General features: G+C 38.1%; 3 protein-coding genes and 2 pseudogenes across 3 annotated transcripts; all 5 read left to right on the top strand.

The window, feature by feature from the left end:
* Positions 1–10209: 10209 nt before the first annotated feature.
* Positions 10210–12202, top strand: LOC138872641 (uncharacterized). Its single transcript, XM_070150987.1, has 5 exons — positions 10210–10270; positions 10438–10584; positions 10936–11306; positions 11508–11752; positions 11938–12202. The coding sequence occupies exons 1-5, from the start codon at positions 10210–10212 to the stop codon at positions 12200–12202; spliced, it is 1089 nt and encodes a 362-aa protein (XP_070007088.1).
* A 12746-nt stretch (positions 12203–24948) lies between these two features.
* On the top strand, positions 24949–25380 carry LOC138872639 (secreted RxLR effector protein 161-like). The gene has a single exon (XM_070150986.1). The coding sequence runs from the start codon at positions 24949–24951 to the stop codon at positions 25378–25380; it is 432 nt and encodes a 143-aa protein (XP_070007087.1).
* Positions 25381–34669: 9289 nt separating this feature from the next.
* LOC104230740 (ethylene-responsive transcription factor 13-like) lies at positions 34670–36682 on the top strand (annotated as a pseudogene).
* A 3811-nt stretch (positions 36683–40493) lies between these two features.
* Positions 40494–41422, top strand: LOC104230739 (ethylene-responsive transcription factor 2-like). Its single transcript, XM_009783619.2, has one exon. It carries the CDS (start codon positions 40553–40555, stop codon positions 41222–41224), a length of 672 nt encoding a protein of 223 aa, XP_009781921.1. The 5' UTR covers positions 40494–40552; the 3' UTR covers positions 41225–41422.
* A 15157-nt stretch (positions 41423–56579) lies between these two features.
* Positions 56580–57568, top strand: LOC104230738 (ethylene-responsive transcription factor 13-like; annotated as a pseudogene).
* The last annotated feature ends 14521 nt before the right edge of the window (positions 57569–72089 follow it).

Raw genomic sequence — 72089 nt, 5'->3', positions numbered from 1 at the left:
AGGTATTGACGAGGCTAGGACCAGACTCCAGATAAACCTGTGCAGTTATATAATGTATGGCGGAAAATAAACATGAATTAATAGTTTAAAATGGGAGGGGGTACATGTTTCGGGAAAGCATATCAAGACCAACGGAAACTTAATAAAATATGAAAGGACAACTCAATATCTACAACAATACAATAACAATATTGTTGTGGCATGCAACCCGATGCCTTATCATTTAACATTGTTGCGGCGTGCAACCCGATCCACATATATATAGTTGTTACGGCGTGCAACCTGATCCAATATAATATATGTTGTGATGTGCAACCTGATCCAATATAATATATGTTGTGGCGTGCAACCTGATCCAATATAATATTTGTTATGGCGTGCAACCCAATCCAATATAATATCTATTGCGGTGTGCAATCCGATCCAATATAATATCTGTTGTGGCGTTCAACCCAATCCAATATAATATATGTTGCAGCGTGCAACCCGTTCCAACTATACAGTCAACAATAACCATAATTAACCGTCCCAACAAGGAATCAACAATAAACTACACTATCTCGGCAAGGGAACTCAACAGTACAAGTATATACGTCCCGGAAAGGGAGAATCAATTATAACCAATCTTAACTCAACTCCTACTCGTCTCAATTACCACCGTTTCTCAATCGCAAGTAGATTCCACGACAAACAAACTAAGTCTTTGCTCAATATCAAGGATTTAGTCACTATTTCAACCATATTAACATTCAAAAATACAACAAGTATCAATTTAAGATTCATGGTCATGCTTGACACCAACGTATAGATACTCGTCACCAAACCTATATGTCATACTCAACAAGAAGAAAATAGAAAATAGGACTCAACTCCTAATACCTCAAGCTAGGGTTATACCGAACACTTACCTCGATGCCACGAACACAACTCAAGGTTTAATTGTAGGTTTACCCCTTGATTCCACCGCCAATTTGCTCGTATCTAGTCACAAATTACTTAATTACATCAATAAACGCTAAATGAATCAATTTGAATGCATGAAAATGAGTTTTCTAAAGTTTTACCCTAAAAGTCAAAAATCGCCCCCTGACCCACATGGTCAAAATTCGAGGTAGAACCAAAACCTGATTACCCATTCCCCCACGAACCCAAATATATGATATTTTTGAAAAACCTAGGTTCTACCCAAAACACCCAATTTCCCCCCATGAAAATCATTGATTTGAAGTTGAAATCATGTTAAAATATGTTAATGATTGAAGAAAACTAGTTATAATGACTTACAATTGATTTGGAGTAGAAAGGTTGTTTGAAAAATCGCCTCTTATGTTTTTGGGGTTTTGAAAAATGAAAAATGACTGAAAATCCCGTCTATTTATACCCCTCTCAGACCCTATGTGCGGACCGCACAAAGTCGACTGCGGCCGCACACTAGCGCCCCGTGCGGACCCCACAAAGTTGACCGCGGCCGCATAGCCTTCACCCCGCACTGCACAAGGTCGACCGCGGACCGCACTGGAGGGTTCAGAGACCTGCAACTTCTGGTTTTAAGCCTAAAACATCCTGAAACTCACCCAAGCCCTCGTAACTCAAAACCAAGTATGCATACTACTTAAAAACTTCATATGGACCTATTCGTGCGATCACATCATTAAAATAACATGTAAAATCATGAATTAAACCTCAAAACTTAACATTTTCATCAAGAACAATCAAAGTCCATAACTCTTCAATCGGAAGTCCAATTCACGTCAATTAAACTCCGTTTTTCACCAAATTTCATGGAAACGTCTTAAGTCATATATAAGACCTATACCGGGCACCAGAACCAAAATACGAGCCCCCCGAAACCATCATGTTCCAAGCAAATTTCATTTCAATTTTCCTTAAACAGTTTTAGAAAACAATTTCTTTTAAAAATTCATTTCTCGGGCTTGGGACCTCGGAATTCGATTTCGGGCTTACGCCCATGTCCCATATTTTCCTACGAACCCTCTGGACCGTCAAATTATGGGTCCGGGTCTGTTTACCCAAAACGTTGACCGAAGTCAAATTAACTGATTTTATAACCAATTTTTTTATCATTTTTCACCGAATTTCATATTTAAGCTTTTCGGCTACGCGCCTGGACTGCACACACAAATCGAGGTAGCTCTAAATGAGGTTTTCAAGGCCTTAGAACATAGAATTTAATTTAAAGCAAGTAAAAGGTCATCACATTCTCCACCTCTAAAATAACCGTTCGTCCTCGAACGAACAGAAGAAGGAAGTACCTAAGTCAGGGAAAAGATGGGGATAAAGGCTTCGCATATCAAACTCGGACTCCCAGGTCGATGCCTCAGGAGGATGACCTCTCCACTGAACATGAACAGAAGAAAAAAATTTTGACCTCAACTGACGAAGCTGTCGGTTTAGAATGACTACCGGCTCTTCCTCATAAAACAAGTCCTTGTCCAACTAGACAGTGCTGAAATATAACACGTGGGATGGATCGCCATGATACTTCCGAAGCATGGACACATGAAACACTGGATGCACGGCTGATAAGCTCAGCGGCAATGCAAGTCTATAAGCCACCTCTCCCACTCGATCAAGAATCTCAAATGGACCAATGAACCTAGGGCTAAGCTTGCCCTTCTTCCCAAATCTCATCATGCCCTTCATAGGCGACACTCGGAGCAATACCTGCTCACCGACCATAAAAGCCACATCTCGAACCTTGCGGTCTGCATAACTTTTTTGCCTGGACTGAGCTGTACAAAGCCTATCTTGAATAATCTTGACCGTATCCAAGGCCTCCTGAACCAGATCTACACCCAACAACCGAGCCTCCCCCGGCTCAAACCATCCAACCGGAGATCTATATCGCCTACCATATAAAGCCTCATAAGGAGCCATCTGGATACTCGACTAGTAGTTGTTGTTGTAGGCAAACTCTGCTAAATGCAAGAACTGATCCCACAAACCTCCAAAATCATTGACGCAGGCTTGGAGCATATCCTCCAAAATCTGAATAGTCCGCTCGGACTGCCCGTTCGTCTGAGGATGAAATGATGTACTCAACTCAACCTGAGTGCCCAACTCTTATTGAACTGCTCTTCAGAAACGTGAGGTAAACTGCGTACCTTGATCCAAAATGATAGACACAGTCACACCATGAAGATGAACAATCTCTTAGATGTAGATCTCAGATAACCTCTCGGATGAATAGGAGACTGCCACAAGAATGAAATGCGCTAACATGGTCAGCCTATCAACAATGACCCATACTGCGTCGAACTTCTTCTGAGTCTGCGGGAGTCCAACAACAAAATCCATAGTAACCCGCTCCCACTTCCACTCGGGAAGCTCAATCCTCTGAAATAAACCACCAGGCCTCTGATGCTCATACTTAACCTGCTGACAATTCAAACACCGAGCCACATATGCAATGATGTCCTTCTTCATTCTACGCCACCAATAATGCTGTCGCAAATCCTAATACATCTCTGCGGCGCCCGTATGAATAGAGTACCGTGAGTTGTGGTCCTCCTCTAAAATCAACTCTTGGAGCCCATCTACATTAGGCACACAAACTCGACCCTGCAATCTCAAAACTCCATCATCACCTAAGGTAACCTGCTTGGCACCTCAGTGTTGCACCGTGTCTCTAAGGACACACAAATGGGGATCATCATACTGCCAATCACGGATACGCTCCAATAATGAAGAACGAGCAACCGTGCACGCTAACACCAGACTAGGCTCAGAAACATCCAACCTCACGAACTGATTGGCCAAAGCCTGAACATCCAATGCAAGCAGTCTCTCACCGACCAGAATATAAGCAAGACTGCCCATACTGACTGATTTCCTACTCAAGGCAATGGCCACCACATTGGCCTTTCCAGGGTGATATAAAATAGTGATATCATAATCCTTCAACAACTCCAACCACCTCCTCTACCTCAAATTCAACTCCTTTTGATTGAACAAATACTGAAGACTCTTGTGATCCATGAACACCTCACATGCCACGCCATATAGATAATGCCTCCAAATCTTCAATGCGTGAACAATGGCTGCCAACTCCAAATCATGAACCGGATAGTTCTTCTCATGAATCTTCAACTGCCGCGAAGCATAGGCAATGACCTTGCCATCCTGCATTAACACTGCACCAAGACCAATACGAGAAGCATCACAATAAACTGTACTAGGCCTAAACTTATGGGCAAAACCAACACCGGTGTCGTAGTCAGAGCTGTCTTGAGCTTCTGGAAGCTCGCCTCACACTCGTGTGACCATTTGAACTGGGCACCCTTCTGGGTCAACCTGGTCATCGGGGCTGCGATAGATGAAAACCCCTTCACGAACCGGCGATAGTAGCCTACCAATCCCAAGAAACTCCGAATCTCTGTAGTTGATGTTGGTCTAGGCCAGTTCTTGACTGCCTCAGTCTTCTTCGGATCTACCTGAATACTCTTTGCTAATACAACATGACCCAGGAATGCAACTAAACGCAGCTAGAACTCACACTTCGAGAACTTAGCATATAGCTTACTATCCTTCAGAGTCTGAAGAACCACTCTAAGATGTTGCTCGTGCTCCTCCCAGCTGCGGGAATATATCAAAATATCATCAAAGAAGACTATCACGAATGAATCCAAATAAGGTCTAAACACTCGGTTCATCAAATCCATAAAATTTGTTGGGGCATTTGTAAACCCGAACGACATAACCAAGAACTAATAATGCCCGTACCGAGTGCGAAGAGCTGTCTTAGGGACATCGGTGCCCTAATCCTCAACTGATGGTAGCCAGATCTCAAGTCAATCTTTGAAAATAACTTGGCACCCCAAAGCTGATCAAACAAATCATCAATCCCCGACAATGGATACTTATTCTTGATCGTAACCTTGTTCAACTTCCGGTAATCAATACACATCCTCATCGATCCGTCTATTTTCTTGACAAACAACACCGGCGCACGCCACGGCGAAATGCTAGGTCTAATGAAACCCTTCTCAAGCAAGTCTTGCAATTATTCCTTCAACTCTTTCAACTCAGGTGAGGCCATACGATACGACGGGATAGAAATAGGTTGAGTGCCCAAATCCAAATTAATGCGAAAATCAATATCCTTGTCGGGTGGCATACCTGGCATGTCTAAAGGGAATACCTCAGGAAACTAACGAACAATGGGCACAGAATCAATAGAGGGAACCTCCACGCTAGAATCACGAACATATGCCAAATAAGCCAAACACCCCTTCTCGACCATGCGTTGAGCCTTCACATAAGAGATAACACTACGGGTAGAATGACTAGGATTCCCTCTCCACTCTAAACGAGGGATATCCGGTAAGGCTAAGGTCACAGTCTTGGCATAACAGTCCAAGATAGCGTGGTAAGGCGATAACCAGTCCATCCCCAATATAACATCGAAACCGACCATGTCTAAAAGCAACAAATCTACACGAGTCTCAAGACCCCCAATCACCACAATACAAGAACGATGGACTCGATTAACTACAATAGAGTTACCCACCGGTGTAGACACATAAATGGGAACACTCAATGAATCACTAGGCATAACCAGATACGATGCAAAATAAGATGGCATGCACGAGTAGGTGGACCCTGGTTCAAATAACACTGAAGCATCTTTATCACAAACTAGAATTGTACCTGTGATAATTGCATCTGAAGCCTCAGCCTAGGGCCTGGCTGGAATAGCATAACATCGGGGTTGGGCCCCACTATCCTAGGCTCCATCCCTGGGATAGCCTACAGCTGGCTGGACTCCACCTCTAGCGGCTTGAGCTCCACCTCTAAATCCTCTACCTCCACCTCTAGAACCTCTACCCCCACCTCTAGCTGGCTAGGTGGTCTGTGGAACACCTGGTGCCTGGACCATAGAACGGGGACCCTGCTGCTACAACTTAGTACCCACCAACCTTGGACAAGTCCTCCTAATATGACCATACTCACCAAAACATCCACCTGAGTGTTGTGGATGAGGAAACTGTGATTGTAGGCGACCCGAATGACCACCCCAAAAACTCTGGAGCGGTGGTGCACTGATAGGAGCCAATGGTGCACTATAGGACTGCTGATCGGAATACTGCATCTACGGACCACAGCTACCTGAAGCATCATGAGAGACCTGAAGAGCTGACTGAAAGGGCCTGGGAGGATGGCCTATATCATATGAATCTCTGCCTCCAGACGAGGCACCACTGAATCTACCTGAATGACGGCGCCTCTTATCCAACCCATGACCACCTTCCTATGACAGGACCATCTCCACTCTACGGGCCACATTGGCCGCCTCCTTAAAAGTGATCTCACTCCCAGCCTCCCTAACCATCTGAAGGCGAATCGGCTGAATAAGACCATCAATAAACCTCATTACCCTCTCTCTCGGTAGGAAGTATGACAAGAGCATGGCGAGCTAAGTCGATGAACCTGGTCTCATACTGGGTAACTATGACGAAACCCTACTGGAAAATCTCAAACTGCCACGGGTAGGCCTCTCTCTTAATCATTGGGAGAAACTTCTCCAGAAACAACACTGTAAACCGCTCCCAAGTCAAATATGGCGATCCGGCTGGCTTGGCCAAGCAATAATATCTCCACCAAGTCTTGGTGGATCCAGACAAGCGAAATGTAGCAAAATCGACCCCATTGGTCTCAACAATACCAATGTTCCTAAGAACCTCGTGACAGCTATCTAAATAATCCTAGGGATCCTCAGAAGATGCACCGCTGAAAGTAGAAGTGAAGAGCTTGGTGAACCGATCTAGCCTCCACAAAGCATCAGTAGACATAGTTGTTCCATCGCCGATCTGAGCTACCACACCCGGCTGTACTTCTCCAACTGGATGAATCACTGGAGTCTGAATCTGAGGAGCTACCTGCTCTAGAGTATGAGTAGCAGGAGTCTGGGCCCCTCCTCCAGCCTGAGAGACGGCCGGTGCTACAGGAAGCAATCCTGCCCGGGTGACACTCTCCATGAGGCCCACTAATCGGACAAGAGCATCCTGAAGGACTGGGATAGCAATAAACCCCTCTGGGACCTGAGCTGAGCCCACAGGAGCTGTTGGGGCTGGAACCTCATCATCAAAGTCAACTTGAGGCTCCGCTACTGGGGCTACTGCTCGGGGCTAAGCTCTACCCCTACCTCGGCCTCTAGCACGGCCTTGGCCTCGCCTTCTGATCCTCGTGGGAGACGATGTTGGGGGCTCGGGCTGATGAGCGGTAGATGAGGAAGCGTGTGTTCTCGCCATTTACGAAAAAATAGAGTAGAAATTCAATTAGCATAGAGAAACTGAACCGCACGACATGAAAGAACAAATGTGAAGTTTTTCCTAACTCTGCAGCCTCTAGGGGATAAATACAGACGTCCCTGTACCTATCCCTCAGACTCTACTGAGCTTGTCCGTGAATATTGAGACCTATGTAACCTAGGTCTCTAATACCAACTTGTCACGACCCAGAATTCCCACCCTCGGGAGTCGTGATGGCGCCTACTCATAGAAGCTAGGCAAGCCACGAACTTAGAAATCTTTAACCCTTCTGTTTTAATCATTTTTACAACTTATATTAATAAGTGATAAGCATCTAAATGACAGCGGAATATGATATGTAAGCGGAAGTTTTAAATGAATATAAAACCAAAATGTTTCGAAAGTCAACACATTCCTCTACCCAGAAACTGGTGTCACAATATCCACAGACTACTAAGAGTACTACATACAACAGTTTGAAGGAAAAATAACATTGTTTGTCTCGGATACATGAGATAATAGAACATAATAAAAGATAGAGGAGACGCCGAGCCTGCGGACACCTGCAGGACTACCTCGGAATCTCTGTGGACTGAAGGCTGGCTCCCAAGCTACTGATCCAATGCTGCTCCGGTATCTGCACAGAGTGTAGAGTGTAGTATCAGCACAACTGACCCCATGTGTTGGTAAGTGCCTGGCCTAACCCCGGCGAGGTAGTGACGAGGCTAGGACCAGACTCCAGATAAACCTGTGCAGCTATATAATGTATACCGGAAAATAAATAGGAATAAATAGTTTAAAATGGGAGGGGTACATGCTTCGGGAAAGAATATCAAGACCAACGGAAACTCAATAAAATATGAAAGGACAACTCAATATTTACAACAATACAATAACAATACTGTTTCGGTGCGCAACCCGATCCCTTATCATTTAACATTGTTGCGGCGTGCAACCCGATCCACATATATATAGCTGTTGCGGCGTGCAACCCGATCCAATATAATATATGTTGCGACGTGCAACTCGATCCAATATAATATCTGTTGCGGCGTGCAACCCAATATCTGTTGCCGCGTACAACCCGATCCAATATAATATCTGTTGTGGCGTGCAACCCGTTCCAACTATACAGTCAACAAAAACCATAATTAACTGTCCCGACAAGGGATCAACAATAGATACACTCTCCCGGCAAAGGAACATAGCAGTACAAGTATATACGTCCCAGAAAGGGAGAATCAGCTATAACCAATCTTAACGCAACTCTTACTTGTCTCAATTGCCACCGTTTCTCAATCGCAAGTAGATTCCACGACAAACAAACTAAGTCTTTGCTCAATATCAAGGATTTAGTCACTATTTCAACCATATTAACATACAAGAATACAACAAGTATCAATTTAAGACTCACGATCATGCTTGACACCAACGTATAGATAATCGTCACCGTGCCTAAACGTCGTACTCAACAAGAAGCAAATTACAAATAGCACTCAACTCCTAATTCCTCAAGCTAGGGCTAGACCAAACACTTACGTCGATGCCACGAACACAACGCAAGGTTCAATTATAGCTTTACCCCTTGATTTCACCGCCAATTCGCTCGTATCTAGTCACAAATTATTTAATTACATCAATAAACGCTAAATGAATCAATTTGAATACATGAAAATGAGTTTTCTAAAGTTTTACCCAAAAAGTCAAAAATCGCCCCCGGGCCAACTTGGTCAAAACTCGAGGATCGAACCAAAATCCGATTACCCATTCCTCCACGAACCCAAATATATGATTTATTTTAAAATCGGACCTCAAATCTAGGTCCAAATCCCTAATTTTTGAAAAACCTAGGTTCTACCCAAAACACCTAATTTTCCCCCATGAAAATCATTGATTTGAAGTTGAAGTCATGTTAAAAGATGTTAATGATTGAAGAAAACTAGTTAAAAATGACTTACATTTGATTTGGAGAAGAAAGGTTGTTTGAAAAATTGCCTCTTATGTTTTTGGGGTTTTGAAAAATGACTGAAAATCCCGTCTATTTATACCCCTCTCAGACCCCATGTGTGGACCTCACGAAGTCGACTGCGGCCGCACAGTAGCGCCCTGTCCAGACCGCACAAGGTTGACTACGATCGCACAGCAGCGCCCTGTGCGGAACGCACAAAGTCGACCGCGGCCGCACAGTCTTCACCGCGCACCGCAAAAGGTCGACCGCGAACCGCATTGGAGGGTTCAGAGACCTGCAACTTCTGGTTTTAAGCCTAAAACATCCAGAAACCAACCCGAAACACACCCAAACCCTCGAAACTCCAAACCAAGTGTACATACTACTCAAAAACTTCATATGGACCTATTCGTGCGATCACATCATCAAAATAACATGTAAAATCATGAATTAAACCTCAAAACTTAACGTTTTCATCAAGAACTCTCAAAGTCCATAACTCCTCAACCGGAAGTCCAATTCACGTCAATTAAACTCCATTTTTCACCAAATTTCACGAAAACAACTTAATTCATATATAAGACCTGTACCGGGCACCAGAACCGAAATACGGGCCCGATACCATCATGTTCCAAGCAAATTTCATTTCAATTTTCCTTAAATAGTTTCAGAAAACAATTTCTTTTAAAAATTTATTTCTCGGGCTTGGGACCTTGGAATTCGATTCCGAGCATACGCCCAAGTCTCATATTTTTCTACGAACCCTCCGGGACCGTCAAATCATGGGTCCGGGTCCATTTATCCAAAATATTGACCGAAGTCAAATTAACTCATTTTATAACCAATTATTATCATTTTTCACGGAATTTCATATTTAAGCTTTCCGGCTATGTTCCCGGATTGTGCACGCAAATCGATGTGGCTCTAAATGAGGTTTTCAAGGCCTTAGAACACAGAATTTAATTTAAATCAAGTGATGACCTCATCACAATGTCATTAAAAAGGACAAATGGTGGAGCAGCAAAATACAAAGCATATTGGCATGGACTGGGTATAAATCCGGTAAGGGGCTTGGGAAGAATCTCCAGGGTATTACTAAGCCAATACAGCTGAAGCGTCATGGTACTACCTTCGGGCTCGGATATCAGTATACATGGTAAGAATATAATGATTGGTCGCCTCCATGGTGTGGACCTTATTACCCTCTTGAGCAACCAGCACCACATCTAGATCAAGCTTTTCACCAAGCCGACACAATATGGGGAACTGCAGAAGAGGAAGCATTAGCTGGGTTGAGGAATATGTTCTTGGAGGATGAGGACATCGACTGCAGTGCAATAATTGAGGAGGAGGAGGAGGAAGAAGGTCTCACTATTCAGACTGTGGAGAAGGGAGCTGTTCTCAGGAATTGGATCGTCACACCATCCCGGGCCCGCCGAGTCCCTGGGTAGCTTGGAAGATTTCATTCCTATAGCTATTCTAGGCATTTAATATTTTTCCATAATTTGTTTTTAAGATACACTTGTTTCAAAATAAATGCTCGATTCATCGAGCCGTACCCGTTTAGATGTTTTAAGTATTAATAAAATGCATTACTCTTTATTATTTATTGTTATCTTTCATATTTTTCTTTCTACAACGTTATTGTTACTTTTCCTGATGAACCGGTGACTGTGACATGTAACGAGGCAACGCAACATGAGAATAGTGGTTCAGATGAAGAAGATGAGATCCTTGAGGAAGTTGTAAGGGAAGTTGAAAATTTTGAGAATAAACCTAAGTCCAACCTGGACGAGACCGAAGCAGTAAATTTGGGGGACGCCGAGATCGTTAAGGAAACTCGCATCAGTATTCATTTATCGCCGATAGAGAAAGAGGAGTACATCTGCTTTCTAAAGGAATATGAGGACATTTTCGCATGGTCATATGATAACATGACTGGTTTGAGCACGTCCATAGTGGCTCACAAGTTGCCTACTAACCCTATGTGTGTGTCGGTAAAGCAGAAACTTAGAAAATTCGAACCAGATATGATCCTGAAAATCAAGGAGGAAGTTACTAAGCAAATCAAAGCCAAAGTTCTCAGGGTTATTAAGTACCCAACCTAGTTAGCTAATATTGTGCAGTACAAAGAAAGATGGAAAGTCAAAGTATGTGTTGACTATCAGGATTTAAACAGAGCAAGTCCCATAGAAAATCTCCCACTGCCAAACATACACATCATGATCAATAATTGCGCCAAACATAAACTCTAATCTTTTGTAGATTGCTTCACGGGTTATCACCAGATCTGGATGGATGAAGAAGACGCAGATAAAACAACATTTATTACACCATGGAGGGTATACTGCTATAAGATGATGCCATTTGGTTTAAAGAGTGCTGGAGCTACCTACATGAGGGTCATGACAACCATCTTCTATGATATGATACACAAAGAAATAGAGGTGTCTATGGACGACGTTATTATCAAATCCAAGAGCGTCGCGGATCACATAGCAAATTTGAGAAAGTTCTTTGATAGGTTAAGGAGGTAAATTTGAAGCTGAATCCTCCAAAGTGTGCATTTGGGGTTCCCGCAGGAAAGTTATTAGGATTCATCGTCAGCCGTCGAGGGATCGAGTTAGATCCATCTAAAGTCAAGGTTATTCAGGAGTTACCACCACCTAGGAGCAAAAAGGACGTGATGAGCTTCCTAGGATATCTCAACTATATCAGTCGCTTCATAGCACAGTCCACAGCCATATGTGAACCCATCTTCAAGATGCTGAGGAAAGATGCTGATACAAGCTGGACCGAGTATTGTCAGAAAGCTTTTGACAAAGTCAAGGAGTACCTGTCCACACCACCAGTTCTACTCCCATCGGAACCAGGACGGCCTTTTATACTTTATCTATCTATATTAGAGGGAGCCTTCGGATGTGTTCTAGGACAACATGATGAGACAGGAAGAAAAGAGCAAGCCATATATTACTTGAGTTAGAAGTTCACTCCTTACGAAGCACGGTACTCTTTGCTAGAGCGCACTTGATGTGCTTTGACCTGGATAGCCCAGAAGTTGAGACATTACTTCTATGCCTATACCACATACCTCATATCCAAGATGGACCCTTTGAATTACATATTTCAGAAACTCATGCCAACTTGAAAGTTAGCCAAATGGAAGATACTGTTAAGTGAGTTTGATATCGTCTACGTAACTCAAAAGGAGGTCAAAGGACAAGCATTGGCAGATCATCTTGCTAAAAATTCGGTGGGAGGAGAATATGAGCCCTTGAAAATGTATTTTCCTGATGAAGAGGTGTCATTCGTAGGAGAGGACTTTACCGAAGAATACGGCGGTTGGAGGATGTTCTTTGACGGAGCTACAAATTTCAAAGGAGTGGTCTTTGGAGCAGTTTTGGAATCAGAAACAGGTCAACATTATCCGGTATCTGCTAAAATCAGATTCCCCTGCACCAACAACATGGCATAATATGAAGCCTGCATACTAGGACTCAACATGGCAATATTCAGGAGCTATTGGTAATCGGTGATTCAGATTTTCTTGTGCACCAGGTACAAGGAGAATGGGCCACCAAAAATTCAAAGATATTGCCATATCTGCACCATTTGCAAGAATTGAGAAAGAGGTTCACGAAGATAGAGTTCTGACATGTGCCCAGAATTCAGAATGAGTTTGTCGATGCATTGGCCACTTTATCATCCATGATACAGCACCCGAACAAGAATTACATTAATCCTATCCTAGTGAGAATTCATAATCAGCATGTATATTGCGCTCATGTCGAAGAAGAAACAGCTGGAAAACCTTGGTTCCATGACATCAAGGAATATTTGGCGAAAGGAGAATATCCAGAGCATGCAAACCCCACTCAGAAACGCACACTCCGGAGGTTGTCCAATCACTTCTTCCACAGCGGAGGAAATTTGTATAGAAGAACTCCTAATTTGGTACTGCTAAGATGTGTCGACACAAAAGAGGCTTCTAAGCTACTTGAGGAGATACGTGCTGGGACCTGCAGCCGACATATGAATGGTTTTGTCTTAACCAAGAAGATACTCAGGGCCGGTTACTTTTGGATGACCATGGAGACAGATTGCGTCCAATATGTCCGCAAATGATACCAGTGCCAAGTGCATGACGATATGATAAAAGTACCGCCAAATGAGCTCAACGCAACAAGCTAACCTTGGCCATTTGTCACCTAGGGAATGGATGTCATCGGTCTGATCGAGCCCACTATTTCAAACGAACACAGGTTTATTCTAGTAGCCATTGATTACTTCACGAAATGGGTAGAGGCTGCATCTTACAAAGTTGTAACCAAGAAAGTCATCACAGACTTTGTCAAAGATCGTATTGTTTGCCAATTCGGAGTTCCCGAGTCTATTGTCACTGATAATGACGCCAATCTCAATAGTTATCTGATGAAAGCCATGTGTGAAACTTTCAAAATCAAGGACAAGAATTCCATAGACTATAAACCTTAGAGGAATGGATCCATAGAAGCTGCCAACAAAAACATCAAGAAAATAATAAGGAAGATGGTAGAAAACCACAAACAATGGCACGAAAAGCTTCCTTTTTCTCTGTTGAGATACCGCACTATAGTGCGCCCATCAACCAGAGCAACTCCTTACATGTTGGTTTATGGTATCGAGGCGGTCATCCCAACCGAGGTAGAGATTCATTCTTTAAGAATAATACACGAAGCTGAACTCAGCGATGCAGAATGGATAAGGAGCCGCTGTGAACAATTGGCTCTCATAGATGGAAAAACGATAAACGCAGTATGTCACGGTCAACTTTATCAGAACAGAATGTCTAGAACTTTCAATAAAAGGGTCAAACCAAGACAATCTGCACCAGGATAGCTAGTGTTGAAGAAGATTTTCCCACACCAAGCTGAGGCCAAAGAGAAATTCTCTCCCAACTGGCAAGGTCCGTACATGGTTCACAGGGTGCTAAGGGGAGGAGCACTCATACTCGCAGAGATGGATAGAGAAATCTGGCCAAAACCAATCAATTTAGAAGCAGTCAAGAGATACTATGCTTAGACTATTTACATTTCCTCATTTGATGTAATTGAACTACGCTTGACTTGATTCCCGTTTAAGAGGGGATACGTAGGCAGCCTTATGGGTTCAGTCATATCATAATAAAATTTCCATTTTTTCCAAAGTTAGAAACTGGGGCAGAATTTTGAGGAGGACCCTCAAAATTTCGGAGCAAGTCCAGCCAACGCCAACATATGTTAGACGGTCAGAAATAGGTTAAAAATTGGGGCAGAATTTTGAGAAGGATTCTCAAAATTCCGAAGAATGTTCGTTAAGGCTCATTACCCGCAAACAGCCGAAGGATCATCTACCAAACTGGGACAGAATTTTGAGGAGGACCCTCAAAATTCTAATATGAGAAAGATGCAATGTCTCTGAAATGTGTTATAGTCACTAGTTCATCTAAAAATCATTTCATATATCAATATGTTTCTAAAATGACACTATTTTTATCAATAATTGCATATTTTCGAAAACTCTATTTCCGTGATAGCCAGGTGTTACCCAGGGAAATTCGAAAAGGCCTCTAGAACGGATAAAGCAAGGCCCGTAGACAGAAGCATGAACCAAGCTCCCCCTTACAAAACTCATAATTTTTCTTTGAACACAAGCACACTTGATGTAACGATAGCATCCGCAAACATGTATACACAAAGCAAAATCACTATCAAACAGGCCATCAGACACTGAATATATCTCCAGCTAAGAAACCTACTACTCTTATTTGTTACTCGCTCTTTGCATGGGACTAAGCCTTGTCCCGCATATTTGCATGAGGCTAATTCATGCCTCCATATTCGCATAAGGCTAATCCCTGCTTCCATATCTGCATGAGGCTAATCCATGCCTCCATATTTGCATGAGGCTAATCTCTGCTTCCCTGTCTGCATGAGGCTAATCCTTGCCTCTATATCTGCATGAGGCTAATCCCTGCCTCCCTGTCTGCATGAGGCTAATCCCTGCCTCCATGTCTGCATGAGGCTAATCCCTACCTCCCTACCTGCATGAGGCTAATCCTTGCCTCCATATCTGCATGAGGCTAATCCCTGCCTCCATATTTTCATGAGGCTAATCCCTGCCTCCCTACCTGCGTGAGGCTAATCCATGCCTCCATATTTGCATGAGGCTAATCCTTGCCTCTATACCTGCATGAGGCTAATCCCTGCCTCCGCCCCTACATGAGGCTAATCTCTGCCTCCACATTTGCATGGGACTAAGCATTGTCCCTCCGTAAATAAGCATTGCTTTATTCTAGTACTATCTATTTGCAATGGGCCAAGCTCTGCCCTTCATTTCACAAGACTAAGCCTTGTCTTGGTAACACCATATTACCGCATCTCATGGGCTGAAATATTGCCAATCTATCCAAGGACGTCATAGTCTAAAAGGCATCATCCTCATAGCCGGAAGACACTATGCCATGGCTTGAGGATCCCTCAAACTTGAATATTATTATTCAAAGGCGTCATGGTTCGAAGACACCATATGCATGACCCGAGAACACTATTTCATGACATGCGAATTCCTCACTAAACAATTCATGGCCCAGGACATCATAGTCCGAGGACGTCATCCTTAACCGTCCAAAGACAACTTTCATGGTCCAAAGGGAATCTGCATCATGTTTAAATTTCTGCACAAATACATGCTTGTAGCATCTCTTTATCAGCAGGTAACCTGCAAGCAACCGCTATCCTAGCAAGATCGACCTCGCTCCAGTTCCTTCAACTATCTCAAACCTTAGCCATTCGTCATAACTGTCTTGCATCTCGTGTCCGTTCTTGTAGTGACTTCATCGGCATATTCCACCAATGAATCCAGAACTACATGTGGCCTGATTTCTATAAAACTAGGGATATGTAGGCATCTCAAAGACCAGAGTACGGCCTCTATCCTTCAAAACATCCCATCCAGTCAAAATTGACCATCATTTCTTTACCCGAAAACTCTTTCATCCTTCCCGGGTAAAGAGGGGCAACTGTTGATACCCAATTTTTCCTCACATATTTTGAACATATATATACTTTAAAAATATCACATATACAACTATAAGACTACATAAGTATTTTTTTTATATAATTTTTCCATAATTGTAAAAGCTCCAAATCGATTTATTTCTTCTCTTTTTATTACATAAATATCCAATAATTATCCTTCGTACTACTTTTGTAATAATTTAGCCATTTAAATTCATTATTTATGCCAACATAGTCTTTAAATATTTTTAGTGCATTTTTTATAATTGCATTTATATTGTTTAGGCCAAATTGCACATCTTTGCAATAATAGCCCATACTAATGTATTATTATATTATTTATGCATAAAATGGCCTTATATATTTTTAAAATGTTAAATAACTATTTTAAATCATTTTATTACACAATATATTTTTTTATATTCATTTATTATTTTTATAAATTATTTAGTTATTAAAATTAGTTATTTAAAATTTGGCCCTATTTTCTATTTCAATTCTGATCCAAATTTGACCTAATACCCAGCGCCCAATTTCAACCTAAACCTACCCAGGCCCAATACTCATCTGCCCCAACCCAATACCCGGCCAAATCCTGGTTGTTGATCGTTTTGATCAACAGTCCAGGTTTCCCCCTTCCTATATTAAACCTAATGAACCTTCCCCAAAACCCTCTCATTTCCCTCACCTTCCCCGCCATTACCTAATCCTCTCATCTCTCAAATTCTCTCAAACCTAACCCTAGTCGGACCTCGCCGTCGCTCATTTATGGCTAACTAGGGTGGTTTCTCACCACCCCCAGGCCTCTAATGGCCTCTCTCTCGTACTGGTCTCACCATCTCCAGGGTCCTCAAGGGACCAAGGTTAGTCTCCTTGCATCTATGGTCCTTTCTCGCCTGTTTCAGGCTGTTCCGATGTGATTTCGAGTAAGAGCTTCCTATATTGCCTTAGATCTATGGGTTTCTGAGTTTACTTCTTCACCTCTAAGTTGTTCTCCTCGAAACCCTAATTTCTTCTAAACTTCTTAGATCTGTACAGATCTGAGATGTTTGGACCTATTTCATATGATTTATTTACAAAAAACCTTTTGATTTTTACAAGGATCTTCTGATTTTCAAATGGTTTTCCATTTTCCTAAACTAGGGTTTCCCGAAAAATTTCTTTTCCAAAAATGTTTGATAGTTTTGAGTGTTTGAACTTCTGTTTCCTATATGTTTTAACTAATTTCATAAGGTTGCTCTAACCTTAACTCGTTTATACTAAAAGCCCTAACTTTTTAGACATTCTTTGTTTGGTTTCTGAGTACTTGTGTACTGACTTTGCTCTTGCCTTGGTTCTTTTGATTTTTCTTTAGCCATTTAGATGTCTCTTGGTTTTCTTATCCTAATATGCCTCTACCGAGTTTCTTAATTCAACTTCCCTATTGATTCTATATGTTTATGTTCATTCTGACTATTCATGTTAAGACTATATTTTTCTCCTTAAATCAGTATCGTTTTCTTGATTTACCAATTTGTTTCATTAAAGTTATGTGTCGAATCCTGACTATTCATTTCTTGTCTTATTTTATCTGCGAGACTTGCTGACTCTTTACGTGATTTTCTCTTTAATTGAACCCTTGACTATTCTGAAGTTCTTATTTCCTGGTTTGATTTGAACTCTTTTCCTTAACAAAACTTTTTTATTCTGATTTCTCTACTTGGTTTGATTGAACTCCTTGCCTTAATTATTTTTTCCCTTGCCTTATTTGTTATTTGCTGATTCTTATTGTTTGTTTCCTTAATTGAAACTTCTGTTCATTTACCCCTAATTACCTACTCTATACCCAAACCTTACTTGATTTTTCTTCCTTAAATACCTATCATGCTTTTATCGTTGATTTGATTATCCCATGATTAAGCAGAAGACTTACTGATTTTACGTATATGACTGATTCTGTGAATTTCCCTAATTGCTACATAATTGATCCCTTTGCCTTATTTTGTTTAACTCTTGATTACTATATAAACTCCTTCTTATTTTAACTACTGGACACAAACAATTGTTCAGAAACTATCACTTTACACTTTAAAAAGCTCTCTCTCAGCTATCTTTGCTCTCTTTGCTACTTGTAATCCCTGTTATTCTAGTTGGATGCAAGCCAAGGCTGGGAATTGTACAATACCTTACTCACATCTTGTATTTTCTTTCTTTAACTAGGTATGCTTCTGATTAATTTTTAAGAATCTAAACCTATGTGTTTATTTACTATCTTAGTTCATATGGCCTGAGTCCATTCTTGTTTCTGTTTACTGCTTACCCAGCACGCCCAATATTGCATATTCAAACCTGTGATTAGTATGTTTCCATTTTACCTACTTGTTTGCTATCTTGTTTAACATGTATACATATGTAACTAAGTTGTTTGATGAAATACTATTTATCTTGCATGCCTAAACTCTACTTCTATGTAACTAGCATGCCTTCACTTGTTAATACCTATCCAGCATGCTCATTTAAAACCTTACATGTTCTGTCCCCCTCCTGCTAAGTTAGTTAATCTCCTTAGAGTGATTCTAGCTGTGTTGATATCCTCAACATGTTTCTGCTGTGATCCTTGATGCTTGACTTGTATTCTATCTAACCTACTAGTTCTATAGAACCCTTCAAAAGCTCTATGTATCCTGTTGATTGTGTGCTCCATTAAGGTGTCCTCTCTATGTTCCTAACCCCTCTTCCCTTGTGTGAAAGTCGTTTGCCAAAGTACTTCCTAAAAACTATTGGTTTTATGACTTGTGTCTTGATTTCAAATTGTTTCTTTACACTTCCTCAAACTGTTTTATCACTAAATCAGCACTAGTTTTCAGAAATTCTTTTAAATCCTAAGATCTTTCTTTAAACTATCTATTAAACTCTTTCAAACCATTATGCACTTCCACTTACTCTTAGAAAACTAGGTTTTGCCCCTCTGATATGTGTGCTGGCTTGAGACTCTTGAGATCTCTCTAAACTTGGGCATGTTAGGGCTGGCACTTCCATACTGCACCTAAATCAGTTATTATTTGAGAAAAGTCTAGGTGTGAGCACTGCCCAGGATCCTTGAGGTTCTTAGGGAACTCTGACACACCTAGACATGAAATTGGCTATAAAACTTTGGGTATTTGAGACTACTGGAGGCTTGGAAATCACTTTGGTCCTACTTCAGGCTCCCTATAGATTAATTTCTGTTAGAAATATGTAATTTTTCTTTTATTCAATTCATTGGTCTATAATAATTATTGTAAACAAACAGTTGTGTGATTAGTGAAAAAGGGAGGGTAGTTGTACATTGAGGGTAAAATTGGGTAGATACCATGCCTATAGGGTCCATGTTGATTCCAATGTGTTTAATTAGAAATCATGCCTATAGGATTTAAACCAGTTTAGTTAGAAAATCAGCTTAGTTCATGTTTATTCTGAATCGGTTTAGTTAACTAATTTGTCTGCTCCTTTAACAAGTTTTCAATGCTATCTTAATTAATATTACTAGAGAACATGCCTATAGGATCTAAACTGTCGTTTTAAAAGAAAAATTGCTTGCTGTTTCATTGCATTCTTAGTCAATAATAGATACCATGCTTCTAAGATATCTCCATTATGCGTCTAGGCAATCCTGTAGGGTGACTAAAACCCTGTAAACTATAAAACTGCGTCTTTTTATTTGAGACTTCTCACATTCAAGAGGTTTAAAAGAATCAGTAGGCAAGTAGAATTCAGTTCTTTGACACTTTGGTCCTAATTCAATATTGTATGCTCTCTGCTCACCTAGATATCATGTTCTAAGATTTTCTTTGAAATACCTGAAACTGTTGTTTGAGACGTGCACTTACTTGTTATGTTTGTGGAGGTAAATATGAGCCTTTAATTGTTCCCTCTTTAAGTGCAGTCCTAATTATTTTGATTGACGCTTAGACTTTTCTTCTTTAAATACCTTAGTATGGTCTAGAACCACCTAAATTAGAGGTCCTAAATACCTCCAGGGCCACAAGAAAGGGACGGGTAGTGCACGTATAGGATATCTTTCAAGGTTACTAGAACGCTTTAGGGTATGACTAAAGGGAGGGAATTGGTTAGTAAGAATATGATGACTACGCACTAATGTCACGTGTAGCCCCTTATTGAGGAGTGATTACCGGGCATTGTGTGGGTATGATCCTATAGGCTAACCAACCTAGGACCCCTCTTTCCCAACTCCTGTTGTTTAAATAAATTTACTTTTCTTTATAAATGTGCAACTTGTTCCAGCCTTTTCCTTTGTTTCATTACTTGAATCATACATGTGCTTAGAATGTCAAAACATGTCTTTACTTGCAAGTACGTGTTAAAACTGTTTATTTATTAAAATGACTAATTCACATAGTTTAAGTTCGGTCGGGACCCACCGTTGTGGACCGTGAGGGGTGCCTAGCACCTTCCCTTCAAGGTTATTTTGAGCCCTTACCCTAAATCTTTGGTAATACAAACTAGTCCATGAGTTAATTGCTCAAGGTGCCCTAATGCACCATAATCCGTTAGGTGGCGACTCTTCGAATACCCAATTCCCAAAAGAAAACGAGTTATTTCCCCCATGAATGTCGAAACCTAGACTTCCCCGTCAAAAAGAAGAAAAAAAAAGGGCGCGACAGTGATCACATCATCGCATAAGATTATGAACTATGGGACATTGTTACTGATTGTCTATTGGCTACCATGAAGAAAAATGCTGAAGGAGTGGATGTATCAAAGACTAGAGCTGACTGCAATGCTAAGGACTTGAAGAGGTGGGAAAAGAGTTCTAAGGCCAAGAAATGGCTTGTGTGTGGACTTGGTCCAGACGAGTACAGCAGAATTCAAAGATGTACTACTGCTAAGGAAATTTGGGACACTTTGCAAGTGGCTCACGAAGGAACTCCTCAAGTGAAGAGATCATGAGGAACACTGTTGTATTCTCAATATGAGAATTTCACCATGAAGGAAGGAGAAACCATCCAAGAGATGTATACAAGGTTCACAACACTAACAAATGAACTTAAGTCTCTTGGAAGGATTATCCTTAACGAATACAAGGTTGAGAAAATTCTAACAAGGGTTTTGCCAGTTACTTGGGAAAGCAAAATCGCTGTTATTCAGGAATCAAAGAACATTGCCACTCTCAAGTTGGACGAGTTAATTGGAAATCTCACTGCCTATGAACTTATAAGGCAAACCATGAAGATGGATGCACCCAAGAAGGAAAGAAGCTTAGCTCTCAGAGTTGCTGAAGGTGCAGATCTAGAGGAGGATGAAATGTCTATGATCACGAGGGATTTCAAGAAGTATTTAATGAGAGAAAAGGGTTCTTCAAGAGGTGCAACTTACAATAAACCAAGGGTCCCTGAGAAATAGACCAACGAGGGTTGTTACAAATGTGGTAAGACTGACCACATGATCAAAAACTATCCTCAATGGGAAATTGAATGGAAGAAAGAAAGGGCTGAACGAAGAAACAGGAAGAAGGAACAGGTTCATCCCATGAAGAACAAAGGATCAACAAAGGCTATGGTTGTTGCTCGAGGAGAAAGCTCGGATGAGGATTCAGAAGATGAAGATAGAAATGAACAAGTAATTATGGCCATTAGAGAATCAGATGATGAACTAAAGGTAAATGTGATTCATCTCAAAGACAAGATTTAAATTTTTGTCTAAAGAAAGGCTATCGGAGTTACTGCTAGATTTCATTGATGAATCTGAGGTCATAAACAATAAAAAGGAACAGCTGTCTAAGGAATGTGTAATCTTGAAATCTAAGTGCAAAAATCTAGAACTTAGGGCTAGTGAAAGTGATAGTAAAAATGCCGAGTTGAAGAACCTGGTTCTTGAACTTGACACCACTATTTTAGAACTTATATCTAAAAATTTAAAATCGAAATTAGGAACTGGTAAAAAGAAAGCTGACCACATACATCTCACCTTAGAATAAAATCTAGAAAAAATAAAGGATGAGTTGTACAAAAAGGATGAGCGGATAAAAGTCCTAAAAGAATATCTAAGCAAGGTTAAGCATGAACTAGATAGAACTTGCAAATGGAATAAGTCCTCTGATGCACTATCATGGCTACAAAAACATCACAGTAGCAATAAGAGAGGACTTGGCTATGAGACCCATGCACCTAAGTGGGATCCCAAAAGCAAGAACATCACTAAGAACAAAATCTGCACACACTGTAGTAAGACCGGTCACTACAAAAGTGAATGTAATACAAAAGAAAAGGCCAGTCAAAAGAACAAAACCTTTGTTCTAGGGAAAAATAGGCTGCCAGGATGGGCTAAAAAGAATTTAATTCACCCTTTTGCATATAGAAAGGGACCCAAACTAGTTTGTGTTCCTAAGACTAACCCCTGATTTCCTTTTGCAGGTCCAAGTGAAGGGGAGAAGCCAAATACGGTACATGGATAGTGGTTGCTCAAAGCATATGACTGGAAGAAAGAACCAGTTCCATTGAGAATGTCTGTTGATAGATGGCTTGAAATATAGCCTAATCAGTGTATCACAAATGTGTTACAGAGGTAACTTAGTAGCATTCACCTCTACCAAATATTTTGTGATAAATATTACCACGGACAAGATTATTTTGCAGGAAAAAAGAGTAAATAATATATACATTATAGATCTGCCCACTCTTTCAGAAAATGAACTCACTTACTTAAGTGTGTTGGACAATGATCCCCTGCTTTGGCACAAAAGACTTGGACATGCAAGTCTAAGTCAACTCAACAAATTAGTCTCCAAGGACCTGGTGATAGGGCTTCCTAACATCAAGTTCAAGGAAGACAGTTTGTGAGGCTTGTGCAAGGGGGAAGAAGGTAAGATCCTCTTTTAAAAGCAAGAAAATGGTAAGCACAACCAGGTCGATGGAACTAGTTCATATGGATCTCTGTGGTCCAATGAGAACATTAAGCAGAGGTGTTAAAAAATATGTGATGGTACTTGTTGATGATTACTCTAAGTTTACTTGAACATTATTTTTAACATCTAAGTATGAAGCATTTGACATGTTTACTGCCTTTGTTAGAAAAACTTAGAAACAACTAGGTAATCAACTTGCATCAATTAGGTCTAATCATGAAACTGAATTTGAAAATGCTAAGTTTGCTGAATTTTGTGATGAGCATTCTGCCTCTAGGACTCCACAACAAAATGGAGTAGTTGAAAGAAAGGATAGGACACTTGAAGATATGGCTAGGACTATGCTTTTTTCTAGTAAACTGCCACATAGCTTCTAGGCAGAAGCTGTAAACACTTCATGTTACATCATTAATAGGTGCTTGACCAGACCTCTTGTAGAGAAGACTCTCTATGAGTTACTTAAAGGGAGAAAACCAAATATATCCTATCTTAGGGCATTTGGATGCAAGTGCTTTGTGCACAACAATGGAAAGGACTTCCTATGTAAGTTTGATCCCATAAGTGATGGAGTATTCTTGGGATATTTTTCACATAGAAAAGCTTATAAAGTATACAACAAAAGAACTATGTATGTAGAAGAAAGTTTACATGTAGTCTTTGATGAAACTAACACTCTTTCTGAGAGACAGGAACATAAAGATGAAGCTATTGGGCTGGTAAAAGGTTTAAATGGAGTCACAGTCCAAGCTGAAGCTGCACCAGAAGAAGGAACAGGTGATGGAATAGGTTCTTCCGTCTAGGGCAACCTGACAGGGGGAACCGAATAAAGAAGAACTGAATCTAATGCCCAAATGGAACCTATCCATGAGGTTGTTCCTCAGCAACAGAACATAGGAGAAATGTCAAACAGAAACCAGTTGGTTGTGAAACCTTACAAGTATCAAAGTTCTCATCCCATTGAGAACATAATTACTAAACCAACTTCGGGAATTAAAACTAGATCTGAATTAAAGAATATGTGTGCTTTTGATGCTTTCCTATCTCTTATTGAACCTAAAAATGTTGTTGAGGCTTTGCAGGATGCAGACTGGATAAATGCAATGCAAGATGAACTCAATCAGTCTGAAAGGAGTCAAGTTTGGCATCTGGTTCCAAGACCCAAGGACAGATCAGTAATTGGTACAAAATGGGTCTTCAGAAACAAACTTGATGAAGATGGAACTATTACAAGGAACAAGTCAAGGTTATCCAGGAGGAAGGCATAGACTATGATGAGACCTTTGCTCCAGTTGCAAGGTTGGAAGCAATAAGACTCCTCATAGCATTTGATGTATATATGGAATTTACTCTTCACCAGATGGACGTCAAGAGTGCCTTTATAAATGGCTACTTAAAGGAAGAAGTGTTTGTCAAACAACCTGTAGGGTTTGAAAGCAAGGAGTGCCCGGATCATGTATACAAACTAGACAAGGCACTCTATGGACTCAAGCAGGCTCCTAGAGCATAGTATGAACGACTATCCAAATTCCTGCTTGAACATGGCTACAAGAGAGGTAAAATTGATAGCACTTTATTCTTGAGGAAAAAGGTAAGGATCTTCTTGTAGTATAAATATATGTTGATGACATAATTTTTTGGGCAACCATTGAAAAACTAAGTAAGGAATTTGCTAAACTTTTGGGGAGTGAATTTGAAATGAGTATGATGGGTGAGCTTAATTTCTTCTTAGGCTTACAAATTAAACAAAACTCAAATAGAACCATGATCCATCAGTAGAAATATGCAAAAGAGTTGATTAAGAAATTTAAAATGGAAGAATCAAAGGAAATAGACACTTATATTGCAACAGCCACAAAATTGGACATAGATGAACCTGATTCATCTGTTGATCGGAAGTTGTATAGGGGTATGATTGGTTCATTTTTGTATCTTACTGCTAGAATACCTGACATTATATTCAGTGTAGGGCTTTGTGCTCGATTTCGAGCAAATCCAAAGGAATCCCACTTGACTGCTGTCAAGAGAATATTGAGATACTTGAAAGGCATTACTGACCTTTGTCTTTGTTATCCAAAAGGTAGTAACTTTAACCTAGTGGGATATGTTGATGTTGACTATACAAGTTTTCTTGTGGATAGGAAGAGCACCTCAGGTATGGCACACTTCCTCGGTTCATGTCTTGTGTCATGGGCTACTAAAAAGCAAAATTCAGTGGCCTTATCCACTGCTGAAGCTGAGTAAGTTGTTGCTGCTTCCTGTTGTGCTCAATTGTTGTGGATCAAACAGCAGTTGATGGATTTTGGTATTGAAGTTGGTTGCATCCCTATTTTCTGTGATAACACTAGTGTTCATCATAAGAGAATTAAGCACATAGATGTTAGGCACCATTTCTTGAGGGACAACTATGAGAAAGGCTTGATCACTATGGAATTTTATGCTACTGACAAGCAAATTGCTGACAGTTCCAAGTACCTGTCTTTTATTTCTAGTTCAATTATAGTAGGTGTTTTTATATTGTACCTTTCAACTTATCTAGAAGCAATTGTATTAGGTACTCAGAGTTTTCAAGTTAGAGTTAACTTGAAGTTGTCGCAACAGTTCAGGTAGTGTGCTACAACGGGATTAGAGTTAATCCTAGGTTTACAAAAGAGTTTTTGTAAATGTAGTTTTTGGCTCAGTGATTTTAGTGGAGAGTTTGGGAAAATTCTACTGGAAAGTAGGTCGTGTTTTTTCTCCTTTTGAGCCAGGTATTTTTCACGTAAAATCTCTGTGTTCTTTAATTTCTGTACTCATTATTCTGCAACTGTAGTAGTTGGAACGCGTAGAAGAACCAGGTCCTTCCATAATCAGTTTAAGCGAAAAATTGGTCACCACATAAATCACCCCTCCCCCCTCTTGTGTGGTATTGAAATATAAAACATCACTTCCCTTTAACCTCGATTTTTTATTTTACTTGAGCTCGATTTTTCCCGCGTTCGGTCATGCCCGATTCTTGGCGTGTCCTTCATCCCTCCGAGTTCTGATCTGTAGGAGGCCTTGGCTTTTACCCGACCTAGTATCGAACCATGTTATCTCTCGTATCTTCATCAAAATCGGGAGTAATTTTATGTCCGATTTTATCGGTACACAACTTTCTTCAACTAAAACTGAGGAAACAAAAAAGACAGAAGTAGCCACCACTCTGTGGGTACTATCTTCACGTTTCTGAGAATGTATTGGACCTTTATTTCTTAAAATAGAAATATAGTACACTCTTTTCTTGCATTTGACAGATCATGTTATTACTAGATACAAAAGTACACATATGCTAGGCGTGTCCTTTATATAGATTAAATATAATTCCGTTAACAAAGGATCTCAAATGACTGAAATTTTCAGAAATGAACGTGACTGCAGTTCATTGATCTACATTTTATCGGATAAACTGTTAACCCGTTAAAATATTTTATATTTGTATTTTTTTACACCTATTGTATATTAAATATCCTTTTCACTATTTGACAAAGTAGCAGTTATGATTCGCGTTCAGAAGGTATAGTAAGACACTAACTGTTATGTTTTATCTTAGATGCTAACTTAGTGGTATTAGACTATTGAAAATTCACTTTCAAATTCCAATGACCTCTGTCGGTTAGTGAAAATGCACTTGCATATGGCTATATGACTTGATGCAATAGCAGAAAGAAAAGAGCCATACACAACATTAATTTAGTATATGGCTATTACATAAATTTAGTCAGTGACTTCTGGAAATAGTTTGAATATTCGGGCATGACAGTCTCATATAAACGGGTTGAATTCAACATTTAAATTTAGTGATTTAATGTCAAGAGATATATGTACTCATTATCTATTTGATTTAGCCGATAAATCACCCGATAACCGTCCGATAATTGTTAAACCGATACAAATTCGATGTTGCGGAAGCCAAATATATATAGTGTGAATAAGTCACAACTACTATACCAAAAATTGTGACAGCCACCAAATAATAAATAAGACAATAAAGCAACAATAAAGGGAACACCAGAATTTACGAGGTTCGGCTAATTTTGCCTACTCCTCGGACACAACCAATATTTTATTCCACTCCAAAAATACAAGTGAAATAATACTAAAGAGAGAAGATACAAATGCCTTAAACAGATGAGAAGGCAAATGAGAGGTGTGTTTAAATCCTAAACATTAGACCTTCTTTTATAGGGGAAAATCCCCTCCAAACTCAAGAGCCCACCGATGTGGGACAAAGAATTTGCCAAACTTCAACAAATCTCCACCTTGAAAAAATTTCACATCTTCAATTTTCTCTCAATAACAAATTTCAAAATTTTGGTTGTGTCTTCATCTTCAATCTTCAGTGTTCAACAATGTTGATCAAATCCAAACAATGTTGAAACTTGATCGCAGTCACCACCTTAGTTAGCATATCAGCAGGATTCTCCGTAGTATGAATTTTCTTCACTGTGACTCCTCCTTCTTCTATGATTTCTCGTACGAAATGATACCGAACATCAATATGCTTCGTCCTTGCATGATAAACTTGGTTCTTCGCTAATTGAATAGCACTTTGACTATCACAAAAAATTGTGATACCTTTTTGTTCAACACCAAGCTCCTTTAGCAATCCTTGAAGCCAAATTGCCTCTTTCACAACCTCTGTAATAGCCATGTACTCTGCCTCTGTTGTAGACAAAGCAACTGTTGACTGCAAAGTAGACTTCCAACTAACTGGTGCCTTTGCAAAAGTAAACACATAACCAGTAGTTGATCTTCGTTTGTCCAGATCACCCGCAAAATCTGAGTCACAATATCCAACTACAGACTGATTGTCTTCCTGCTCAAAAACTAACCCGACATCTACAGTATTATGAATATACCGTAGAATCCACTTCACAGCTTGCCAATGCTCCTTCCCTGGATTGTGCATATATCTGCTAATAACTCCAACAGCTTGTGAAATGTCAGGCCTTGTGCAAACCATTGCATACATCAAGCTACCAACAGCATTTGCGTATGGTACCTTTGACATATACTCTCGTTCAGCTTCATCCATTGGCGACATAGTAGTACTTAGCTTAAAATGGGAAGCAAGTGGAGTACTAACTGGCTTAGTCTTGTCATCTATGCCAAAACGTTGAAGTACTCTCTTCAAATATTCCTTTTGAGATAAACAGAGTTTCTTTGAACGTCTATCTCTAATTATCTCCATGCCAAGAATTTTCTTTGCCTCACCCAAATCCTTCATCTCGAACTCCTTCTTCAGTTGAATCTTCAACTTATCAATTTCTTCCGAATTCTTGGAAGCTATCAACATATCATCAACATATAGGAGAAGATATACAAAGGAACCATCTTTAAGCTTGTGCAAATACACACAATGATCGTATTTGCTTCTCTTGTACCCTTGCCGCAACATAAACTCGTCAAATCGCTTGTACCATTGTCTAGAAGATTGTTTCAATCCGTACAACGATTTTTCAAGTTTGCACACCATATTTTCTTTTCCAGCAACTTTGAATCCTTCTGGCTGAGTCATGTAGATTTCCTCCTCCAAGTTTCCATGTAAAAACGCAGTTTTTACATCCATCTGAACTAGTTCCAAATCCAATTGTGCTACCAAAGCCAACATAATTCTAATGGAGGAATGTTTTACAACTGGAGAAAACACTTCATTGTAATCAATTCCCTCCTTTTGAGCATATCCTTTGGCCACCAATCTTGCTTTGTAGCGAACATCTACTTGGTTAGGAAATCCTTCTTTCTTTGCAAATACCCATTTGCACCCAATTGCTTTCTTTCCCTTCGGGAGATTGGCCAATCTCCATGTATGATTCTGATGAAGGGACTGTATTTCATCATTCATGGCAATCCTCCACTTATCTTCTTCTGAACTTTGGACAGCGTCTTTATAAGTAGTAGGAACATCATCAGCTACAATTGAGGTTGCACAAGCAACCGTCTCTATGAGACGAACAAGGTTTCGTTATTGTTCTTTTTGGCCTGCTGGTTGCTATTGATTCAAGTTGTTGTTGAGGTTCCTGAGTTGGAATCTCCTCTACTGGCTCTCCTTCCAGAGGGTAATCTTCATTTGTTTCCTCCTCTGCTTCTTGTGTAGGAAAAATAAATTTTCCCTCAAACTCCACCTGCTTAGAAGCACCTTCATTTTGTTTGGTATCTTCTGTTACCTTATTTACCATAGCAAATTCATCAAAGGTAACATCTCTGCTGAATATTACTTTCTTTGTCATAGGACACCATAAGCGATATCCTTTGACTCCAGAAGTAATTCCCATAAAAATAGCCTTCTTTGCCCTTGGATCCAATTTTGACTCTGTCACATGATAATATGCAGTTGAGCCAAACACGTGCAAAGAGTCATAATCTACAGCAGGCTTTCCATACCATTTTTCAAATGGTGTCTTGCCATCAATAGCAGCAGATGGTAGACGATTAATGAGGTGGCATGCATATGTAATTGCCTCAGCCCAAAATTCTTTGCCCAAGCCAGCATTGGACAACATACACCGTACCTTCTCCAGCAAGGTCCGGTTCATACGTTCTGCCACTCCATTCTGTTGTGGTGTATGTCTAACAGTGAAGTGTCGGACGATGCCATCATTTTCACAGACCTTATTGAAATGATCATTTTTGTATTCACCTCCATTGTCTGTGCGAATACACTTGATCCTCCTGCCTGTTTGATTCTCCACCATCGTCTTCCATTTGAGAAAAATTCCCAGCACTTCATCTTTGTTTTTCATTGTATACACCCACACTCTTCGGGAAAAATCATCAACAAAGGTTACAAAATAGTGCTTCCCACCCAATGAAGGTGTTTTGGAAGGACCCCAAACATCAGAGTGTACATAATCCAAAATGCCTTTAGTATTATGGATCGTTGTACCAAATTTAACCCTTGTCTGTTTCCCTTTGACACAATGCTCACAAAACTCCAAGTTGCAAGCCTTTACTCCTTTTAACAATCCTTGATCTGATAGAGTTTTCAAGGATTTTCCTCCAGCATGTCCCAAGCGCATGTGTCATAGCTTGGTTGCTTCTGCCTCTTTGTCGTCACTGGATGTCACTGTCGCTGTCCCAATAACTGTACTGCCACGATAGCGGTACATATTATTATTCTTCCGATTAGCCTTCATTACCACTAGTGCACTGGAGCATACTCTCATCACTCCATTTTCTGCAATGATTTTGAACCCTTTTGATTCTAGGGCTCCTATAGAGATGAGATTCTTCTTCAAATCCGGTACAAATCGAACATCTGTTAATGTTCTGATCATTCCATCATGGTTCCTTAATCGTATTGAACCAATGCCATATGAGGTAAGAGGGCTGTTATCCGCTGTGTGGATGACTCCATATTCTCCTTCTTGAAATTCCACAAACCAGTCCCTGTTGGGACACATATGATAGCTACAAGCCGAGTCCATCAACCATATGTCTGATGATGTTGATGACTCTGTTGTAACTAATGAGAAGTCTGAATCATCACAATCAGCTACATTTGAATCCATAATGGCCTTTCCATTGTTATGTTTGGCCTTATTCTTCAACTTCGGACAGTCTTTCTTCCAGTGCCCTTTTTCTCGACAAAAGGCACATTCATCTTTGCTGGGTCTGGATCTTGACTTGGATCTTCCCTTCTTTGTCCTCGTTTGATTTTGAGGACGACCCCTCACAAATAGTGCTTCTCCTTCTCCGCCCTTCTGTTTTTCTCGCTTTCTTTGTTCATAGCTGTACAAAGCCGAACAAACTTCTCTGAGAGAAACTTCGTCATTTCCATGGAGTAGAGTAGTTTCAAGGTGCTCGTACTCATCAGGAAGTGACGCCAACAACATCAAGGCCAAGTCACCATCATCATAAGTTGTATCCATATTTTGCAAATCTGTGACCAACTTATTGAAACTGGTGATATGTTCATTCATCGTGGTACCAGGAACATAGGTGAAGTGAAACAGTCTCTTCTTCATGTACAATTTATTTTGACTATTTTTCTTCAAAAATTTATCCTCCAGTGCTTTCCATAATTTACTTGCAGAAGTTTCCTTTGTGTATGGATATTTCTGCTCTCTAGCAAGGTAGGATCGAATGGTACCGCAAGCAACACGGTTGATAATTCTCCAATCTTCTTCTCCAATAACATCTGGTTTCTTTTCTTCAATGGCCAGATCTAGCCCTTGTTGAAAAAGGACATCTAGAACCTCGCCTTGCCACATCCCAAAATGTCCGGACCCGTCAAAAATTTCTACCGCAAATTTCGCATTTGACACAATTCTTGTCATAAGCGAAGATGCCAATGATGACGTATTGTTGACACTTGATGTAGATTCTTCTTGTTTATTGTCTCCCATATTTGACACAAATATTATTTAATAGCTGACGACACAAATCAAGATTATTTCCTTTCTGATGTAGAAGATCAGACTAAGTTGCAACCACAGAGCATACTCAGACAGAACCTTGACTCAGTTACCAAGATAAATCTTTTCTGATGTGGAAGATCAGACTATGCTGCAACCACAGAGCATACTTAGACAGTATCTTGGCTCTGATACCAATTGTTGCGGAAGCCAAATGTATATAGTGTGAATAAGTCACAACTACTATACCAAAAATTATGACAGCCACCAAATAATAAATAAGACAATAAAGCAACAATAAAGGGAACACCATAATTTACGAGGTTCGGCTAATTTTGCCTACTCCTCGGACACAACCAATATTTTATTCCACTCCAAAAATACAAGTGAAATAATACTAAAGAGAGAAGATATAAATGTCTTAAACAGATGAGAAGGCAAATGAGAGGTGTGTTTAAATCCTAAACATTAGGCCTTCTTTTATAGGGGAAAATCCCCCCAAACTCAAGAGCCCACCGATGTGGGACAAAGAATTTGCCAAACTTCAACATTCGCCCGATATCTTATTGGTTTGGCTAGCGAATTAGTACATTTACGAGCCGATAACCGATAAGTCGAACCGTTAAATGTAACAATGCGCCTGATCCGCCCGATAAGCAGTCGTACCAAAATCTAATGAACCCATAGATTATACATTGGATACCAGGCAATATTCTCATGAAAGAAAAAGAAGAAGAAGAAAAAAAAGCTGCTGGACGACGACTTGTAAATGCTTTCTCTTACGTGACCTTTCTTTTAACGAGATTAATTAGTTGACAGATAAATCACTTCCAAAAATGTCGTTTGTTCTTCTGCTTCCCTTGTTCATATAAAGCCTTAACACTTGGAGGGGAAAGATGAATGTTTTGTATTAGAAAAGCATTGATCATTGTGCTAGTGTTTAGTTTGGTAAAAAAAAAAAAAAAAACATGTAACAAATGATAATCGTACAAGGAGTAGTATATGGTATAAGGATCGTGCTTCAATAATATTTTGAATACTAAAGATCGAGAAGAATGTATAGATGTTGATTGAGCTAAGTGAAATGAGTTTTTTTTATTTTAAAAATGAAAATAGAGGGAAAATTTCCACACCCATCAATGATGATCCCTTTAGGTGAAACGATTAAAAAAGATTTCATCAACAAGAACATTTTATAAAATATTTACTCTTATCAAACACAAATAAGTCCCTCCATCTTATTTTGTAGGCATATTTCCTTACTAGTTTGTTCCTAAAAAATTAATATATTATCTTAATGATAAATTTTATAGTTAATCACACAAATATTGTTGTGTCATGTTTAAGCCAAAAAGTTTTAGTCTTATATCCACAAATAATACTATGACATGTTTATAATTGCAAGTTTCAAAAATATTTTTTGTTTTTAAATTTCGTGTGAAGTCTAACAATGCAAAGCAAATTGAAATAGAGGGAATATATTATTTCTCATTTAGTATATTTTTTTTTTTTGCCTCCCTCTTCTTATCAATCGAGAGCTTCCCACATGCCAGGCACCAAAAATCTATAAGATCTTCCACATTGTCATAAAGAAAATCATTAATTTTATTTGGTGATATTTCATTTCCCAAAAAACATATATAAAGAGAAGAATCCAAAGTAAAAAAAGTAGTTAAGCAATATTTACCTGTGTTTATCCTTAAAATAAGTAACACAATCAAATTTGTACTCGATTTAAAGAAAAAATAATTTAATTTAACACGAATAATTTAAGAACAACAAATAATTAAATTAAAAGAAAACAAGGCGACCAAACCAAATGTGATAAAACAATTAAGCTTTGCTTTAAGTTTAGATGCTGAAACCAGTCTCGATCGAGTCATCGAAGTGGGTTCACTTGATACTAAATAAATAAATAGCTGAAGAACACTTTAAACAATAACTAGAAGGCACAGATAAACTTTTATTGCTTTGATATATGTGTTCACAGTGCCTTTAAAAGCAAAAGGTTCTCTCATTTATATAGCAAGATAGTTTCAATTCTAGTACAAGTCTAAATAAGGTAAAAATTCTTTTTTCCTAGTAAAACATAATTTGTCGTTGATATCTGGCGTGATCCGCGCCGTAATATTCGATTGATGGCAGATATTTCGGCCCCTGGTTCGTCCTTTCCAACCCCCTTCCTTTTAACCTCAATTTTTTATTTTGCTTGAGCTCGATTTTTCCCGTGTTCGGTCATGCTCGATTCTTGGGGTATCCTTCATCCCTCCGGGTTCTGATCTGTAGGAACCCTTGGCTTCTGCCCGAGCAAGTACCGAATCATGTTGTCTCGTTTTTTCATCGGGAAATTGGGGATAACTTTATTCCCAATTTTACCATACACAACTTTCTTCAACTAAAATTGAGCAAAAAAAAAAAAAAAAAAAGAGAGAGACAGAAGTAGCTACTACTCTATGGGTACTATCTTCACGTTTCTGAGAATGTATTGGACCTTTATTTCTTAAAATAGAAATACAGTACATTCTTTTCTTGCATTTGACAGATCATGTTATTACTAGATACAAAAGTACACATATGCTAGGCGTGTCCTTTATATAGATTAAATATATTTCCGTTAAGAAAGGATCTCAAATGACTGAAATTTTCAGAAATGAACGTGACTGCGGTTCTCGAGATATATCATTTCTTTAATTGAAGATCAGTACATTATTTAATTTATCATCAAACATTATTAGAATATTACTCCCTCAGTTCCAATTTACGTGAACCTGTTTGACTGGGCACGAAGTTTAAAAAAAAATGAAGATTTTTAGAATATGTGGTCCTAAACAAGTTCAAATGGGCCCCAAAGTATTTGTGTGGTTATAAAAGCTTCTCATTAAGGGTAGAGTTGTAACTTTAAGCTAAATTGTTACCAAATTTAGAAAGGGTTCATTCTTTTTGGAACGGACCAAAAAGAAAATAGGTTCACGTAACCTAGAACACAGGGAAGTAATAAAAATAAAAGGCATAACGTACACGTGGTTAAAATTGCACCTTCGCGGAAATTCCAAAAGGAAAATGAAGGTACTGCAGAGTCTAGAGCTACAATTTGAAGGGCAAGCGTATAAATAGACGCACGCAATAAGCCCTAGTAAGAACAAGTTCAGAAACTATTCATCAAAAACCTAATTAGGGCAAAAAAGAAAAAATGAATCCCCTTGATAATGCAACCTTCTTTTTCTCTGACCTTGATTTTCTTGACTCTATTGAGCACCATCTTCTGAATGATTCCGATTTTTCCAACAGTTTTTCGCCGATTAGCTCGAGCAGTGTCGCAACTCCTAATAGTCCTAGCTCATGTTTTTGCAGCTGCCTTTTGGATGAAAACATTGAAGAAACAACAACTCTCGAATCTCAATCCGAGCCCGAGGAGCCAACGCAAGGCTTAAAGGCGGCGCGTGCGGAAAACACGAAGCAAAATTGGAGGCGGTACATAGGAGTGAGACGGCGGGCTTGGGGAAAGTTTGCGGCGGAGATAAGGGACCCGGAGAGAAGAGGCGCGAGATTGTGGCTAGGAACTTATGAGACTCCTGAAGATGCAGCATTGGCGTATGATCAAGCCGCTTTCAAAATCCGCGGTTCGAGAGCTCGGCTCAATTTTCCTCACTTAATTGGCTCAAACATGCCTGAGCCGGCTAGAGTAAAAGGGAGACGTCATAATTCACGCTCACTGGAGCCATCGTCTTCTTCATCCACCACATCATCGGAAAATGGAAGAAGGAAAAGAAATATAGAGGTCATAAATTCTATAGCCAAAGCCAAATTGGTTGGTCATATACGCGATCTAGAGATGTCACTATAACTAATGGAAAAGAAGAGTTTTCAGTTCTTTTTTCAAATGTCGTAACATTACTGCATAAATAACTTACTGTTCAATCATGTTATTTTCGCTAGTATATATGTTCATTATTTATGTTTTGTACGTAGTAATTAATGGGGTGTTTCAACTTTGTTTGAGCTTCATAGCTGGCCAAGGTACTTTGCGGAGAAAGCAGATGCAAAGCAGACAAAGGAGATGACAAAAGTAAAGTTAGGCTCAGAAAAGCGTAAATAAGGAAGAGGAAAGCCGAAAAAGAAAGCGGGATAAAATCCCGGAGACACCCAAGTCAAGCAGCAAAAAATCTGAATTTGGACCTTCCACGAGTAAATGGACGGAAAGTGCAAAAACCAATACCTCAGTTCCAGTTCCACAGAAAACTGAAAAAGGATCTGGCAAAGCCCAAAGTGATGGTCTCAAGGGAAAGAACAGGTCCCACGGATGAAGACACTCAGGTGACCACTTTAGCTGAAAAATCTGCACCAAGCATACGCCGAGTGAAAATTATGCGTGAGCTTGGTTTGATGGCTCCTTCTGGCCGGTATCCATTTCATAATTAAGGGGAACATGTTTCTTCATTTATTCCCAAGGGACATGTTTCTGCTCCTTCCAGGTCTTCATCTCATCCTAAGGAACGTCTTCCTCCAATTCAGAGAATAGTTGTTTGTGGTCTATCTGCTGCTAGATCCGTTATGAAGTAGCTTTTGTTTCTCCGTTGGTAAGTCAGAGTCAGACATGATATAGACTGCTGAAACTCCCAAGGTAGTGCTGAAGTTGTCATATGAGAGGGGGATTTAGACTGCTGAAACTCCCACTACTTTTTCTGACGCAGAGTTTAAAGTTAGTATTAAGAATGTATCTTTACAACATTTTTACTACATGTATAACTCGAACAAAAGACAGCGGGTGAATAAACCTGCTGTCTTTGCCAGGTTGTTGCGAAGTTGTAATACCAATTGTAGAAATACACTTCTTTTCGCGTTCCCCTTCATAGTGGATGCAGCTAAGATGCCTATTGAGTAGAGCACGAGATCCGCCACTACAACACGTCTACAGAGAGGCTAACCATGCGGCTGATTCGATGGCGAAGAATGGAAGCAGCTTACCAACTCTTGGAAGCTTAAGAACTTATCTAATTCCTCCTACTTTTGTTATTTCCCATTTGTAATAAACTATGTAATGACTCTTAGTATGTGTTTTTAATAAATGTCTTTATTACCAAAAAAAAAAAAAGGATGCAGCTAAAGAAACCTGAGAGTAATTGAGGGGTAAATTTCACAAATGGTCATATAACTATGACTTTTTTTCATCATTGTCAAATAACTTCGTTTTCTCACACAAAAATCATAGTGGCAGAAAAATAATTTTTTTGGTACGATTTTGTTATTTTACTTTTTTTATTTTTTATTTTCAATCTAATAAATAATTATCCAATTAAAATAGGAAAAATACTAATATATTTTTAGTTGTTCCCAAAAATAATAGCCGATAAAAAATATTATATATATATATATATGTGTGTGTGTGTGTGTGTGTGTTTTATACATATAATATACACATTCTATATATATTTTGGCTAGCAAATACAATTAGTTTCGGGCGGTCGATAAATTTTATATTTTTCTCTTTAAATATGAATGACCCAATCCAGCTTGACCCAATACCCATATACGTAAGTTAAAATAATACTAAAAGTGAATTCTTCCCTCATAAGAAACTCAGTTCGGAATGCATAAGATTCTGATAAAAAAAAAGAAAATAAAAGGTATAATTAGAGAGCACTTGAAATAAAATTGTTATCGATTTGAATAAAATCTTGAAAATAAAAATAAAAGATAGAAGTATCATGTTTTGAAGAATTTAATATTCATTCCTATTTTAATTGAGTTATTATTTATTATACTGAAAATAAGAAAATAAATAACAACAAAACAAGAAAATACTACCAAAAAATTTATTTTTCGGCCACTATGATTTTTGTGTGAACTAGTGAAAGTTTTATGATTGTGTGAGAAAACGAAATTATATGACATTGATGAAAAAAAGTCATAGTTATACGATTTTTGTGTGAGAAAATAAAGTTATATGATTTTGATAAAAAAAAAAAAGTTCTAGTTATATGACCATTTGTGAAATTACCCAGTAAATGAGGGTTACCCTCTTAAAAGAAAAGAAAAAAATGGAGTAGTAATTAATGTTAGATGTTTGTTCTATTTTCTTATGAGTTTTTTTTTTCTTTTAGAAGCAAATTATAAATCACCATATTTGGTTCGTCATTTTTCTTGAAGGAAAAGGTTTTAGACTTCTATAAGTTGAGGATCATTCCTTCTCATCCAGTAGCATCCACAATATAATCATAAGGAGTTGGAGAGTCTTGTTTGGGGGAGAACTTTTTAGGACAAGTGTTAGCGTGCCACTTGTGTTTGCCTCTTTGTGTTGTTGTTCTCTCGATATTTTGTACTATCTTTTATATAGTGGATTGCTCATCTCCGCTCGTAAACATAGGTCAATTAATCGAATCACATAAAATATTTGTGTTTCATTTGATGTTTTGTTTTTGTGTGTGATTTATTGTCGTTCAAGGTTTGCTTTACTAGCTTCCGCATGACATCTGATTATTTTGATCCTAGCAATTAATGCTCATTAAATTTGCATAATTTTTTCAAGGACGAAAAAATGTCTTTTAGAAACTTGTTTAAAAAAATTATATTTGGATATCCGCGGTTTAAAAAACGTCTTTTTAATTAGAAAACATATGCTGTTTAATTAGGTATATGTTCTCTAAGAAGTTGAAAATATTAACTCTAATTCTTTACTTTATAAAACTATCAATAATTTCAACTCATTAAAATTTACAAGTAAATCACCATTCTTTAACCATGTCAATAAAATACTACTTCTATAAGGTATATATTCAATGTTTAATGATTTAGAAACTGATATTCGGCAATCAATTCCGGTTTGTAATGATCCACCTTAGTTTCTCATTTCAATAACATCCGGTCTTCTTTAGGAAAGGGCAAAAAAAAAAAAAAAATATATAGTAGTTAAAGTAGACTTGACCCGTACTGTAGGCTTCCTCTTCACTTCTGCAATTTGGACACAAAAACAAAAAAAATCATAATCATATGTAATCTTCTCTAATATTGCACATGCGTATTTGATAAATTTAAATTATCAAAGACTTTTTAATTCCCTACACTGTATCGTCGCTGTACTTGAATGAATATACTAATCATCAAGGTTCTTTTTGTACTCATTTTTTTATTTATTAGATGTCTACTTTCTCTAACAATCATAGAGCCATGGTGGTACTAATTATTGTTAAAGAAGTGGCTGAACAAATTTCAGAATATTCACAAAAAGTGTCAAATTTAGAGCTCCCCCATATAAAATTAAAGTCGATGCAGCTCGTCTTTAATTAACAGATATATTTAAGTGAATTATCAACCCAGCTGATGCTACACTTTGATATTATGATGCTCCACCAACTGGAAACGAAAATGAGAAATCAAATAGGTCTTGAAATATAATCATGAATTTGCTGATATTCTAAAGGTCGTCCCAATAAACAAATTATAATTAAAGAGAAGAATCCATAGTAAAAATGTATTTAAGCATTAAGGGGTTGTTTGGTTGAATGAAGTAGATAAAATAATGTATGTATTAGATAAAATAGTGTATGCATTAGCTTTGTGTACTAATAATATCTTGTTTCGTACATTTTTTAAACATATACATTAGTCACGCAAGCATTTGTTATACACCTTATTTGGTATTATCCTATGCATAACTAATGCATAGGAAATCATAGTATTAACAATGCAATGATTTTAATGCATGCATTAGCTTAGTTAAAGACAAAATTGTCCTTCAAAATTTATGCTTGATTAAAATATGCTATTATATTAATGAAAGTTTGAAATAATCCAAGAAAGGGAAAAATAAAATTATATCCCTAGTAAATAAATAAATACTTAGCATATTTCCTCTTTATAAATAAATATTCAATTCTATACTAAAATATAGGTAGACAAATCAAATAGTTTTTGTAAAACCTTTTTCATATAAAAACACTCCTCAATATATGTTTTTTTATAAAAAGATAAAGTGATGGACTGGTCATCAGGATATTTTTGTAAACAAATAATTCTTTTAGAAATTGTACAATATTTTAATACATCAAATCGAAAAATGAATAAAAAAATATGTCAACATTAATGCCAACATAACTAATATCATCATTATTAATAAAATATATTAAGCATTATTCTTCTGCATCCTACCAAACGATCCCTAAATACATCTTAATCTTCAACGAAAGCTGGGCCGTGAAATATCGTGTGCTAGTATTATATCCTCGCGAGGTCACATTTCGAAAATATACTGGACCTTTCTTTCTTGAAATGGAAAATAAAATGCTTCTAAAATTTATCAGCTCATGTTATCAGAAAACCAGTAAGTTTTTTGAGAAAAAGTTATACATATACTAGGTTTGTTCTACGAATAAATATCTCTGTTTTAAAGTACTGATCTCAAATGATAATGAAATTTTCAGAAATGAATGTGACCTTATCGTGATGCGCAAACATCTTCCATATCTCAAGAGAAATGTATACTCGTTACTTACGTTTCAATTTAGATGATATATTTCGACTTGACACAAAGTTTAAGAAAGGAAAGAAAAATTTTGAAATAAGTGGTCCTAATAATTTAAGGGGTAAATCTTTGTGGGATTATAATATTTTTGTGGCTATAAAATCTTATAATTAAAGGTAAAATGAGTAAAATAAAAAAAGTTTAAAGTCAAATTATTTTTTAATATAAAAATGTGTCATTCTTTTTAGAACGGATTAATTAATAAGAAAAATATATCATTTAAATTAAAACACAAAGAGTAGAGTATATCATTTCTTGAAATTGAAGATCAGTACATTATTTTATTCCTCGTCAAATGTTAAGATAATAAAAACTAAAAAGCATAACATGTGCTTAAAATGGTACCTTCATAGAAATTCCAGGAAAAAAAAAATAAAGGTAGGGACTAGAGCTAAAATTATAGGCCAAGCGTATAAATAGACGTACAGTATCAATCCTTCCATTCGTCCAGAATTAATAAACCCTAGTTATTAGTGAAAGTGCAAGAAACATTTGTTCCAAAACTCTTAGAGAAAAGAAAATGAATTCAGCAGATGTAACCTTCTCTTTCTCTGATTTTAATCTCCTTGAATCCATTAAGCAACATCTTTTAAATGATTCAGATTTTTCTGAAACTCTGTCGCCTATGAGTTCAAGTAACGGATTGCCTAACAGTCCTAGCTCAGGTTTTGGCAGCTCCCTTTCAGCAGAAAATAGCTTCGAAATCTCCCTTTCCGACCAAAACTTTGAGGAAACAATACCAAATCTCGAAGAAAAGTCTGAGTCCGAGGAGGAAATGAAGGGGAATGTGGTGGCGCGTGAGAATAACGCGCCGGAAGATTGGAGGCGGTACATAGGAGTGAAACGGCGGCCATGGGGGACGTTTTCAGCGGAGATGAGAGACCCCGATAGGAGGGGGGCAAGACTGTGGTTAGGAACTTACGAGACCGCAGAGGATGCAGCGTTGGCGTACGATCAAGCCGCTTTCAAAATCCGCGGCTCGAGAGCTCGGCTCAATTTTCCTCACTTAATCGGTTCAAACATGCCTAAGCCGGCTAGAGTTACAGCGAGGCGTAGTCGTACGCGCTCACCCGAGCCATTGTCTTCTTCGTCCACCTCATCATCAGTAAATGTACCAAGAAAAAGGAAAATAGATGTGATCAATTCCATAGCCAAGGTTTGTCATGGTTGGAACCTCCACATGTTACTATAACTATATTTGGAAGGGTTTTTTAGTGTTTTAGTATTAGAATAACAATTTTTATTTTTTTAGAACTAAAACATTTTAGCTCACTCCCTGTTAGCCCGCTAACTTCAAGCTGGGCCTCAAAGCATTGGTTAATTGTTAATTACCCTTCCGTCTTATATTATGTGTCATGTTTTTCGTTTATACACCTCTTAAGAAATACTAATTGAGAAAGGAATTGTGTTTGCAACAAATTATTTGTGATACAAATATAAATCGTAACCACAATATAAATATGAAGAAACACAATTTTATTGATAAACAATGTGGGTACAATTCTGTTTATCCCTTGATTCTTCCCTCCGCTTTATTCTAAATGATTCGACGGTCTTAGCGGTGTATTTCTCGAACATAGAACTTTAAGCAAAACATATTTGACATGTCTTTGATCTCTTAATGAATATTCCAAGAGTTTCATGGAATTTCGGAGATCTCATATTTGATCTCTTTGTGCATATTACGAGAGTTTATTGAAGTGTTGAGATTGTCTTTGAAGAACATATATAGCCTTATTTATAGGCATGAATTAGGGTTTGGGTGAAGTAGCCACCAAGTAACCCTAATAGACTCCTAATATTTCAAGAGTTGTCATGAATTTAGGATTTATCTTGATATGTTAAAATTTCAGTGTCTACAGATTGGACTATTCTACCCTTATCTATGTCTCAAGATATAACCTCTCTTCATTGAATATTTAATCTATTTATATGTTATCTCCATCTTTAACAACAATTATTACTATGGGTAAAAAAGAAAAAAATAATTAATTTTGTCTTGAACTTCTAAAATGACAAATAATTTGAGACAACTATTTTTAGTAAACCACGACTATTAATATGAGACGGGGGAGTAGAAACAATTCCTTTATTGCAAAAGTCAAAAGGTTTAATCAAAATATATTTGCTCCAATTTGCATTTAAGAAAATTACGGATTTTCTAATTCAATGATGTACCTCTCGATCGAGAGTATTTACACTGCTGTAATTTTGTTTAATTAGTTCTAATAAATTGTTAGGAGTACTCTGTCTAACACTTTATAGTTTGGGGTGGTGTTACTTCAACATGTTCCCATGAAAGGTGGAGGCTTCCAATTCACTTCTGCAATTTTAAAACTTATCATAAATTAATCATGGAATCTTTTCTCTTTATTGCACATGCTGTGTTCTGACAAATTTGTACTATTAATTTACTTTACAATTTCCAACATTGGATCATCACGTATAAACAATTAAAAGAAACTATATAATCACCAAGGTTCATAAAACTAACAGCCAATTCTTTAACATTCCAAAACATAGCTTTATATGCTGGTTGACTATGCAGAAAAAGCTACCCACAAAGGACAGACTGGCGCATAGAGGTATCAATACAGACGGCATGTGTGTTCTATGTGGTGATGCAATAGAGACTGCTGGACATATATTTTGTGAATGTCAATTCTCAAGAAGATGCATAACTACAATTTTACAGTGGCTAAAAGTCAATATTACAAACACTGAAGAATATGGAGAAGAGTAGCAAGAAAAATGGGAGGTAAGCTAAGTAGAGAATTTGCATTTGCAGCTTTGGCAGCGACTACCTATCATGTGTGGAAAGGGAGGAATGAAGCCTTATGACAGAATTCAGTCCCTAGACCATAAAAAGTATCTGAACAAATCAAAGAAGAATGTAAAGGCAAAATGCCTCATATTCCAAAAAAGTTTAAAACGCCTGATATTTCAAAATATGATGGAACAACAGACCTACGAGATCACGTGACTGCATTCACAATGGGCGTAAAAGGCAATGATTTGACTAAGCAGGAGATTGAATCAGTATTAGTCAAAAAATTTGGTGAAACGCTCACCAAAGGAGCGCTAACATGGTATTCTCTTTTACCCAAAAATTCTATAAATTTTTTTGCTGAGCTTGCAGATTCTTTCATCAAAGCACACTCGGGAGCTCAAAAAGTAGAGAAAAGAATGGAGGATATTTTCAAAATTAAGCAAGGGGACTCAGAACTGCTTAGAAAATTCATGGACAGATTTCAACGTGAAAGAATGACATTGCCACATGTACCTGACAACTGGGCAGCTATAGCTTTCACAAATAATTTGAATGAAAAAAGCTCGGAAACTACGAGGAGACTCAAGGAAAGCCTTCGAGAATTCCCAGCTACAACGTGGAATGATGTTTATAACAGGTATATCACGAAGCTGAGGATTGAGGAAGATACTGTTCCACGATTTCAAAAAGAAGAAAAGGTAAGTTCAAGACGTGCGGAGACCGAAAAAAGATCCGGTAAAAACAGGTACGAGCCTTACATGGGACCTGCGGGAAAGGACTCATGGTCAAAGCAGGATAATCAAAGGTACGATCACAGATCAAGAAACAGAGAATCAGGTTCTTCATCAAGATTCAGGAACGAGCGAAACAACTATGAGTCACGAGATGATAATAGAAATTTAAAAGCGAGATTCGGTGGTTACAACTTCAACATCAGCACCTCCGAGCTCGTAGTTGTTTTGAGAAGCATGGGAGATAAAGTTCGATGGCCAAAGAAAATGAGATCGAATCCAAACAGGCGCAACCCTGACCATTGGTGCGAGTTTCATAATGACCACGGACATAAAACAACAGATTGTAGATTTTTACAAAGTGAAGTTGATTATTTATTAAAACAAGGATATCTTATTGAGTTGTTCAGTGAGAAAGGCAAGCAAGCTTACATGAAGAACAGGCAGGAGCCTCCAAAACCACCTTCTCCCAAAAGAGCTGTCAAAGTTATAAGTGGGGGTGAAGATGTTAATAGTATATCATATACTGCAGCTAACAAAATTTCCAAAGTAACAATTACCCAAGGGAAATGGGTGCGGCATGTTTTAGAGGAAGACAACATTACATTCAATGACACAGATGCATATGGCATATTAACCCCTCATAACGATGCACTGGTAATATCTTTAATTGTACATGATACTAATGTGAAACGAGTTTTGATTGATCCAGGTAGTTCCGTGAACATTATTTTGCTAAGAGTATTACGTGAGATGCAAGCTAAAGATAAAGTGATACCAAAGGCGCATACTCTATGAAGATTTGATAATTCTAGTGTCCTCACGAAAGGAGAGGTAACACTCACCACATTCGCTGAAGGATTCGTCAAAGATACAAAGTTCTAGGTGGTAGATATGGAGATGGCTTACAACATGATTCTTGGGAGACCATTGATCCACGAAATGGATGTTGTTCCTTCAACCTTACATCAAGTTATTAAATTTCCATCGCCATGGGGAATCTGTCAAATTCGTGGAGATCAACATACATCCAGGGCTATCAACTCTGTTGCAGATACAAGCACGAGAAATAAAGGTAAATAGCAATCACAGAAGGCAGTTGAGGATATCACAACACAAACCTCAACTGAACAAGGGCAAACAGATGTAGACTCAAGGCTTGATACTATTCAAGAACTAGAAGAGAATGAAAATATCAAAACAACAATAGAGGAATTAGAGCATGTCGTGCTATTTGCTCAATGGCCTGATAAAAAAGTCTATGTTGGAGCCAATCTTAGCCAAGGTATGAGAGGTAAGTTAATTAGATTTTTGAAAATTAACATGGACTGTTTTGCTTGGTCCCACTCTGACATGACAGAAATACCATCGGAGGTGATGACTCATAAACTAAATGAAGATCCATCATACCCTCATGTCAAGCAAAAGAAAAGAAAGCAAGGAACTTTCAAGAATCAGGTGATTCAAGAAGAAGTCCAAATATTGCTAAAATTTGGTTCCATTCGTGAGGTAAAGTATCTTAACTGGTTAGCTAACACTGTTGTAGTTCCAAAGAAGAACGGTAAGTGGCGGGTTTGTGTAGATTACACAGATCTTAATAAAGCCTACCCTAAAGATTCTTTTCCACTACCACACATAGATCAATTGATTGATGCAACTGCATGTCACGAACTATTAAGTTTTCTAGATACATATTCAGGTTATAATCAGATTAAAATGGATCCGGGAGATGAATAAAAAACTTCATTCATAACAGACAGGGGGACTTATTGTTATAAAGTAATGCCCTTTGGTCTAAAGAATGCAGGTGCAACGTATCAGAGGTTAGTTACCAAAATATTTCAAGAGCATTTAGGAAAGACTATGGAGGTATATATAGATGATATGCTTGTTAAAACTCAGTATTCAAAAGGTCACATATCACACTTATCTGATACATTTTTAATTTTCAAATTTAATATGAAGTTAAATCCCGAAAAATGTGCATTTAGCATTGCATCAGGTAAGTTTTTGGGTTTTCTTGTTTCTAACTGTGGTATTGAAGTGAATCGTGCATAGATTAAGGCCATTGAAAAAATCCCTGATATACTTTCAAACAAGAAAGAAGTTCAAAGATTAACAGGGAGAATTGCAGCCTTGGGAAGATTCATTTCTAAATCATCAGAGAAGTGTTTTAAATTCTTCTCAACCCTTAAGAAGCAGGATCATTTTGAATGGAATGAGGAATGTCAACAGGCACTCAGGAATTTGAAAATGTACTTATCAAATCCACCTTTGCTGGCAAAACCAAAGGCTGGGGAAAGACTACTCATTTACCTTGCTGTTTCGGAAGTTGCAGTAAACGTTGTTTTGGTAAATCTTTGTTAGATGCGGAAACGCGGTATCTTCAGTTAGAAAAACTTGCACTTGCATTAATCATGGCATCTAGAAGTTAAGACCTTACTTTCAGTGTTATCCTATCGCTGTAGTAACTGCCTACCTTTTACGTAATATATTACATAAGCATGAGTTATCAGGTAGGTTAGTTAAGTGGGCAATAGAGTTAAGTGAATACGAAATCACATACCAACCTAGAACTGCTATAAAATCACAAGTGTTAGCTGATTTCGTGGCTGATTTTAGCTAGGGGATGCAATTAAAAGCAGAAAAAGAATTACAGGTATTCAATGGAGCTAACCCGGGAACTTGGACTTTATTCACTGATGGCTCATCTAATGTAAAAGGTGCAGGTTTAGGGATTGTCTTGGTACCACCTACGGGTGAAAACATTCGACAAGCTATTAAATGTCATTCCATAACTAACAATGAAGTGGAGTATGAGGCTGTGATTGTAGGTCTAGAATTGGCACGAGAGCTTGGCATAAATCAGATTATAATCAAGAATGATTCGCAACTCGTGGTTAATCAAATGCTGGGGACTTATACAACTTGGGAAACAAGGATACAACAATACTTAGAAAAGGTACGGGAATTGATAAAGCAATTTCAAACCAGGAAAGTTATACAAATACCAAGGGATGAAAATATTAAAGTGGACACCCTAGCTAATCTCGCATCTGCAGCTGATGTGGCAAGTGATGCAAACACCTTAGTTATACATTTATTTCATTCAGTTCTCGATCCTGATAAGAATGAGGTAAATTTTAATAATTTAACTTGGGATTGGAGGAATGAGATTGTTGCTTTTTTGCAGTATGGTATCGTCCCTGATGATAAGAAAAATGCTCATGCGCTTCGAAAGAAGGATGCTCGGTACTGCTTAAAGCAAGGCAATTTATATCGTAAAATGTTCGGTGGTCCCTTAGCAAGATGCCTCGGACCTTTGCAAACGGAGTACGTAATGAAAGAAATACACGAGGGACATTGCGGGAATCACGTAGGAGGAAGGTCATTGGTAAGAACCTTAATTAGGGCAGGTTATTACTGGCCTAAAATGGAAGAAGAAGCATAAAGTTTCATGGCCAAATGTGATAAATGTCAAAGGTACGGTAACAATATGCATAGACCTGCGGAGTTATTACATTCGGTCATTGCGCCATGGCCAATGGATATCGTGGGTCCGCTAACACAAGCAAAAGGACAGGTAAAGTTTATGCTCGTACTCACTGATTATTTTGCTAAATGGGTAGAGGCAGGAGCATTTAAACAGGTGCGAGAAAAGGAAGTCAAAGATTTTATTTGGCGGAATATCATATGCCGGTTCGGTGTACCAAATGAGATCGTGTGTGATAATGGCCCTTAATTTATTGGAGCTCAAATCACGGAATTCTTTCAAAGTTGGAAAATTAAAAGGATATGTCTACACCTTATCACCCCGTGGGTATTGGACAAGTAGAATCAACAAACAAGGTTATTATCAATAATTTAAAGAAACGATTAGAGGAATCAATAGGTAACTGGCCTGAAGTGTTACCTGGAGTTTTATGGGCATATCGCACAACTGCAAAAACAAGTACAGAAGAACCACCATTTTCATTGGTTTATGGAGCTGAGAAACCAATGTCTATTATTCTTCTTTTGTAGGGTTATAAGAAAAAAAACCCGTGTCTATTATTCTTCTTTTGTAAAACTCTGTTACCAGAAAAACAGTTATGAGAAAGTTATAGATGTAATTCAAATACATGTAAAGTATTATTCAAAACTTGTCAAGGTTATTTCAAAGAAACATGTCTGTTCCTATTTCTTTTATTGTATGATAACACCATTATGAAGTTGAGACGTCTTCTTCATTAAGTGTCGAAATATAAAAGAGCCCTCTTTTATAAAACTCATGTTTAAATTAGTTAGTCATGAGATTAACAGAAGCATTTTCGAAGAACAAAAATGCAAATTATTCTATAAGTCCTTAAAAATAAAGGCAAGAATAAAGCAGACAGAAGTTTAAGATAATAACATGAAAAACTTCTTAATACTTAAAAACTGAAGACTAAGTACGAACTTAGTCATAAAACTATGAAATTGTTTATACAAATTGCCCCATAAAAAACTTGGGGACTTGCATTTTCAAAACCATCCCTCAAATGAAGCTAAGGGTTTGATTACAATTTTCCAAAATAAAAACAAAAACAAAATCATTCAAATGATTAAAACTGGTCACTGAGAAGTTTGTGGAACTGAAGAAGGAGCATCAATAGCAGTGGGCTCAATTTGGGCAGGTGCATCAATAGATGCGGTTTCAACTTGGCTTGCAGCAACAGGCTCGATTGGGCTTGAAAGAGTTGGGATACCCGTATCAGCTTCAACATTCACGGGAGCTTCAACCACGGGATAAGGGAAGTCCTGAGTTTGCTGAGCTTTTTCAATGGTTTCATTGATCTTAGCTAACTCCGACTCCAGGTTGAAGTTTTCTTGGTCAGCTTCAATTAGGGTATCACGACGTGAATTCAAAAATGCCCAACTTACCTCAACATCAGATTTTTCTTTAAGGATCTCATAATCCTTTTCCCAATCAGCAATCTCATTCTTTATCTCTTTATTTTCAGCCAAGGCGGAGTTATAAGAAGCTTGAAGAGAGGCATGGGAGCTCTCTAAGGAATGCACCTTATCAGCAGAGACTCGAAGGTCTTCTTGTGCTTGAGTTAAGCTTTGCACGAGCTCCCCAGCGTAAACTTCTTTTGACTCAAAAGAGCCTTCAACTCTCTGTTCTCTTTACTGGCCTTAGATAGTTGCTCTGAGAAGGAGGATTCGAGACGTTCTTTTTCTTTTTCTGCTTGGCTTGAGGAAGCTTTTACAACCGCTAGCTCTGAAGTTAAAGTCCACACCTGCTGCTCTAAGGTATTCTTGCTCTCTTGTAAATCTTCCATATCAATTTGTGCACTCTCAAATTGTTCCTTCCAATTGATCGCCTCCAACTGAGAATCACGTGCTATCTTCTCTGAATCACATGCTACCTTCTCTAAGAGGGGGATTTTGTTTATCATTTTTGTGCCGATAAAATTGGCCTAAAAAAAGGAAGGGAAATAAGAATCCCAAAGATAAAAAAAAATTTACAAAGTAAAGAAGGGAGAGAAGGAAAATACCTTCAAAGTGGCATGCACGATCTCATTCATTAGAGTCAGGGAACTATGGCTCTCCAGCTTTGCTTTTTCAATTGGGTCAATTAAAGGCTCCAGCCATACATCTGCCAGACCTGACTTCCTCAAAAGGCTGCTATCAGCAGGAACTTCAATAGTTACCCTCCTCATAGCGACACTTCTACTTGAAGAGCCCACTTTCGTATGATGAACGATAGGAAGGGGAATAGTCAAAGGAGGAGCGGTAGAAGAAGTGAAAACAGTAGAAGAAGGAACAGAAATAGCTGGGGCTGGTAAGGAAGGAATCACAGGCACGGGAGTTGAAAAAGAAGATAAGGGTATTTCATCTAAAATAGGCCCTAAACTTCCACTACCAAAACCAATGATGAAAAGTTGATCAATAGACTCACGGGTATCATAAGGAGTGATGTCATCGTCAAGAATTATTACTGGGGTTTCAAAGGTTCGGTAAGAGAAACAGAAAGACGAGGGGAAACTTCAGCTTCGTCATCAGAGACGATGCGTCTCCTAGCTCGTGGCCTCATCACCAGGGAGCCCCCATCTTCCTCTTCTTCAGAATTTTCCTCTTTCAACAGCTTTCCTTTTCGCAGAAGAACCCAAGACTATTTCCCGGGCTCTTTCTGAAGATATACGGGTCCCCGAAGGAGTACGGGTTCCCGAAGAGACACGAGAGGTCGCAACTGCTTCAACAGTAACTCCTCGAATAGCAAATCCTGATAAAAAGAAGGATGGGAGTTAGAGAAATAAAGAAAAATATATATATGCATGAAAGATGAAATAAAAACTCTTACCATGAGTCTTTACTTTCCAACCGTAATGGTTAGAAAGTGTTCTCCAAGACCTACCATCTATTGGTGCGGTCTTCAGCAATTTATCTACCCAATCACGGAAATTTGGAATATCCTCCACAACTCCCATGGTTGCTAAAAAAAGGGCAAAATTAGAGAAGTTGATAAAATTGAAGAAAAAAAGGCACGAGAAGGATAAAAGACTTACGTGCAAAATTCCACTTCTTATAGAAGGGAACGTTATCCTTACCCACTAAGCCAACACTGGGGGCAGCAACAAACCGGGCATACCATCCACGATCCTTGTCATCTTCAGGGCTCACCAAAACCCTCTTACTCCTGGCCACTAGAGTAAAAACGCTATTACGGAAAAGCCTAGGGGAGTAAAGATGAATCAGGTGAGGGAAAGTAAAGGAAACGTCAGCCATATTGGTTAAATGCCTCAAACATCCAACAGTCCTCCATATGATTGGGCCAATTTGACCCAAACAGACATTAAAGAAACGGAAAAATTCAAGAATGACTGGGTCAATAACTGGTTTGAACCCTAAAGTAAAAGGGTATGTATAACAAAAGAGAACCCAGTCAAGTAAGAAGTAATTCTCTGATTTGGATTAGGGATAATAATGGGAAAATCATTACTCCAATGGCAATCTTTGCGAACTACAAGAGTCAAAACTTTTGTAATTTGAGTGGGGTAAGTATCACCACGATCTAAAGCAGAAACATGATTTTTAAGAGATTCCCTATCATGGTAAAAAGATAGTTCTGTAGGGACTATCTCCTCTACTAAAGGCTCACGTAATGGTTTAGAAGGTTCTTTACCACTAGAAGAAGATTTGTGAGAAAGGGAACCTCTAGTTCTAGAAGAAGGACCAGAACTAGGAGAATGTATATACGAACTACCACCACGAGTAGACCCTAAGCTACGAAGCCTACCTCCTCTTTTATGTCTAATGGGGGAATTGGGGAAGGTATCAACAATGGGAACTCTCCTAGGGTTAGGGTTTGGTGAAGACATGGCGAAGAAGAATAATGTGAGAAAGAAGTGAACTGAGATTTGAGGAATTAAGTGTTCAATAAGCTTTATGTGGTAAAAGACAAGGAAAGAAGTTATATTTATATTAATAAGCAATCGTCAAAGTTAAAAGTGCAGTAATGGAAGGACCATAATAATGATAACTGGCACTTCGTGAATAGTAGAGTCGTAAAAAAGCCTTGAAAAGGGATGCAAAACTGTAGAACCAATGGAAAAATGACACGTGTACGGAGCATTAAATGGAAGCGACAATTGAAGCGTCAATTTTGTCATAGCATTAATAGTGACAAAAATTTTCTTTTAATGAAATCCACTTTCCAAATATTCAATTGATGAATAAATGGAAAGTGGGGGGACTATCTGTATTGGAAAAAATTGTATTTAAATATAAAGGTGACGTGTCGAGACACGTAGACTGGTCAAATTGTCAAAGAATTACAACTAGCCAAGAGGCACGAGTTGCAAAGATACGATCAAATGGCAGAGGAAGAGGCACGGGCAGTTATTCAAATAACTCAGCGCCCGTACCTATCTAAGTCATTTATGTCCGAGAATCAAAGGAATGAATCTGACAATAGAAAAGAGTGCAGATACGACATTTAATAGGCATTAAATGTGGAATACGTTAGAGAATTTGTATTGAATGTAATGATTATGTAACGTAGCATTCAATGTCTTTAATTACTCATAATAGCCTCATTATGATTTGGGCAAAACGTATATCTCCAAGATATCTATAAAAGGGAGATATCTGATCAATTGTAAAAAAAAGCACTATTGAAATAAACTTTGGTTTACTTTTTTTCTCTTGATTACTCTCTTGCTACCTAAATTACTTCCTTTTATACATTCTTTTGATTATCAGTAACTCGTGTTCTTCTAAATTCTAGCTTTGACTAAAATTTCATTTTTTGGTTAAACAGAAATATTCAACAAGCGGAAAAAGGCAAGGATAGAAGATGGATAGAGGATATATATAAATAGAAGTATACATGTACAGGTCTTTATATAGGTAGAAGCTAGAAGGAGCTACTTCACTGTTTTTCCTTCATTGTATTCCCTTTGTTGTTCCCTTCGTTGTATTTGTTTTGGAGATGAATAAAAAAAATTCGTTCCACCAAAAAAAAAACTAATCGTTAACAAGTGGAAAAACAAATAACTTTATAATACACTAAAAAACTAAAGGACTCCTATAATTAATGTCGATACAGCTTCTCTTTAAGTAACATACATGCAGGTGAATTATCAACCCTACTGCAAATTATGATGCTAATTATCATCTTCTATCTATTTATACTATATTAAAAGTGAGAAGCCCTTAGTCAAAGTTAAATTGCAGAAATGCCCCTTAAAAAATCTAACCCTATTTAATAATAAGAGCATCAAATTTATGTGAAGGGGATGCGACCTTCAGAATAGTTACATTACAAACAAATGTTTCCTATTTATAATTTGGTTTCCTACTGTTACTACTCTTAGTTGATTAGCCAAGTTTTGGGTGTTATCATTATTTAACTAATGGTCTACGTCACTTGCATGATGAATGTGGATTATAGGATATGAATTATAGGGATGCATTTATAGAGAAGATCAAGTATTTCAACCAGAAAATTGTAAGCGCAAACTTCACAAATTATACTGTGAAAAAAATTCAGAAATGTAGAAGACAAAGAATAGAATACCCTAATGTGCTGGACACTTTCTATGGATTGGGCAAAATATTTTAGTAGAAAAGTCGTGGAGGTTTATCTAAATTTGTCACAACACAAGCAGCGAAACAACAATTGACTGTGAGAAGCAACAAAAAATAAGATTTTGATCTCTTTGTCCCCAAATCAACGTGACAAATGGTGCAGCCAAGAAAAAATTAAAATTCAAGGTGAACAAAAAAAATGGTACAAAAATCAAGTTCTATTTCTTCTCTACTTATTTATCTTCCTTTACCTTTTTTAATGTTGAGAAACTTATTTTCATAAATGTTTGGATAATGACAACTCTTGTAATAAACGTTAAATGCATATTTGTTGTGTTTAGGAATGGCATTAGTTAATGCTATAGTTAACTTTGTTATTTTATTGCTACAATGAGATCCACTAATAACGTAACATATTATGGTTACATGCATAAAAATTATATATGTGGAAGTTTACTTTAACTTGTGGGATGATATGAAGCAATTTTATTTGGAAAATCATATATGTAAATCACGAGAATGAATAAAACTTTCATTTGGATATTATTTGGGATCATGAGAAGAAACAACTAAACTTTGATTGTTTATTTTTGTAGGATTAGATGATATCCAATCATTTTAACCTCGACAAAATATCATTATACGATGATTCACATTAATCGTTATCAGAAACTTATACTTATTCTTTCACGTATAATTATTTACTCAAAACTTTTAATAATATTTATATTGTATTATTTTACAAAAGCATGGACTACATAACTTGCCATACACGATAATGATTCACATTAATTATTATCAGAAACTTGTATTTATTCTCACATATAACTATTTACTCAAAGCTTTATTTCAAAATATTTATATTAAATTATTTTACAAAAACGTATATTATATAACTTGACATACACATGCAACGCATGCGGCGAGAAACTAATATTATATTATAAGTGGGAAGCCTTTTAGGGTGAAAGTTAATTTACAAATTTACCCAACAATAGTTGAGTGACGATTTTATCCTTACAATCAAATTAACTATTCCACATTTATGTACAAAAAAAATGTAATTTCAAATGTTATCCTACATGCTTTGAACGAGCATGATAAAGGGTGCTAGATTTAATAAATACTCGAATTGAAACGTCAAGTTCAAGAACTTGAACGACAACGTCGGGTTAGCTTCATGTTATCTTTCAATTCCAAAGGGTCTGGAATCATAATTTGTCACCCTACCTCTTCTTAAAGATCAAGTTGATCGGCTTTTCATCATACGTTTGAAAATTAAAAACTGTTGTTAACTAATTAAGCTTTTCAGTCAATTGATAATTTGCCAAGAAGGAGATGCATATTCTAATAGTAGGTTACTGGTAAGAGTGTAAGACTATCATACAGTACAAAATCAAGCTAGGAGAGATTGTCATAACAATTTCTACCACTGGGTTTATGGTGTAGACAGTGGAATACAAGAACATACGATTCAATATATGGTGTAGATAGTGGGTTTTTAGAGACATTCTTCCAAAACACGGAAGAGATTATGAGAAGTTCACTGGCTTAGTAACATCTTCACAGGTAGAGTTTAGAAGCCATAACCAAAAAAAAAAAATCGATATAATTTGTTTGACGTGGACATGAACAATGTTTTGATCATTTTTGTGCCTTACTTACAACATGTTTTTCCATTTACTAAAGTCAATTGATCATTCTCTGTTTAGAACTTTGTTATTTCGTTAGACTCTTAATTTTAGATATATTTTGTAGATTAAGTAGAGTATATAATCTTTGGTTTTTTTAGGGAACTCTGTCTAATTGTTTGCTTTTACTTTGTTCAATAGTATAGATATTTTTCGATGTCGGATCCAAATTTTAAGATCTTACTAACTCTTTCATACTGTATTTTTGCTTTGTTTTCTAATGCACTCTTAGTAAGAAGATGTATTTCTTTGTAAATTTGTGTATCATCTTCAAATATTTTTATGATATTTAATTTGACTAGGAACATGAAAGTTCCACGTTAAACAAATTATGTCGAAGAAATTTTTTGGTTATGCCTTCTAAATTTTACCTGTGAAGATGTTGCTAAGCCAGTCAACTCCTCATAATTTTTTCCGTGTTTTGGAAGACTGTCTCTAAAAAATTAAATTTTGTCCTGACCAATAATATCAACATATGTCATCACTCTTATTTTCGAGGACTTCAATTTTCTCTTTAATTTTTATTTTATAAGTCACATATATTTTTAGTGATATTTACTTTATTTAAAAATAGTTTATATTCATGGCTAATAAGCAGACGCGCAGAAACTAGTTAAAATAAAAAGGAGAAATCAATTGCAATTCATCTACATTCGGAACTAAAATAAGTCCGATAATAGAAAATAGTGCAAAAACATCGTTTTCCTTGTGCATTTTGTCGGGTGAAAAACATTTTCCTCAAAAAATGTATTCTGCGGATTGCTTTGCATCGTAAAAGCATTTTCTGGATCATTTACAAGCGTTTGATTGGTTATAAAAATAGGTAAACATATTGTACCAAACACACATGGGATACAGTTCAATTCTTTATCTGTTGATAAGACTGGAGTTTGGAGATCTTCTCGCAAGCCATGTGCAACAAAGATCTATAAGATTATGTCCACCTTGTCAACAAAGTAATATTATATTTAAGCATTAATTACATCTTAAACAAAACTTGAGCAGTAAAAGAGAGCAGTAGCCAGGAGCCCAGGCTGTAGCCATACCTCCATTTCTTTTTTTCTTTTTTTTGCATGATATTATATTAAGCTAGTTAGATGTTTGTTACAAGTATCTGTTGGTACACTATCCACAAACTAAGAATAGTCGATTACTACGTTAGAAATAGTACAATCTTTATCTTTCTTTCAAAAATAGTTCTTGGGGTGTATTCTACCGGTAATATTTCCTTGACAAACACTGGAGGAACTATCAAAAAGTTGATTCTTGTTCCTGCCTGCTTCGTTACTTTCTTTGCTAGCTTGTCCGCCACCCTATTTGCCTCTCTGTAGACATGGTGCATGCCCAGAGCTACTAGGAGTGACCTATATTCACGGACCATAGCATCATAAATCAGATGACCTTTGTTATTGCAATGAATTACTTCTGCTGAATCTAAGTTAACTTCCCTGGGGAGGAGATTGTACTGCCATCTTTATCCCCTGCATAAAAGTTGTTCGCTCCGAATGGATTGTAGTAATGCAGTTAATTTTCCCCAAGAACCCCATTACTCAGTCCCCATTGATGTTCCTAATTAGTCCTCCTATACCTCCCATTCTTTCTTTTTGGTAAGTTGCACCATTTGTGTTGAGTTTATAATAAGGCCTCCTTGGTGGATGCCATTTGACTCCTATTCCAAGATCTGGTGCTTTTGCCGGGCATCCACCTGCCACATGTATGAACTCTACTACTTTAGCTATAGCATTCTTCTAGGGAATAGGCTCTCTCTTGTTATTAAAATAGTTACTATTTCTGGCGAGCCAAATTTGCTAGAGGCGAAGGGATTTTCAATTATATTTACACCTTTCTGAAAATCTAATGGACCTTTCTTTCTTAAAATAGAATATAGAATCTTTCTTATATTTGAGAGCAAATGCAATCAATTAAACCAAAAGTAAAAAAGAAAGAAGTACTATACATATGCTAGGCTTGCCCTTCAAGAAAATTATTTCCGTTATAAATTAACTGATCTCAAGTAATTCTGAAATTTTAAGAAATGAACGTGACTTTGTCGTGGCAAACATTTTTCAAAGAGGAATATATCATTTCTTAAAATTGAAGATAAGTACATTATTTTATTCCTCGTCAAATGTTAAGATAATAAAAACTAAAATGCATAACATAAATGTGCTTAAAATGGCACCTTCACAGAAATTCCTGGAAAAAAATAAATAAAGGTAGGGACTAGAGCTACAATCATAGGCCAAGCATATAAATAGACGTAGGATATCAACAATTCTATTCATCCAGAATTAATAAAACCCTAGTAAGTGAAAGTGAAAGAAACCACTCATCCAAATATCTATAGAAAAGAAAATGAACCCAGCTAATGCAACCTTCTCTTTCTCTGAGCTTGATTTCCTTGAATCAATAGAAAACCATCTTCTCAACTATGATTCCGATTTTTCTGGATTTTTTTCGACGATGAGTTCAAGTAACGCATTGCCTAATAGTCCTAGCTCAAGTTTTGGCAGCTCCCCTTCTGCAGAAAGTAGCTTGGATACCTCTCTTTGGGATGAAAACTTTGAGGAAATAATACCACATCTCGAAGAGAAGTCCGAGTCCGAGGAGGAAACAAAGGGGCATGTAGTGGCGCGTGAGAAAAACGCGACGCAAGATTGGAGACGGTACATAGGAGTTAAACGGCGGCCATGGGGGACGTTTTCGGCGGAGATAAGGGACCCGGAGAGAAGAGGCGCGAGATTATGGCTAGGAACTTATGAGACCCCAGAGGATGCAGCATTGGCGTATGATCAAGCCGCTTTCAAAATCCGCGGCTCGAGAGCTCGGCTCAATTTTCCTCACTTAATTGGATCTAACATGCCTAAGCCGGCTAGAGTAACAGCGCGGCGTAGCCGTAGGCGCTCACCCGAGCCATCGTCTTCTTCATGCACCTCATCATCAGAAAATGGGACAAGAAAAAGGAAAATAGATGTGATAAATTCCATAGCCAAAGCCAAATTGGTTTGTCATGGATGGAACCTCCAGATGTTACTATAACTATATTTGGAAGGGTATTCGATGTTTAGTATTAGAATCCCCTAAAGCTCCTGAAGGTCTTCGTATCATGTTCTAATTTAACATGAAATTACATGAGCGCATCATATATATAACTAAGTAGTAGTACTGTTCGATCATGATAATAACTTTTTGTTAGTATATTTTTTTCAACGACAATATGCTTAGTGTAGAGGAATATATACATGAATCAGCAACGCTGGACAGCTGCTTGAGAACTTTCTAAGATAATTATGTGGAAACGTCTTTTTAAAACTTTTTGAAACAATTTTTATTTGGATATCTGCTACCCCATTTAGCAAAAAGTAATTTTGAGTACATTTTTTGTTTTAAAAAAAACATTATCAAATAATTGGAGAATACAAAAATACAAGGAACTAATTTAATGTACATGATAGATGGCGAACTAATGAGGGCAAGTCAAAAAGAAGTACTAGAAATTTTTTGAAAAGGTGTGTATATGACACTTTAGACAAATTTCACATTGTTCATAAGTACATATTGACCATTCTTGGGAGAAACAGAGATATGAAACGTGCATTCCACCTAATTATTTGATCTTGATGCAGGCAATTTAAGCCATATAGAGGTAAATATATATTCATACTCTTATGATACCTTTGACTTTATAATCAGCGCACGAGATCCAAATATGATATAATCTATTAAATTAAACCAATTATGTAAACGGTATTTATAGTGCCAATGCTTAAAATTTAAATTCTGTGTACATATATTGGCTTGTGAATTGCCGCCAAAATCGGGAACTATGCCTTCCAAGCAAAATAATTAGCAGCAAAAAAAAAAAAAAAAAAAAAATTAGCAGCTCCATCCAAATGGGTAGAGATATTCCTTACCACGGAATAAACTGATAAAAAAAATTGAAGCAAAAAAAAAGTTTAAAAAAAAATTAAGCCCACTGGAAAATTAAGCATAAAATAAAACAAAAAATAAGCCCGTTGGTAAATTTGATCTAAGGAGCATCAAGGTTAAAAATATTCTTCAACGGTGCATCCAATCAAGATATTTCAAAAATCTAGAGATCTTATTAATGGTTCTTATATTAGATTGAATCCAAAATATAATGTTTAAATTCCTTCTTTTCACTGTAAAAGCATATTTGATGAATCACTTTTAGGTGTTCCAAAATATTTTTGCAGTATTTCTATGAAGGTTCTGCTTTAATTAAGGAGCATGGCTGATTTCGTTATAAACTATTCTACAAACAATTTGTCGCTATTTTCACCCAAGTGATGAGATTCTCTTTTAATTAAGCAGGAATAACCCCGCTAAATACCTGCTTAATTAAAAAAAGAACCTCATTTCACTTAGACTTCTTTATTCTTGGAACAGTCAGCAATAACTTGTACTCATACTCCATGTACACATGGGGATATCTTTTTCATAGTAATAATTAATGACGTGTTCCCACATTCAATATGTTCAATGCACGCGTGGAAAAGTAAATTCAATTCGAAGTCATAGATGTCAATCCAATTCTATTGGAGCAAGAAAAATGCAACAGATGCTGTAACATTTTTTTAAGCGACCATTTTCAAAAAAATTTAAAATGTACATAGTCTATAACTCCGTTTGTTATGACTTTTTTGGCTTCTTATTTTGATTCAAAATAAGTAACATTTTATATACTCCCTCCGGTTTAAAATAAGTGATTTTTTTTACCTTTTTGTGGTCTAAAATAAGTAATTTTTTCAGATTTCAAGAATGAATTAATTATTTTTTTCCCTACATTACCCTTGGAGTAAATAGTGTTGGAGTACGTGTTATGAGTGTATATGTAAAGAGATAATAAAGGTTAATATGGTCAATTTCATTGCTAATTAATGTTAAAAGGTGAATTTCTTAATCTGTGTGAAAACAACTAAAAAATCACTTATTGTGGACAGGAGGGAGTAATGAAGAATAAATTAACTTTGTTTTTTCAGAAGTTGCCCTTATTTATTTATTTATCATAATGTGTCAAGTTAACAATCTGCAAATTTTAATTATGGGTAAGTTAATCAAAATATTTTTTAAAAAAATTATTATTTTCTTTAGAGGTGTGTTAAAGGCCAAAAAGCCACTTATTATGGATGGAAAGAGTATAATATTTTAGTTATGTGTTACTCTTTTACGCTATAATCGAGAAGCTATGTCCTAATTTCCACATGGGAAATTCTTGTAATGGCTAGGAGGACCATCCTGACCACGGTGTCCCTCCATGGGTCATGAGAAAACTTAAAGAGCGAGAAAAAAAATATACTGCTTTGGATATATAAACAAAATATAATCATCTATTCACCCAAATTAGAGGTCCGTAACTGTAACGACCTAACTGGTCGTTTTGCTTTCTAGAATCTCGTTCCCTTAAATAAAAATTTTCGCGCTTGCTTTAACTAATTTACGACCTGAAGGGATGGTTGGTTCAGGATTTGGAAGATGTTAGGGTTGAAATATGTTCATTTGACTCCTTAGGATTTTCTTAAAAGGGCTAAGTTTAACTTTAGTCAACATTTTTAGCAAACGGATCCGGATTCATATTTTGACGGTCCCGAAGGGTCCGTAGAAAAATATGGGACCTGGACGTATGACCGGAATCGAATTCCGAGGTCCCTAGCCCGAGTAATGAATTTTTATTAGGAATTGTCAAACTGAAATTCTAAGGATTTAAAGAAACTAATTAATGATTGATCACATTGGTATTGGGCTGGTATGTTGGTTCCGAAGCTCAGTACAGGTCCAATATAACATTTAAGACTTGCTCGCAAAACTTAGTATCAATCCGAGTAGTTTAAGGGCGTTTCGGCTCGTTAGAGGAAAATTAAGAACTTGAAGTTCATAAGTTGGATCCAATTGGTTTTAGGGGGTGATTCTTAGATTTAGTGTTGTTTCAGGCGTTCCGAAGGTTTGAATATGTCCGTTTCATGATTTTAGACTTGTCGGTATGTTCGGACGAGGCTCGAGTGAAGTTGGACTTTTTGAGAAGTGCTGAAGCATCTGCTTCTGTCATAACTGCACCTGCGGTTGGTCGACCGCAGGTGCGAGATCGCAGAAGCGGTCCGCCTATCACAGATGCGGCTAAGGCAGGCCAGGCCCAAACCGCAGATGCGGCCTCGATACCGCAGAAGTGGTCGCAGCCCACTTGGCCGGTTCCGCAGATGCGTCCGATTTCTGGCAGAAGCGGGACCACAAATGCGGTCCCGTGACCGCAGATGCGGAAATCGCTGAAGCTGTGAGCTTTATTTAATACGGGTTCTAAGTCCCTTTTTACCACTTTTCACTCATCTATTGGCGATTTTTGGAGCTTTTGAGAAGAGACTTCCACCTATCATCTTGAGGTAAGTTTATCCCACCTATTCTTAGTTTAATACTTGTGTCTTGGGTAGATTAAACTCTAGGATTAAGGTAAAAATTATGGGGTTAGAGAAAAACCTAGAGTTTTGGCAAAAGTTAAATTTAACCACGAAATTTGTTATAAAATGAATTAGAAATCATATATTATTGATCCTTAGGTTATGGAGAACAACTTCTTTCGAAAAATTTCGGAATCTGAGCACGTGGGACAGGGGTCGGATTTTAGGAAACTTGTGTTAATGGTTGGAAAATTTCTTAAATAGCTAGAATTCGATCTTGTGAGCTTATATTGACTAGTTCTTACCTCATTTAACTAGTTTGGGATCGTTCGGCTTCGAATTAAGGGTTTGGACTCGTTCTTGGTATTGGCAGTGCACTTTGGAGCGAGGTGAGTCTCCTTTCTAGCCTTGTAAGAGGGAATTGTCCCCGTAGGTGTAATAATTGAGTAATTTGCTACTAAATGTGGGGGTTATGTACGCACTAGGTGACAAGAGTCCGTGCGTAGCTACTATTATGTTAATTGTCCGGGTAGTCTAGGACCCGTATCATGCTATATTTGTGAATGTCTCTATATTTTCTTGCTAATGTGATCACTTAGGATATGCTAGAGACTTGGAAATGAGTATAAGCGAATGTATACACTTGGACACTTGTATGAATTTACTTGGAAATAAATGCGCATTTATTTGTTTTCTTGATATTAATTGATATTTGTGGATCGGGCCGATCGCCTCGGTAGAAATAGATGCATCTATGGTTCGCGTCATTCGACCCTCTGGCAGTGCACAGTTTATTTTTTGTTGGATCAGGCCGTCGACCTCGACATAATGTGCGCATGATAATGTGAAATCTTATCCATGACTTCTCTTGCTAAATACCTGAAATGTAATTGGTTAACTACAAAATTGTTCAGAACATCACTTATTATCTCTTGCTACAAACTATTGATTATTTGTGACTCACATGCTTAGCATAACACCTTATTATATTATTTAACCCTAGTAAGTATCAAGTCGACCTCTCGTCTCTACTTCTTCGAGATTAGACGGGATACTTACTGGGTACATATTATTTATGTACTCATACTACACTTCTGTACTTAATTTTACAGGATCTGAGGCAGGTACATCTGGCTATCAGTCTGGTGTGCGCCCCTGACTCATAGTTCGAGATTTCCACGGTGAGCTGCTCCCCTCCTGTGCCGTTCAGCAGCTTGATGGAGTCTTTCTTTACTTTTGCTATCTTTTCTACCTCGGATAGTAGGATAGTTTTATTCTTTTGTACCTTCTACTAGTTACCCATTACTTGTGATACCAGGTCTTGGCACACACATTAGTAGACTATTATTTGGGGGTTGTATAACTATTTTGGCACATTACTGTTCATTCCTGGTTTAACTTTAACTTAATGAATTGCTGCACTTATTTTGGTAAAAGTAAAAAAATGAGAACTTATTTATATTTCCGCGTTGGCTTGTCTGACAATAATGTTGGGCGTCATCACGATCTATTATGGAAATGGGTTGTGACAACATGGTATCAGAGCACTAAGTTCACGTAGGTCTCACAAGTCATGGGCAAACCTAATAGAGACTTGCGGATCAGTACGTAGACGTCTGTATTTATCTTCGAGAGGCTATAGGGTGTTAGGAAAACTACTCTTTATTCATTTCTTGTCGTGCAGTAGTTAGTATACTAAATTTCCCTATTCTATTCCCTCACAGATGGTGAGGACATGCACGGATGATGTTCCAGACTCGGGAGGAGCTGCTCCCCTCATTGCTAGAGGCCGAGGCAGAGGCCGGGGGAGGGCACCGACCCGAGGTAGGGACGAGGGCATCCCAGAGATGTTCCAGTAGCCCCATCAGTAGATCCTGCGGGATATCCTATCATCGAGAAGAAGGGCGAGGTGCCCGCAACTGAGCCTACCCCGACGGACTTCATGACAACACCGGGTTTTCAGGAGATCATGGGTCATATGCTGCGATTCATGGATTCCATGACTCAAGCTGGTTTATTTCCAGCAGATCCAGCTACATCACAGGCAGGGGGGAGCACAGACCCCTACTGCTCAGGCCCCTGGACATGCAGTTATAGTATATCTGACTCTGGGTGCACTACCCACAGATGGGGCCCAGCCAATGGCTGTAGTGGCGCCCTAGCCTAGACCAGCTGCGGATGGAGACCTGCAGAAGTTGTTGGATAGATGGACTAGACTTCACCCTCCTATCTTCGGGGGTGAGCGTCATGAGGATGCCCAAGACTTTATAGATAGGTGCAGGGACAGACTGCGCAACATGAGGATATTGGAGTCGCATAGGGTTGAATTCACTACTTATTAGCTAGAGGGCAGCGCCCATAGATGGTGGCAGTCTTATGTTCTTGGCAGGCCGGTAGGTTCCCCTCTCCTCACTTAGGATCAGTTCGCACAATTATTTTTGGATAGGTATATTCCACCCTCAGAGATGAAAGAGCTGCGGTATCAGTTTGAGCATCTGGAGCAGGGTCAGATGTCTGTGACCAATTATGAGGCGAGGTTTTCTGAGTTGTCTCGTCATGCACTCATGATACTTTCCACTGATGCAAAGAGAGTGTGCGGAGATTTGTTGCGGGGTTGCACCCCGGTATTTGAGCTAGCATGGACCGAGAGGTGGAGATGGGTATCGAGTATTAGCTAGTGGTAGAGATTGCTCGCAAGATTGAGGGATATCGCCAGAGGGGTAGAGAGCAGATTCAGCAGGACAAGAGGGACCGATTTTCGGTAGAGTTCAGAGGTACCCCAGCTAGGGGTAGAGGTCACTTCGGGAGGGGTTAGCCCAACAGACCCCCATATTCAGCACCACCACCACCTTCCCGAGGTGCTCCAGTGAGACCATATTTTAGTGTGATGCCGGAGAGTTCTTACCGCCCACCAGCAATTCAGTGTTCCTACGGTGGTTATTCAGGTCCACAGGGTTCTTCTGATTCTTATTTCAGTGGTATGCCGGAGAGTTCATACCGTCCACCAGCTATTCAGGCTTCTTCCAATAGGTCTACAGGCCATCAGGGTCAGCCATCAAGGGAGTAGTTCGCCGCACCACGGGTTTGTTTCGAGTGCAGAGACCTTAGTCATATGAGGAGATACTGCCTCAGGCTTTGGGGCAAGGTAGTACAGCAGGGTTAGCAGCCTATGATTTCAGCACCGGCTGCCCCACCACCTAGAGGTGGAGGGCAGATTGGTAGGGGTTGTCCTAGAGGTGGAGGCCAAGCAGGGAGAGGTCAACCAACTACTGCTTAGTCAGATGGAGGCCATCCAGCCGGCGCTCCGGCCAGATTTTATTCCCTTCCGGCTAGGCCAGATGCATTGGCCTTGGATGCTATCATCACAGGTATTATTTCAGTCTGCGGTAGAGATGCTTTGGTATTATTTGATCCAGGGTCTACCTATTCGTATGTGTCATCTCTGTTTGCTCGTTTTCTGGTTATTGTTCCTGAGCCCTTGGGCACTCCTATTCATGTGTCCACTCCTGTGGGCGATTCTGTGGTTGTGGATCGGATCTACCAGTCCTGTGTGGTCACATTCTATGGTTTCAAGACTAGAGCAGATCTCTGGTTGCTTGATATGATCGATTTTGAGATCATCCTAGGCATGGATTGGTTATCTCTGTATCACACCGTCCTAGATAGCCATGTCAAGACTATTACTTTAGTGATGCCAGGGTTACCAGGGTTGGAGTGGAAGGGTTCCACAGTTGATACGTCTAGCCGGGTTATCTCTTTCCTAAAGGCTCGACATATGGTCGAGAAGGGGTGTTTGGCTTACTTGGCTTATGTTCGGGATACCAAAGGTCTCCAACGATTGATTTAGTTCCAGTTGTTCGAGAGTTCGTCGATGTGTCTCCTTCTAATTTTCCTGGCATGCCACCGAATCGTGATATTGATTTTTGTATTGATTTGGCTCTAGGCACCTAGCCTGTATCTATCCAACCGTACTGTATAGATCCGAAGGAGTTGAAGGAACTTAAGGAGCAGCTTAAGGAGTTGTTAGTAAAGGGGTTTGTTAAGCCCAGTGTATCGCCTTAGGATGCACCAGTGTTATTTGTGAAGAAGAACGCTGGGACTATGCGGATGTGCATTGATTACCGCCAGTTGAACAAAGTCACCATTAAGAACAAGTATCTGTTGCCTCGTATTGATGATTTGTTTGACCAGTTGCAGGGTGCTAAGATGTTCTCCAAGATTGACTTGAGGTCAGGGTATCATCAGCTGAAGATTCGGGACTCGGATGTTCCGAAGACTGCATTCCGGACTAGATATGGCCATTATGAGTTGCTGGTGATGTCCTTCAGCTTGACTAATGCCCCAGCGGCATTCATGGACTTGATGAATAGGGTATTCAGGCCTTATATTGATTCATTTGTCATCGTCTTCATTAACGACATCTTGATATACTCCCGTAGCCTGGGGGAGCACGAGCAACATTTGAGGGTAGTGTTTTATACCTTGCGAGAGCAGAAGCTATATGCAAAGTTCTCCAAGTGTGAGTTCTGGCTAGAGTCAGTGGCATTCTTGGGGCATTTTTGTGTTAGGAGAGGGTATTAAGGTGGACCCCAAGAAGATTGAGGTAGTTCAGAGTTGGCCACGTCCTACTTCGGTGACCGAGATCAGGAGTTTCCTAGGGTTAGCAGGTTATTACAGACGATTTGTGTAGGGCTTTTCATCTATTGCATTACCTCTAACTAGATTGACCCGGAAGGGTGCTCCCTTCCGTTGGTCCGATGATTGTGAGGCGAGCTTTTAAAAGCTCGAGACAGCCTTGACTACAGCACCAGTCCTTGTGTTGCCTTCCAGTTCAGGGTGTATACGGTATATTGCGATGCTTCACACATTGGATTAGGGTGTGTATTGATGTAGGAGGGGCAAGTTATTGCATATGTTTCGCGTCAGTTGAAGATCCATGAGAAGAATTATCCTGTGCACAATTTGGAGTTAGCCGCGATTGTTCATGCTTTTAAGATATGGAGGCATTATCTGTACGAGGTATCATGTGAGGCTTATACTAATCATCGTAGCTTACAGCACTTGTTCAAGCAGAGGGATTTCAATTTGAGGCAGCGTAGATGGCTTGAGTTGCTGAAGGATTATGACATCACCATTCTTTATCACCCGGGCAAGGCAAATGTGGTCGCAGATGCCTTAAGCAGGAAAGCAGAGAGTATGGGTAGCTTGGAATTCATTCCAGCAGAGGAGAGGCCACTAGCTTTGGACATCCGGTCCTTGGCAAACAGACTTGTAAGGTTGTATATTTCAGAGCCCAGCCGAATTCTTGCGTGCATTGTTGCCTAGTCTTCATTATTAGGGCAGATCAAGGCCCAGCAGTTCGTGATCCACATTTGGCAGTTCTCAGAGAGACAGTGTTTCAGGGTAGTACCAAGGAGATTTCTATTGGCGAGGATGGTATTTTACGACTCCAGGGTCGCCTATGTGTTCCTAATGTTGATGGTCTGAGGGAGAGGATACTAGAAGAGGCACACAGTTCGCAATATTCCATTCATCTGGGTGCTATGAAGATGTATCGTGAATTGAGGCAGTATTATTGGTGGCAGAAGATGAAGAAAGACATAGTGGAGTATGTGGCTAGGTGTTTGAATTGCCAGTAGGTCAAGTATGAACACCAGAGGCCGGGTGACCTACTTCAGCAGATGCCTATACCAGAGTAGAAGTGGGAGTGCATTACTATGGATTTCGTAGTTGGCTTGCCCCAGACCTTGCGGAAGTTTGATGCAGTGTGGGTCATCGTGGATAGGTTGACCAAGTCGGCACACTTTATACCGGTTGTGTCTACTTACACTTCAAAGAGACTGGCTCAGATTTACATCCGGGAGATAGTTCGGTTGCACGGTGTTCCTGTTTCCATCATATCAGATAGAGGCCCTCAGTTCACTTCGCATTTCTCGAGAGTTGTTTAGGGTAAGTTGGGGACCTGCGTGGAGCTTAGCATAGCATTTTATCCATAGACCAACGTGCAGTCGGAGTGGACAGTCCAGATCCTAGAGGACATGCTTAAAGGATGTGTGATTGACTTTGGAGGGCAGTGGGATCAGTTCTTTCCTTTGGTAGAGTTTGCTTACAACAACAACTATCATTCCACCATTGAGATGGCTCCATTTGAGGCTTTATACGGTCGGCGGTGTCGTTCTCCTATCGGGTGGTTTGAGCCTGGTGAGGCTAAAGTTATACTGTACAGATTTGGTGCAAGATGACTTGGACAAGGTAAAGTTGATTCAGGAGAGGCTTCGCACGGCTCAATCCAGACAGAATAGTTATGCGGATCAGAGGGCGCGTGATGTATCATTCATGGTTGGCGAGAAGGTTCTCTTGAAAGTCTCGCCAATGAAAGGTATTATGAGGTTCGGGAAGAAGGGCAAGTTGAGCCCAAGGTTTATTGGACCCTTTGAGGTGTTGAGACGAGTTGGGGAGGTTGCTTATGAGCTTGCTTTACCCCCCAGCTTATCGGGAGTTCATCCGGTTTTTTCATGTATCGATGCTTCCAAAGTATCATGCCGACTTGTCCCACGTGTTAGACTTTAGTACTATTCAGTTGGATGAGAGTTTGGGTTATGAGGAGGATCCAGTTGCCATTATTGATAGACAGGATCACCAGTTGAGGTCCAAGAGGATTTCTGCGGTGAGGGTCCAGTGGAGGGGCCAACCAGTCGAGGAGGCGACCTGGGAGTTCGAGGAAGACATGCGGAGTAGATATCCATATTTATTCAGCAGCTCAGGTACTTTTCTATGTTCATTCGAGGACGAACGTTTGTTTAAGAGGTGGAGAATGTAACGACCCGACTGGTCATTTTGCTTTCTAGAACCTCGTTCCCTTAAATAAAACTTCTCGCGTTTGCTTTAACTAATTTACGACTTGCGGGGATGGTTGGTTTGGGATTTGAAAGATGTTTGGGTTGAAATATGTTCATTTGACTCCTTAGGATTTTCTTAAAATGGCTAAGTTTGACTTTGGTCAATATTTTTAGCAAACGGACCCGGATTCGTATTTTTACGGTCTCGAAGGGTTCGTAGGAAAATATGGGACCTGGGCGTATGCCCGGAATCGAATTCCGAGGTCCCTAGCTCGAGTAATAAATTTTTATTAGAAATTGTTAAACTGAAATTCTAAGGATTTAAAGAAACTAATTAATGATTGATCATGTTGGTATTGGGCTCGTATGTTGGTTTCGAACTCATTACAGGTCCAATATAATATTTAAGACTTGCCCGCAAAATTTAGTGTCAATCCGAGTAGTTTAAGGGCGTTTCGGCTCGTTAGAGGAAAATTAAGAGCTTGAAGTTCATAAGTTGGATCCAATTGGGTTTAGGGAGTGATTCTTAGATTTAGCGTTGTTTCGGGCGTTCCGAAGGTTCGAGTAGGTCCGTTTCATGATTTCAGATGGGATACTTACTGGTTACATATTGTTTATGTACTCATACTACACTTCTGTACTTAATTATACAGTGAGGCAGGTACATCTTGCTACCAGTCTGGTGCGCGCCCCTAACTCATAGTTCGAGACTTCCACGGTGAGCTGCTCCACTCCTGTGTCGTTCAGCAGCTTGATGGAGTCTTTCTTTGTTTTTGCTGTATATTCTACCTCAGACAGTATGATAGTTTTATTCTTTTGTACCTTCTACTAGTTGCCCATTATTTGTGACACCAGGTCTTGGCACACACGTTAGTAGACTATTATTTGGGGGCTGTATAACTATTTTGGCACATTACTGTTCATTCCTGGTTTAGCTTTAACTTAATGAATTGCTGCACTTATTTTGGTAAAAGTAAAAAAATGAGAACTTATTTATATTTCTGTGTTGGCTTGCCTGACAATGGTATCAGGCGTCATCACGATCTATTATGGAAATGGGCCGTAACAGTAAGTTACAAGTTTGTCTAGATAATCCAGTTAAATCGTTCACGAGAGTGTCAAATGGACGAATTTGCCTGAATTTAACCGGGTTAAAACGGATTAAATTAATAAAGGAATAGATTGTTTACCCGCTCGGTTAGACGTTTGTCCTATTTTCTTATTATATTTAGGTTTCTTATCTTTTGAAAGAAGGTCAATATATTTACCACAATTGATTTTACTTTTATGAAAAAGAAAATATATTTCTTTTATATTTGGCTAGTTCTTTTTCTTGGAAGAAAAGGTTTTTGAACATTTATAAATTGAGGATTATTCCTTCTCATTTAATAGATGCACAATGTAGTCCCTAAGGGGAAGAATTTTTAGACAAGTGTTAGCCCACCACTTGTGTGTGCATCTTATTGAGGTTATTCTCTCGATATTTTGTACTCTCTTTTATATAGTGGATTGTTTATCTTCTCCTGTGAATGCAGGTCAATTGACCGAACCATGTTAAATATTTGTCTCTCTTTTGATACATTTTTCTTTTGTTGTTTGATTTATCGTCGTTCAAGGTCTGCTTTGTTAGCTTCCACGTGATATTTGATTATATTTATTTTAACACGCTCAAAGATTAATTGAACAGAGGTATGATGAATCAAAACATACTAAACAATAGATCGTAAGTCATAGCTCAACCCGTTCAGATTCGAATGGATCATATTTTTATGCGCAAACTTTTTGTGTCGGTGACATTAATTTGCCAGAGATCTTGCTTTTCACTCATATCCCAAGTTATGGAAGCTCGTGTTTATCAAAATGCATCGAAGTATGGCCATATTGGCATATGTAAACTGACTCATATAAAAAATTAATTAAGCAATTAAACATGAAATATTAATGTTATTTATTTTAAATTGGCAACATGAAACATGAGTGAGCTATTTTTAACTGACTCATACTGCTAAATTAAACATTATGTTTTTTTCTCTCAAATAATTAGCCAATCATTCGATCAATTTGTTGACCGTTGAACGACAAGAGTAGAAGGGAATATTTTCTTTTATTTAAACCATACAAGATAATGTATACTTCCTCAATTCACTTTTACTTATTCACTACAATAAAAATATATTTTCACTTTTATTTATCCATTTTAGTAAATTAAGAGAAATTAAGATAATTTTTTTTCTTGTTGTACACTTATCATTAATTACTCATTTTCAAAATTATTTTTCATGACTCTTTGAAATGCTATCATTATGAGGGGTTATAAGGTAAAATCTGTACTACAATTATTATTTTTTAAGGGGCGTAAAAAATCCAAAATGAACAATTAAAAATGAACAGAGGGAGTACAAGGCATCCTATAGCTTTTTAAATTTATTTATTACTCCTAATCCTATCGTTGTAACCAAAAGAAAAGAACAATACGGAAAGAACATTAAAGAAGTTATTTTTACATAATATGGAGAAGAAAAACTGAAGCAGCTTCAGCTGAATATTTTGCTTATACTCATTCTTCTATACACAATGGACAAGACAGAAAAGAAATCCCGAGCATATAATGCAGGCATGTTGATCCATCTCTTCATAATAGTGCACCTATCCTTTCAAAATTCTCAATCCGCGTCCGAGTCCACAGCCTTTAGTGATCACTTCGTTAATTAATTAGTCCCATGTGTGGCGGAATAAGGATAATAAAATTGATTGATGACGATAGAGATTGGAGAAGTCAAATTCAACGTGAGTCATTGCCAAGAAATAAAAGGGTAATCAAGTCATTGTCAATGGATGTTTTACTAGTACTTAAGAAAACTAGTTCACGGGGCAACTAAACGATATTCCCTCGTGCATGGACTTTGCCATTCTGTTTATTAATATTTTTTCTTTTTCACATTCTATTTGTTAATAGTGTTATTGATTTTTTTCGAAAATTATGTTTCACTCACAAACAAGACGCTGTACAACACAAAACACATTTCTTTTGTTGATATTTTTTTCATGATGAAAAATGATTTCACTAGACCAAATGTATATATATGTTGCCCGCAATTTAACTGACACAAATAATTACTACTCCCATCGTTTCAATTTATGTGGCTAATAAGTTTGAATTGTCACAGAATTTAAGAAGAATTGAAAACTTCTAAATTTTATGACTTAAAATAAATCATAGATATTTATGTGATTATAAGACCTTCTCATTAAGTGTAACATGAATAATTTGAGTTAAGTTCCTTTCAAATTTAAAAAGTTATCATTCTTTTTAGAATGCATTAAGAAAGAATGTGATCACACAAAGTAGTTATAACTTGTACCAACAGCTCTAATATTTTATGTTGAACAAGTTAGAGTTTTAATTTTTTTTTTCTCATTTATCCTTTGTAATAATTATTTTGAAAATGGAGATAGCACATAAATAGAATAAATATTTAATGAAGATAGATTATATTTTAAGACATTAATAAGGGTAAAATAGTATTAAAAAAATTTCTTCTAGTTAATGTTTCTTAAGAGTTATGTAAAAGAGAAATACGATAGATAATTTGAGACGGACGGAGTATATATTGCCCCGCAGTTTAACAGACACAAACAATTACTCCCTCTGTTGCAGTTCATGTGGCCAAGTTTGAATTGCCACGGAGTTTAATAAAGAACTGAACACTTTTGAAATTTGTGACCTAGAATAAATTATAGATACTTCTATAGTTATAAAAGCTTCTCATTGAACGTAAAATGAATTTGAGTAAAAAAAAAAATCCAAATGTAAGAAGTTAACATTCTTTTGGAATGGATTTAGAAAAAAACCTGATCACACAAATTGAAATAGAGGGAATAGTTATAAATTGGACCAACAGCTCTAATATTTTATGTTGAACAAGTTGGAATTTTAATTAATTCAGGAAATTCATGATTAGCACACCTCATTGGGAAGACATAACGGCCATGTGCGGAGATCTTTCATGTTGGACTCGGATTTTATGTCCCTTTCTACTTGTATTCACATTTTGACTCTCGCTATATGATGAAAAATTGTCCTCTAACCTCACAAAGTCACACCAGAAACAATAGTTCTTTGGAAAAGAAGCAAACTTTAATATTATCAAGCAGTTAACTACACTTAACCTAAAATAATTAGGATGCTTATTTGATCATTCAACGTAATTATATCTGATTTACTGTTTTTAAAAAAATCTGATTTACTGTTCATCTAATATAATAGTACATTCATTTGAACATGAATTTCTGTGAAGATTCCAACTGACAATGCAAGTGTAAATTAATGTTCTGAACACGCTTTTGATATGCTTTCATATTTTTATTTTTAAGGAAATAAATAATATTTTTCTACATAAGAATTATTGCCGGTCTCGAGAGAGAGTACGTCGTTATGAGAATTAATAATTTATGGCTTGATAATTGGCGACAGAGTCATGTTCACTTTCATTAGTTTATAAGTATTAGTTGTACAATCGAAAATAAAAAAATTAAGTATTAGAGCATGAATATCACATTTT

This window comes from Nicotiana sylvestris, chromosome 1, assembly GCF_000393655.2.
Source record: "Nicotiana sylvestris chromosome 1, ASM39365v2, whole genome shotgun sequence".
NCBI lineage: Eukaryota > Viridiplantae > Streptophyta > Magnoliopsida > Solanales > Solanaceae > Nicotiana > Nicotiana sylvestris.
Note: the sequence above shows the minus strand (reverse complement) of the source record. Positions and strands in the feature narration are given on the sequence as shown.

Excerpts from the sequence above, each read along its gene's own strand:
- LOC138872641 (XM_070150987.1), top strand. The coding sequence starts at position 10,210 with ATGTCATTAAAAAGGACAAATGGTGGAGCAGCAAAATACAAAGCATAT. Across the intron at positions 10,271-10,437 it reads AGCATATTGGCATGGACTGG|CACCACATCTAGATCAAGCT; the intron begins GTATAAATCCGG and ends TTGAGCAACCAG. Across the intron at positions 10,585-10,935 it reads GGAGGAGGAGGAGGAAGAAG|ATGAAGAAGATGAGATCCTT; the intron begins GTCTCACTATTC and ends ATAGTGGTTCAG.
- LOC138872639 (XM_070150986.1), top strand. The coding sequence starts at position 24,949 with ATGGAAGAATCAAAGGAAATAGACACTTATATTGCAACAGCCACAAAA.
- LOC104230739 (XM_009783619.2), top strand. The coding sequence starts at position 40,553 with ATGAATTCAGCAGATGTAACCTTCTCTTTCTCTGATTTTAATCTCCTT.